Source organism: Natator depressus, chromosome 6 (genome assembly GCF_965152275.1).
Source record: "Natator depressus isolate rNatDep1 chromosome 6, rNatDep2.hap1, whole genome shotgun sequence".
In the NCBI taxonomy this organism is placed as follows: Eukaryota; Metazoa; Chordata; order Testudines; family Cheloniidae; genus Natator; species Natator depressus.
In genome coordinates, this window is record NC_134239.1 from 108,080,923 (window position 1) to 108,136,426 (window position 55,504).

The following is a 55,504-nucleotide window of genomic DNA, read 5'->3' on the forward strand; positions in this document are numbered from 1 at the left end:
AACACTGTACAATTACCTGAATAATAGCAAGGATAGGAGAGTAGTCAGGTCACTGTCTACTGGTGTTATTGATTGCTGTTGCCTGGACCTGCTCTGAGCAGAGCAGCTAGCCAGCAGTCAGTCTACACTAGTGCTCCACTCACTGATGACAGTGAGACACTTCATGAGGTAGGGGTGGAATAGTCTAGGAGACACAGCCTATTTGTTTTCCTTTAAATGGACAACAGCTAGTAAGCTGCCGTTTATTTTGCAGTTTGCTAGGGGTTCTTCACTTTTGATCCTAAACCGTTTGATTTTACACACGCATAGGATTTCTCCTTCAGCAGCCAGCTGCATGGCAGTGACAGGGTAAAAGTAATTAACCGAGCTTGTGAAGTACAGTCCTGTAGATTTACTATAGTCTCCCCCTCTTGTCTTACTTGTTGCACAGATCCCAAAGCACCCTCCTCCTGCTAAGGTGCATGTCTTCCGCTTAACACTTGTCTGTTGTTTTGGCCAGGGCGAGTCATCCGGTTTAAAAACACAGGGATGCGTTACACTAAAACCGTATCGCCGCAAGTGCTTTTTCTTCACTATAAATCAGATGTAACTTCGTCAGAAAGCGCCAGACACTGAGCAGGAGGATCGCTTGGGAGAGCGCTACTTGACCCCAGCATTAGGAATAATAAAGGGAAGCGCCCACAGTCGCCTGCCAGCTGTGCCGAGCCAGGAGCTTGCGGACGAGAGGTGCGAGCTCTCGGGCCCTCTAGAAGAACAGGCTGGAACCACGGTTGGCTCCGCCCGCCGGTGCGGCCGGCTTTCCAGGGGCGCGGCGGGAGCACCGAGCGAGCGCCCCGCAGCAGCCCCACGGGGGCGACTCACCCCGGCTCAGCCCTGGGGCGTGTTCCCCGGGGCGCTTGCAGCTCCGCCACGGCCCGTCACAGAGACCGGGAGGGAAGCGGGGTCACGAGCATAGCAACCGTCCTCGTACGTCGTTTCCGCTCCGCAGGGGCAAAAGAAAGGACCTGGAGAGAGTGACAGCTTCCTCCCTAGTCGCTGTCGGCTCGGGTCTTCCGCAAGAAGCAGGGATAGGCTGGGAGGGCTAGGGGGCGTGCCCTGCTGCCCAGCGATAGGCTGTTTATGGTAAAGGGCAGGGCCTCGGTGCCAGACGCTCTCCAGTAGGCTGTCCGGGTTGAAGGGGCGTGTCCCCAGTGCTAGGCGCGGTATGATAGGCTGCTTAGCGTGAGAGGGTGAGTCCCGGCGGCAGCAGCCTCCAGGGGCTGAGGTCCGTCTCGGCGGTAGCGGCGGAAGTCTCGCGAGGGAGCGTAGCCGGGATTTGGCGGCTGGCTGCCTCCCTCTCGCTGGCTGCGAGGAGCTGCCTGGTGTTTGTGTGGAAGGGGGAGGAGGAGAAGGAAGGGAAGCGAGAGGAGCCCGAGCCCCTTCGCCTGCCCGCTGAGGGGAGCGGACCGGACCCCCCGCCCGCTCGTCCCCTCCCTCGCCCCGCCATGGCCTCGGGAGACACCCTTTACATCGCCACGGACGGCTCGGAGATGCCGGCCGAGATCGTGGAGCTGCACGAGATCGAGGTGGAGACCATCCCAGTGGAGACCATCGAGACGACCGTGGTGGGCGGCGAGGAGGACGAGGACGAGGAGGATGAGGATGAATGCTGCGAGGAGTGCGGCCCGCACCACCCGCCCCATCACTACCACCACCACCACCACCAGCCCATGATCGCGCTGCAGCCGCTCGTCTCGGACGGAGACCCCAGCGGAGCGGGCGGCGGCGCGGGCGGCGGCGGCGGGGGTCAGCTCCACCTGCACCATCACCAGGAGGTGATCCTGGTGCAGACCCGTGAGGAGGTGGTGGGGGGAGACGACTCGGACGGGCTGCGGGCCGACGACGGTTTCGAGGACCAGATCCTCATCCCGGTGCCGGCCCCCGCCGGGGAGGACGAGTATATCGAGCAGACCCTGGTCACCGTGGCCGCCGCCGGCAGCAAGAGCGGTGGGGGCGGCGGCTCGTCCTCTGCCGGAGGCCGCGTCAAGAAGGGCGGCAGCGGAAAGAAAAGCAGCAAGAAGAGTTACCTGAGCGGGGGAGGCGGCGGTGGGGCCGAAGGCGGCGGAGGCAGGAAATGGGAGCAGAAGCAGGTGCAGATCAAGACCCTGGAGGGGGAGTTCTCGGTCACCATGTGGGCCTCGGGTAAGTGCGCGCCGGGCCCCTCCCTCCCCGGGCCCTAGGCCCCGCCGGGCGCCCATCAGCTCTGCCAGGCCGGTTTTGTTTTGAAGGGAGGCCATGTTTTGATGTGTGTGATGGGCGCCGCCATGTTCATCGCCAGGGCAAGTATGGCGGCTCCCCCGAAAAGATGGCGGGGTCTGCGCTGCTGCTGCTCCTGCTTCTGCCCGGCTCCGGCGGGGGGAAGGAAAGATGGCGGCGGCCGCCAAGATGGCGGCGGGGGGGGAGGGGGAGCGAGAGGGAGGCAGCGCGCTGCTGGCTTCTGGACTAGGCCGCAATGGCGTAGTTTCTGCAGCAGGGGGAGGCGGGGTGTGCGGGCGGGCACGGTGCGGGGTGAACCCAGCCTCCTTTCCTCGCCCCCATTGGCTCCATCTCCTCTCCCCCCCCCCCCCCCCGCTTCTCTTTCTCCCCGGCTCTCTCTTCCCTGCCATCGGCTCTCTCCCTTCCCTGCTCCCACTTCTCCGCGTCGGCTCTCCGCCTCGTCTCCCTCGCAGCCGCCTCCACCAGCGCCCTTTCCGCGCCCCGTCTCGCTCTGCCTGCCGGTTCCCTCCTTCCCCTCCCTTCTGTCCGCCGCACACCCGGGGCCCCATTGGGCTGCATTTTAATGCTGAACATGGGCCGCAGCCCCGGATGACGCGTGTACTTCAGCCCGTGACCGTTATATGAGGGGGGCGGAGGGGAATAAATGGCTGCCTGAGCGCCGCCTGCCTCAGCGCTCACGCTGCAAGTTGGTCGTTAGGGCAGTGGGAGGGTTACGGGCGCTGCCTGCCGAGGGGTGGGTGCCTGTGCCTCATTGGGGCACTTATGATTTCCCTGGTTCCAAGTGAGCCCAGTGGGCGAGCCAGCCCTGGTGTGCTTCTGCACTGGGGACTCAAGCCCGTTGCAAGAGGGGCTGGGTACTTTGCCTGACATGGGGTGGAGGCTAAGAGAGGAAAACACCTTTCTGATGACTTTTTGTGTGTGTGTGCGTGCTCTTCTCTATCTAGAGGGTGCTCAGATACCAAAATGATAGGGGCCTTAGAAATAACCAAGATAGGAGCCTGGATCTCTTGTCAGCAGCTCTGGATGAAGGGGGTGGATCTTATGTCAGAGAAGCCTTGGTCCTTGGCAGCATCTTGGAGAGTGGGGGAGGGTTTGCCTGTGGATCCTGTCTTGCACTTGAAAATGTTTCAGCTCTGCCTTTTTCCATTTGATAATAACGGTGTCAGATGCTCTTTCAGTTCGTCTGTTTTAGGGACGGGGAATTTACACCTGTCAAAGAAATTCTTAAAAAATGTAAAATCCAGTGTAATACAACATTTTAGCCTTTTGTGATAGGGATGGTGGACGGTTGTGCTTGCAGGGTTAGGAATCAACCTGATTTTGTTTCTGGATTTGCGAATGTGTTTTATTCCAGATATTGTTTTCTCTCCCTTACTTTTGAAGTGTTTTGTAGATTTCTGGAAGAGCTAGGCAACAATCAGTGCAGAATTGTTACTTGCTGTGTCTTCTCTGTAAGAATCACATTAACACCTGCCCTCCAGCAAAATATATTAGTAGATCAGTTGTTCGCTGAAACTGTGTGTATGCTGTTCATGAAGAGCTGGCTGTTATGAGTCTTGAGGAAGAGGTTGGAATTCCATCTTCCACTGCTAACTACTACTATTACCTCGAGTGTCATAACTTTGAAAAAAAATTTATACTCTGAATTTTAACTCATAGAATGCAATAGTGGTCAAGCAGGTAGAAGAGACTGTGCACAAAAAATACAGCTTAGAGCATCTGCCACTGTAAGCTGTAAACTAAGCTGTAAACTGTGTAGTGTTGCCATAGCCTGTGTCTAGTTGTGGTCAGTTGAAGGTATGTTAAGATAGCTGAAAACAAATGACCGGCGGACAACTGAATAAACAGGCTACAGGAGATTGCCAAAATCCGTTAGCAAGTGCTAGTGTGCATTTGAATTCTGCACTTCAAAGTGTCCAGTATGGTGCTTGCTAAAAGCTTGTTATACATACAGATTAGTACTTCATTTAAATGAAGTAAAATAGATGTAATGAATGAGCCTGATATCCTAATATAAAACTGGTATAAATGAGAGAAACCCCATTGATATCAGTGGACTCTGTTCCTTATACTAATGAGAGGAGAATTTGTCCATGTTTGTAACAGTTTATCAGAGATGTTTGAATTATACTGGCACAACTGACTGCTCCACATATTTAGATTGTAATCCAATGATGTGGGGTTGCTTATTTTTAATTCTTATAGTAATAGTCTTGCTAGAAATCAGGGCTACTTTCTTTGTTAGGGCTGGTCTACACTAGGAATTTACTGGCAGAGCTGCATCTCTCAGGTGTGGTATGAGTATTGGGTATGAAAAATCCACACCCCTTAGAGAGACATAGCTATGCTGACTCTACCCCTGCTCTAGACAGTGCTTGGCCAGTGGAAGAATTCTTCCTTCCACCTAGCTTCTCTCATGGAGGTGTCTGACACAGATGGGAGAGCCCCTCCTGTCAGTGTAGACATTACCTATGCTGAAGTGCTACAATAGCACACTTAGGGCTTGGCTACACTTACATTTTAGCGCTCTAACTTGCTGGCTCAGGGGTGTGAAAAATCACAACTCCACAAGCAGCATACCCAAAAACTCCACCTCCCTCAACAGGGGAGAAGCTTGTTAGTAGTATACTGTTATCACAGAAGATAATAAAATAGGACTTTTGACACCACATATTTCAACTAAACAAGGCTTAAATTAGTGGCTTTTAAATGTTTTGCACCATTGAGCCAACTGTGCAAAGTGTATGGCGTGAACAAGTCCTTAATTACCTGGTAAGACTTCATGTCTGACTTAGAAATTTAGTAAAAAGTTCATCAAAGAGAGAAAAATAAACAAGTGGCATGTCAAGATTTGGATTCTGTGTGGCTTGCCTCTGGGTGTTTCAACGAGGAACAAGGGCACTTTGCCTTCAAACACTGTCGAGCAGTGGTCTCCAACCTTTTTTATGCATAAGATCACATTTTGAATTTAAGTGAAACCTAGGATCTACCCTTCCCCAAGGTTGTGCCCCCCCATCTCCAGTTGCTTGCTCTCCCCACCCTCAACTCACTTTCACGGGGTTGGGGTTTGGGAGGGCATGCGGGCTCTGGCCTGGGGCTGAGGAGTTCAGGGTGTGGGAGAGGGCTCTGGGCTGAGCCTGTGGAGGCGGTGACTGGTGCAAGCTCTGGGAGGAAGTTTTGGTGCAGGAGGGGGCTCCGGGCTGGGGCAGAGTGTTGGGGTGTGGGGTGCAGGCTCAGGGAGGGGGATCAGGGCAGGGGATGAGGAGTGCAGAAGGGGGTACGGGCTCTGGGAGGGAGTTTGGATGCAGGAGGGCCTTCTGGGCTGGGGCAGAGTGTTGGGGTGCAGGAGGAAGTATGGGGTGCTGGCTATGGGAGGGAGCTCAGAGCTGGGGCAGCGATTTGGGGTGCAGGACTGCGTGTGGGGTGTTGGCTCCAGGAGGGGGCTGGGGGTTGGGGTGCAGGCTCCTGTCAGGGGGAACTTACCTCTGGTGGCTCCTAGTTGGTGGGGCTAAGGCAGGCTCCCGGCCCCACAATGCTCCCAGAAGCAGCCAACATGCCCCTGGAGTGGGGCACGTGGCTCCGCGTGCTGCCTCTCTGCTGGCACTGCCTCCATAGCTCCCATTGGCTACAGTTCCCCATTCCCAGCCAATGGGAGCTGCAGGCAACAGCAGCGTGCAGAGACCCTTGCACCCTCTTTTTTTTCCCCCCTCTGCCCCCCTGAGGCCGGGAGGGCATGTTGACTGCTTCTGGGAGTGGTGTGGGGCCAGGGCAGGCAGGGAGCCTGCCTTAGCAGCAGCCCTGTTACTCCACTGGACTTTTAGCGGCCGGAGATTGCGATCAACTGGAAGAGTCTCCAGGATCAACCGGTTGGTGACCACTGCTACTGAGCAATATAAATTAACAGCTCCATGCCATTTTCCAATGCTATTAAAGTGATTGATAAACCAGTGTTGTTAAATTTAGGGCTCAGATCTTTCCTTCAAATGAGCGTTACCATACATCTTCTAAAATCATGCATATATAATAATCTATTAGATGTGAGCCTGTGTACCTAAAAAGGTGAGTATTTAGTGTTGTATGGTTGTCTGTTGCAGCACTGTTGTTGGTAACCATTTAGGCTTTCCATAAAAGTGCTCTTATGTCTCCTTCTGTATTCTGCCATATCAGAACTTGACAAACACAAGGTTGGTTTTAAATAAAATATTAGTTTGAAAACAGTAATGCTTTATAGCAGTTCTTCAAGCTAACTTCAGCTTTGCATCTGGAAAGCTTTCTGACTTACTTCCTTTCATATATGTGGAAGTACAAGAAACAGTGATCTGATCTGTTAAATATTTCTTCAGATATTTGAAAATTATTATAAACTCTTCAAGCGTATTCTTACACCAGGTGTTCCCAAACTTGGTTTGCGACTTGTTCAGGGTTAGCCCCTGGCAGGCCGCAAGACGCTTTGTTTACCTGAGCGTCCGCAGGTGCAGCCGCTTGCGGCTCCCAGGGGCTGTGGTTTGCCGTTCCTGACCAGTGTTTGGGAACCCCTGTCCTACACTGAGCAGCCTCTCTGTACTGTCCATAGTTTATCTCCAACGTATGCGTTGGGTGCCATTCATGATCGGAGAAAAAAGTGTGTGGAATGAATGGTGCTGTTTGCTCTAGTGAGGAAAAGGCCCTGATTTTCTTTATAAACTGGGAAAATTCTGGGATTTTTGTGGCACAAGAATGCACACTTAGGTTTTTTTATAACTTTTAAATCTGTAATTTAAAGTAATGCATTGCCATTTAGCTTTTTAACTGATACTTCAAAATCTGTAACTTACTAGATCTGTTGCTTTTTGTTATACCTGTTTTCTGTTCCTGGCTTCAGACCCCACTGTTGGTAAAATATATACTGTAGTAGCACTCACAGGCCACAGTCTGGATCGGAGCCTCGTTATGGTAGGGACTATGCAAACAGTTTTTTGTTTTTTCCTTTCTATAATGAATCAAGTTGTCTCTCTCTTTACCCTTCTGTGTTCATGTTTCCCTGACACCTTACAACTTTTGTTTTCTGGAAATGAGGAACGACTACGTGCTTCTTGGTTGTAGGGAGAATGGGTTGAGGAAATGCGATTCTACACCTCCCTCCTCCCCAGCATCATAGCTGTCTCTTCCACCACCCTCCCAGCTTCGATTTGAGTCCTCATCTTCAATGAATTAGGGTCAGTGCTGGGTTTGGATAGTAGCAGTAAGAACTTACAAAACCCCAGTCAGATTGCACTCTTACTGAAGCTTGTCAAAGCTCTGAGCAGCACTGGAGCTCTTTGCAGACTGGGGAAGACAGTACTGAAATTGTGGCTCCAGAAAGACTTGTTGTTTTAAACACTAAGCTTAGAACATTAGGGCCTGGTTTACACACACTGCATGGATTCAACTAAATTAGCTTCTAAATTATAACTTACTTCTGTGAGGCCTCTTAAAATAGGGTTGTGGCTAAAATTGATTTAGCTTAATTTGGTAATACCACAAAAGAGTTGCATTGATTTAGTTAAATAGTGCAATTTCTGTGAGTAGACCAGTCCTAAGCCATCCCCTTCAGCTGTTGAGCATTCTGTTCAAAAAAACACATTTTTGAGTGTCATATGCTCAGACAGGAGTTGACAGAAAAATTACTCCTGGGGGAATTCTGTGCCTGTGCAGAATTTGTCCCCCCACAGATATTCTCTCCCCCCCTGCAAAATATAGGTTCTACTGGAGAGGTGTTGCAGTTACACCTTTCGCTCACCAGGGGCTGCCATGGTGCCAGAAGAGATGGCAGTCAGTGGGCAGAGAGGGATGGAAAGACAGCGTTCCTCACAGTCAGGACAGAGCAGGGCATGTGGGGCTGCTAGAGATGGGGTGTCACAGACTGGGGTTCAGAAGGACTAGTGGAGGTACAGACTGCGGTGTGGGGGTGACAGCATAGAGCCAGGAGTTGAATGGGAGGGAGCTGCAGGGACACATGGGGATGGGGGAAGGGAGGTTGCAGGGACACACAGGGATGGGGCAGGTCTGCCTGACTGAATGGGGAGAGGTGAGGGGTTAGCTAGAGTCTGCATGGGCGAGGCTTCCCAACTCCTTACCAATCCACCACCCAAAAAAAAACAAACCACCCTGTTCCATACTTCTCTGACCCACACCCAACAATCCTCCTTCCAGGCTCCTTCCCTCTCCCTCAGCCACTGACTCCCCCAAGCCTTTGCTTCTGAAGGATGCAGGAAATATGTTCTTGTTTTGTAGTTTAAATGAATTACTCAAAGTTCTGTATTAATATGCCTTGTTAGGAATCTATTTGTCAAAACATTTCCTGACTTTTGGGGGGGGGGGGTGAGGGGGGAAATGATCTGTTTTGTTAGACTTGCTGACAGGTATTTTGAAATGAAATATATTCTCAAACTAATTGAAACTGGTGTGGTTCTATTGTGTTGTTTTGACAAATAAAATATGCAGAATTTTAATTGTCACACAATTCCCCTGGGAGTACAAGATGTAGTAGTCTGAGAGGGCCAAAATACATGAATGATAAAAATTGTAGTAGTCTTGATAATTTTATGGTTCCATCTCAGTGGGCTTCCATTTAAATGTCAGTTTAAGATTATGCTCAGCCTCACATCAAAGCATCTAGGAGGTTTTGACTTCTGACTTTCGTGGGTTGTTTTTCCTTCTCCAGCATCTAGTGCTGTCTGTCATTAGAAGTACAGTAACTGCCATACTTACCAGACCAGACATCTAATTCAGGAAGGTGCAAAAATCTCCAGGTAATGGAGAACTATGGAATAAGGTGCTTATCGGAGAACTTATTCCCAGTTGAGGCAAGTAGTGATTGCCTATACCCTCAAGCAGAGGACGATAACCTTTTTTTAATCCTGATTCATAAAACAGTGGACGTTTTGGGGATCCTTAAGTATTTATCTGCTGTCAGCCTGTAAAACTGTCACAAGTTCAACTGTAAATATTTTCTTTCCCCTGTCTTAAATGTAATGTCTTTCAATTGTGAGGGTAAATCTCACATTTGTAGCATTAATTATTTTAAATACCTATCAAATTGCTTCTCACTTGGTTGTTTCTATACTAGAGTCCTAGTCTTTTAGCTTTTAGTCAACTTGTTTTAGTTTTAAATAGATTAAAATAACTATAATGCATAATTAACATACAGGAGAAAGGGTGTTTTTGTTAAAGGTTCAGTTAAAGACTTGTGCCTTGCAATTAAAATGAGAGCACGCACAACATATCTAAGAACCCTATAAGTCCTCCAGCAAAACAAAACATCAGACTTCATGTTCCTGATCTTTCTAAGGGGAGAGAGAACTTTTCAGAACTTTTGCATACATCATAAAGAATCGGATACAAAGGAGTTTTTAAGCTGGATTTTTAGGTAGTTCTTTATCTTATTTATACCTTTGTGGTTGCAGCATCCTGCGCAGCGGTGAAAGGTTAGGATCCTGTAGGCTGTATATGTTGCCAGGAGTTCCTGTTTCTATGCTCAGGAAGAGGTTAAGTAACGCAGTGAAATACAGAAAAAATGTTTGGTTTTTTTGTCGTCGTCTTTCATTGAGAACTGGAATTCTTAAGCTTCGGGTAGCTTTAAAAAGCTTTGTGCCATCTCAGTGCTTGAGGTAACAGTCATTAAAATTGGTTTGGAATGGAGATGGGGAGCTGAGGCGTGAAGTTAATTAGAATGACTTAAGTTAAAGTTGGTATTTTTTTTCAACTGCCCCAGCTGGAAATGAATCAAGTCCACCACTGTATACGTGGACACCCCATCTTTCCAGTGGTGGCTGGCATTCATTTCTAGCATGGGCAGACAGAGAAAAAGTACCTTAAATCTGGTGTGGATTGTTTGGACAAGTGCAGTACTCTTTTGGTACCAATCCAGGAGTTGGTATAGGAAATCTCACACTGATCTAAGGTCTAATTTTCAATCCTTCATTAATGGTGCATATGTGAATGAGGGGAAGAACACACATCTTCAGTATTTGCTTAGTAGCTGAAGTTGTGTTCTGCTTTGCGTAATGCAACTTTATTGGCTTAGTTCTTTAAAATAAAATCTTGTGTGTGAGCATAGACGTGTGCACAAACACTCCTTTTGGTGCCTTACACACATGGTCTACTCTTTATTGCCATTCTCGCTCCATTTTTTGACTTCCCATTTACTTTTTTTTTACCAGGTGGCCTTCAAGATCAGCCCCAGGTGAAGTGTCACAAAATATTATGTGGAGGTGACAAATGTTTGAATTGTTTGGCTGGGGAGGAGCACACAGCAGACTGGTCACCCCAGACTAGTGAGGTTTCTGGTTACTGCTGCAATGTGTGTAAGAGCTTTTGTGCAAGGTGGACTGCATACTACCTTGACCGCTAATGGGTAGTCCACGTTAATGGAGGGTGAAGTCACAGTACCAACCAGTTCCCAAATCCTCACACTGTGGCTTTCTTCTCCCTTCCACTGGATGTTTGGTGACCTGGAGAGTTAATGTAAGTGTCATTGTCATGTTTCATGGTGGCCTCACATAAATGTTGAAGTCAAATCATGGCAAGATCAATATGTGCAGCACTTAATCAATTCATACATCATCTAGTGATGATCAGGTTGGGTGACCTGGGCAGAGAAGAACCCTGTTCACAATACGTGCAATGCACATTACACACAACCCAACAGTCAATTAGGTAAACAGTAGGTGAGGCAGAATGGAACTTGTAACAAGAGGTTTGGCACATAACTAGAGAATTTAGCAAGCTAGCAACAATTTTCTTCCAAACATAATAACTAAGAAGCCATTTTGCCAGAAGAGATCAACGAGCAGTGGCCACAGATGTGCTGTACCAGTCCTGCCACACAAATCTGCTTGTGTCTTTTAACCATTCTTGCCATTGTCCAGGACAAAGCAGAAAGTCAGCATGTTGCAGGAGGTTGTGATTCTGATGACAAGGCTTGAAGAGACCATTACTATTAGCAGATGGTCCTGTGTATTCCTCAGCCACTGAATTCATTCTTTACCACAGAATTTTATTCCAAAATTTTAACTTTTTTAAACCAAACATTCTAATCTTGTGATTATGAAGATAACATTGAAAAGGTGAATTGAGAATAAGGTGATGGAATGTTGTCTTTCCCAGTTTACAGAAGGCCTGAAACAGTAGCTCTTAGATTCATCTGCCCTGCATCTCTCAGTCAGGAGATTCAAAGATTGCAAGATTGGTGGGGGAAGGAGGGATGCAAGAATTTGGCATTTAATGAACCAAGCAACCAGCGACTTTCTGTCCTTGTGCACTCTTGGGAGTTGTCTGCAGCTTCCTTATGTTCTCCAGCTTTCCCAGAAGTGGGATTTATTTCAATTATAGTATATTCTCCTTGCTCTGTAATCGATGGAGCCAGATAACAGGGCTCTGGAAAAAACAGGTCATGGAAATGAAGGGTATCTACGGAGGTCTAAACAAAAATATTGACTGCAGAAGCTAAGAGTTCTTTTCATGGCATTTGGGAGTGTTTGCTACAGAATTTTGTCCCGTTGTCCCAGAGTATGGAGGACCCTAATTATCGGACCTAATAAACATGACCATTTCCACTGTTCCTACCAAACCAGCTGGCTGCCACTTGACAAGATATTTGGACAGGGTAATCTCTACCCTTTCACTTTCCAGATACATTCTATTGTTGGATTTTATCTTGTAATGTTACTGTAATTTAAAATCTGCCATACACAGTGGAGTTGCACCAAAATCAGTAAAATACGTTGTATGCTAGGGGGAGTCTTCACAACACAGTTCGCTTGAGCATAACTTAGTTACTGTTGTGAACACCTTTTCTTCACTATAGTGTCAGTATGAGTTTGAAGGTGCCCCGCTTAAGATGTGTATCACATATATCCACGGTACTGGAAATGTCCAGTAGGAAGAACTTCCACTTCAGGTATGGAGCTTTATCCAAGCATCCTCTCGTGTCGTCAGCAGAGACTCAGGATTCCACTTTGCAAAAGGATGTTTAGCATGATGTAGATATCCCAATGTCTCTCTTGATTCTCTTAAAGACAGTATCTCTGTATGCCCTCTGTCAGGTTTTTTTGTGTTTGGTTTTTTGTTAGCAGTCATGTCGGCCTGATGAGTATTGGAACTAGACGCTCTCTCCTTAGAGTGCTGGTAGTGCAATTTTCATGCTGATAAAGTGGTTCTTGGTGGACAAACCTGGCATTTGTCCATGAAGTCACTTCTAGATCCCATAAATCACAGGAGATAGCACATATTAGTCCTGTCCCATGTTATCATTGGAAAAGCTGTGGCACACCTGGCATATGGACACTGTACTAAAATATGTTTAGTCAAATCCAGACTGTTGAGAAAATCACGATAATCGGGGCTCTCACATGGCTGTAAGGGAAAAAAGTCTTGAAGCCTAAAATATCTGGGAGCATCAGCTGGTGTCTGATATACAAGGCATAGATTGCCTTCACCCATGTCAACTACTGTAGAGTTAGTTGGTCATCAGCATATGGATTAGCCTAGCCCAGGTATGAGGTTCAGTGGTGCTTTACTCACCTGTGTGGTACTAAGACTTCTGGGGGGCATATCCCATGGTTCTTTATGCTGCAGTAAATTGAGCTGCTATATGCATCTTTCCCAGTGAATTGTGGGAGATCTTTTTCTCTTTCTGGGCGTTGTCAGCAGGGTGGGGAGTGGGAAGGTCCCTTCTGGCCCTGTATATATCTGATTCTGTAAAGACCTTGGGGGACTGTTAGCACTAAGGTAGTTTAGCCTGCATTCTCACTACAAGTGGTGGGTTACCAGTGAGACTGAAAGCCTGACTTGGGCTTTTGTCTATAGCCCCACGTGAGCTGGCTAGCAAGGGTTGAAAGCACCAGTAACTTTGGGTGAAAGTTTTGTGTGTGGAAAGGATTGTGGTTAGAGGCAATCCCTAAGTAAGAACCATGGCTTACAGAGAGACCCTAACAGCAGTAACGGGCTCTTTGGAAATGTATGCTTCCTAAGAAGAAACCTCCCAAACAGCTACTTGGTGGTCTTGTTCATTCACTTATAAAATACTTCATAATAGAGGTGCAAGCCTGATCTGTTGCTGTCTTGGGGAGGATATTGAATGCTGTAGTGTCTCAAGAACTGCTTTATGCATAGTTATTTTAATTTGTTTTAGGTTACATTGGAAAATTTTCTCACTCTAGGGTACATACTGATGAAATTCCATTGTAAAAACTATAGAAACTACTGTGCTGAAAAACATTTACTACCTACCTGCCAAAAAGAAAATTTTGGGTAAGTTCCCCAGATAGTGTTTTTTGTTTTTGTTTTGTTAGCCTTGTGGCTAAAAAAAAGATCACTATTTGCTAGGTACCAAAACAAAGTTTTCATGCTTTGCGGTAGGCGCACTCATAGTTACTAGTGTTTTACTCAGTAATTTACTCATGTAGAACATGGTTTTCAACATATTTGTGGAAATGATCTTAGTTGGCAGGCTCTTCAGAAGGAGAGGCATATCTCTGAGGTAGTCTCTGACGGTTCTGAATTCTTCCCCCAAAGCTGTAAGTAAGCATTATAGAATCTGTGGCTCATGCTACTAGAAAAAAGGATACTCTTTAGGAATATATGTATACAATTTTCTTATTTACTAGCTCATCTGACATGAGGCTGAAAGTGAAAACTAACCTCTGTCTCTTGTAAATATCACCAAACTCAGATTGGAAGTTGGGAGAGGGTATAGAACTAGCTAAACAAGAGAGGCTATCAAAATTTGTTCTGCTCCAAGGATTCAGAAGGTGTAAAACTTGATTCAGAAATACACAGAACTATAAACTTCCTAGAAGTTTTGTTTCTACCTGTCATAAATGTCACTTAATACTGTTCATAAGCTACTAACCATTTGGAAGAACATTGTTGAGCTTGAGGCTTCTGCATTTATAATACCTTCCTAAATTAGAGTGGTGGCTTCTCTTGTAGGTGCTGGAAAACGTATATGTTAAACATTTTGTACTTTCACTTTTAGTTAAATGTGAACAGTATTTTCAGCAGTTATTAGAGATTGAAAGATGGAGAATCTGTAATATGAAGAGTAGGAAGACTTTCCAGGTTTTTTTGTTCAATAAGTATATTAGAGCTTTCTCTTTATAACTCTTTAACACATTTTTCTAACAAAATGAAAATGTATTTCATTTTTCACCATGAAACATTTAAGTGAACTGCTCTTTGAGCTGGTAGATAAGCTTAAACTTCAAACTAGCAGTAACAATTCTAGAAATAGCTTGGTGTGGCATAGTTTAAAAGCAGGCATTACAAATTGGAGAGAGAGTTGTCATTTTGTTGGTATTTTTAAACACAAAGCTAAAAGAAAAGAGAAACTTCCTACAATGCAAGTCTTTTAGTACTCTTTTTTTCTCTTCTCTACCTTACTGAACAAAGGTGGTTTGTTACAATAAAATGCAAAAAGTATTTCTGTACCATGAATAACTGGAGCATACTAACCCAGGCTAGTTCTTTCTTTTTCCTTTTTCTTGTTCACTGTAGTCGTCCTGCCCCATCTAGTACATTTTCTTTCTACTTCTTTTGCCTTGCCTTTTCTTAAAACTGGGGGAGCTGTATCTGCCCTCTCTTATGCTGAGTCTTCGCTCTTTTCTGTTGCGCTACAAAGTGGGAGGGAGTTGATATTTTTCTGGTGTGGGTCTGGAGTTCACTCATGGGACAAAGGTGGCTTGACAGAGCTACCCTAAATAAGCAGGGCAGTGGAAGTAGGATTATACTGGCAAGGAGGTTATTTATAACACTGTACGTACTGGACAGGTATACACTACGGCAGGGATCGATGCTCTGAGATAGATCTACCGGCGGTGGATTTAGTGGGTCTAGTAAAGATTGCTCTCCAGTCAACCCCTGTACTTTACCCCCGATGAGAAGAATAAGGTAAGTCGATGGGAGATTTTTCTCCTGTCGACCCCCCCCATGGTGTTGACTCCAGCTACGTACTTCACGTAGCTGCAGTTATGTAGCGTAGGTTGACTTACCACGGTAGTGTAGACATAGCCACTATGAGCTGTGGTAGAGGCACTATGAGTAGAATAAAGGTGCCCCATACCTACTAACATCATACCTGATGTTTCATTACTCTGATCCTCACTGTCTTTTGGGAAGGCTCCTTGTGGATGTGGGGGAAAGGGGAGATGGCTCTGGGAGTCTTTCTCCCAGCAGGGAAACACTTTGAGATGAATACTTCCCTAAGGCCCTCTCCAAACTGAAGAGAGCTATTAGCCAGCTCCCCCTGCTGGCTCAGGGGCTTTAAAACATCAGTAGAGAAACCAGTATCTTCACCACTTCAGCAGGCTTGGGGGTGAGTGTTGGGCAGAAGCACCGGGGACTCCTCCCTGCTCCCCGGCCTGGTGGGAACAGGGAATCCAAAGGAGGATCTGCAGAGATGGCAGAGAGGAATACTCCCTAATTAGCTTTCTGATCAAAGGTCTGAGTTATCCTGTCCTTTGTTTACACGATGGGATAGGGAAGTGAGATCCCCTCAGCATGTGCAGGAGATTTCATTGACTGTCCTTTGCTCTCATGGTGTGTGATTAGGAAGGCAGCCAACAGAGTTGTCTCCACTGATTCATGGATTTTCCTTGTAGGACCTACAAGGAAGGTCTGAAAACCTGCAGTTTAAAGGAAAAACCCTAGAGTTGGCAGGACTGTTGCCAAAGTAGGCAGTAAAGATATCCTATTTAGGCCATGTTTACACTACAAGTTTATTTAAGCATAAGCTTTCGTGACCTACAGCTCACTTCATCAGATGAAGAGAGCTGTAGCTCACGAAAGCTTAAGCTTAAATAAATTCCTTAGTCTCTAAGGTGCCACAAGTGCTCCTTTTTCTTTTTGCGAATACAGACTAACACGGCTGCTACTCTGAAACCTGTTTACACTACAGTGACACAGCATAGACCAGTGGTTCTCAAACTGTGGGACCCAAAAGTGGGTCGGAACTCCATTTTAATGGGGTCACCAAGGCCAACGTTAGACTTGGTGGGACTCGGGGCTTAAGCCTGAGCTCCAACCCCCACCCGGGGTGGCGGGGCTCGGGCTCTACCCCTCCCCCACGCCCCTCAAGTGTCGACAAAGTAGTAACTTTGTTGTCAGAAGAGGGTCGTGGTGCAATGAAGTTTGAGAACCCATGGCATAGATGCTTCCTGTACCGATGGAAGGGGTTTTTCCATAGCTGTATGTAATCTACCTCTCTGAGAGGCAGTAAGTAGGTTGATGAAGTCTTCTGTTGACTTAGCTGCAGCTACTGTGGGGATAGGTTGCACAAGGCAAAACTTTTCATAGCCCTGAGCAATGTAGCTAGGTTGACCTAAGTTTTAGGTGTAGATCAGGCCGAAGTTAGACATATTGGGGTTTGCTGCAGGGAAACAGGTCAGGTATAGGAAGGTAGATGTGTTTTTTGTCTTCCATAATCATCTACACACCTATTGGCTCTGGCTACTAAAATCCTCCACCAGATTCTCAGTATTTTGCCTTCAGAGGTGATCTCTGGAGGTGCTTTTACCCAGACAGTTTATTTGAGTGTTGTGGCATGCCGGTTTCCTTTTTTCTTTTTTTAAATACATACTTTGGCACATTCCAAGATCCACCTGTTAAGTGTATGTGTCATCTCTAGGATGTTCCTAGTTATTCCCCAAAACTTGCACTATTGCTAGATCTGTATACACACCTAATTAAAAAGTGTGTGCATGTGTTCATCATGCCTCAGAAAATGTCTATTGTGGCTTTTATAATTTGTGGAACTGATTCCTGTAGACTCCTTACAAGTAGCATAGGAGTCTTGAAGTGCACTGAGATTGGCTGGAGAACATTAGAATTTTACTTGTTGCAATAGCTAATTTGCATTGAAATACTAGCCATGCAAGATGCCTAATGATAGTGTTCATGGTGTTTGATTTAATATATGTAAACCAACAGGGTAATTTTGTCTATTTCAGATGATAAAAAAGATATTGACCATGAAACAGTGGTGGAAGAACAGATCATTGGCGAGAACTCTCCACCCGATTACTCAGAGTACATGACAGGAAAGAAACTTCCTCCTGGAGGAATACCAGGCATTGACCTTTCAGACCCCAAGCAGCTAGCTGAATTTGCTAGGTAAGTCACAAAAGAGCATCTGTTAAATCTAAAATGACTATCATTCCATTGTTTTCTTAAATAAAACCTTCAAAAAAAATATGAATACTAGTTGTCAAATTATTTTTGCCTGACTCCATTGTGGCTTATATTACTTCACGTAAAGAGCCTGTGAAACAAGCAGTTAAAGTAACAGGAACTTGGGTCCTTACAACACAGTATTCTCAATACCTTGTTTCCATTTCCCAAATGCTATAGTCTTTTAAATATTTGATTTTTATCTATGCCAGATAATTTTTCTTTAATCTTTAGTCTTTTTGTGGCTGACAGGAATCAGATACCTTGAGAAGCTGCATTTTTACACGTGTCCTTACTATTGCTGTTTTGAAAGATTACCTGAGGCTAAAAATGCATTTGAGAGAGAAGTGGCTACTTCCTTGTTAGATTTGACAAATCAAATGTGCGACACTCAAAAGTTGTTCAATACAATAAGAACAGACCAGTAGAGTTCAGTATGAAGATCTATTTATTAGTTTTATTTTCTTTCTTGACCACCTCAACCCCTACCAGTGTTTGTGGGTTCTACAACTTGCTCCACTATATCAGATTTAGTTTTCAACAATTGTAAAACTACAAAACCAATCTGATCCTTTTTTTTCCTTAGTAATGAAGAATATTTTTTATATTTATCGCAAAAAACCTTAACATCAAAAGAATGGTAGAGGTTGTATAGGCAGCACTTAAAAGTTTAGGAAACATCAGCTCAGGTTGCCTGTGCAATCTTAATTTGGTCCACTGTGCATATGCATTATGATGCAGCATCTAATTACATGATCACTGACTGGTTGCTTGTATAAGCATCCTTAATTCTGGCATTTCTTAAACTTTGAGCATTTAAGTAATCTTGTTTTTAAAACTGAAATATTAGCCCATGTGGTGTGGAACCACATGATTTGTTAGCAGAGCTTGGGAACATTAGACCCACAGCCCAGATTTCTACCACTTGAGATAATAGCAAAATCAGTAGCGGTAGTCAGCTGTTATCTCTGTATGGGCCAGCCACTAGAGGGGGAAGAGATGTACAGTAGAATCTCAGAGTTACAAACACGAGAGTCACAAACTGACCGGTCAACCACATACCTCATTTGGAACCGGAAGTACACAATCAGGCAGCAGCAGAGACCACCAAAAAAAACCCAAGTACAGTACTGTGTTAAACGTAAACTACTAAAAAAATAAATGGAAAGCAGCATTTTTCTTCTGCATAGTAAAGTTTCAAAGCTATATTAAGTCAATTTCAGTTGTAAACTTTTAAAAGAACCATAACGTTTTGTTCAGTTACAAGGCATTTATAACTCTGAGGTTCTACTGTAATTTCTGCCAGTGGGATTCACAGCCGTTTACTAGACGGCAGGGGAATACTGGGTTCGATTCCAGGTTTTGGTGGGGAATCTACATAGACCCTTCTGTCTCTGCTCCCTCTATTCCTGTTCCCCTTCGACAGCTCCTGTTGCTCATAGTCTACTTCTGCTTTTGTCATCTCCCTTATGCTGCTTAAGTGCTAGCAGAGTAGCACTGACAAAACAGAATATAGTCTTCCTGCTGTTTCTGGTACCAGAATGGCTCCCCAACAGCTGGGAGGAACAACTGTGGGGAAAATGTTTGTCTCCATGGTGGGGTATGATCAAAATCTGAGGATGGCGCATGTGCAGTTCAGCTGGCCTGTAGGAACTGCGTGGCAATAGAGTATGCTCAGTGCATATAAAATCTGACTGTAAGGCTGCTAGCTTCCACCAGCCTTTACCGAAAATGTGCAAACTGCAATTTTTTCCCCCCCAAATTCTTATATGTTGACCAAATTTGTGCAGATTTTTCCAAGGATAGCAAAAAGTACATTTCAGAGTAACAGCCGTGTTAGTCTGTATTTGCAAAAAGAAAAGGAGTACTTGTGGCACCCTTAGACTAACCAATTTATCTGAGCGTAAGCTTTCGTGAGCTACAGCTCACTTCATCGGATGCATACTGTGGAAACTGGAGTATGCATCCGATGAAGTGAGCTGTAGCTCACGAAAGCTTACGCTCAGATAAATTGGTTAGTCTCTAAGGGTGCCACAAGTACTCCTTTTCTTTTTGCAAAAAGTACATTGCTGACATGATTGGAGCATGGACTTAAAATACGTTAGTCAAAGTGTGGAGGTACTGGAGCATTTCAATTAAATGGTGGTAAGAATTTTTTAATATGGGCAAAAATATATATTTTTCCTGTCCTTATTCTAGGAAATGGTTCAACTGTGGGATTTATTTATTTATGTATTTATTTGAAACTTTTTCCAGTAAGTCAGCCTGCAGCAGACATGAAAAAGTTCAGCCTGAACATTAACTATAGGTGGTTCCACCTGTGTGGCTTATAATATTACATAACTACTTATGAAGTGTTGGTGTATATATTCCTACATTTGCTATTGATCATAATAAACAAATTTCAGAAAATAAGATTACAAGAAAAACACTTGCTTTGATCTTAACTTATGTCAGTATTATCTAGAATTTTTGTCAAAGCAAGTTTAGTTCTGTATGCTATCCCGCATACATATTGCTGTGGGTTGCATCCATCAGGCTAGTATCTGGGTGTTCATTTGTTTTTAAAATGAATTTAAATGTTTGGTTCTGTTGTGCTACTTTATAACTGAGTGTGGTTATCTGCTACAGAATTTATTTAATGCTCCTCTGGATTTTTTTAATGTGAATTACTCTTGCAAATACTGAATTGTTGCTCTACTGTGGCATGTCTGACTACTCAAACTGTTCTCTAGTTGATGAATTGTCTGTTGCCAGGTTTAGAGTTTGAGGTTTTTAGCTCTAACTGCCACATGGCTGCTTCTGTTGGGTCTTTTTACTAAAAAAAAAAAAAAAAAAAAAGAGAGGGGAAAAAAAAAAGAAAATAAAAATGTATTGCATATATTATCTAACAGAGAAAAGAGACTTATAAGCAAATATTGATGATGTTTTCAAGTTAGTTTATAACTTTTTTGCTATCCTAGAATTTTTAGCAAGTAGCATTATGAATCTAACAGGTAAATTAAGTTTTTGAGCATACAGTTGCTATTCAGATTTTCCTTGAAGTCAGTTATGTCTTTAAAATTATTCCATCTGTTTTTATACTGGAGCCATTCCTGTGGTATCTGAACACATTAGGAATACTGTCAAAATTGACAAGCCTCAAACTTGACTTACCAACCATTGTGTTCATCACTGTCAGGAAAACCCAACCATGTCACTGCCTGCTAGTATAATTGTGTCCTATATGAAGAATAGGATGGACAAAACCTTCCTAAAAAGTGAATGCTTTGAGGTTTTCAGTCAGTAGAGAATCGCTTTCAAGAAGTCTCTTCTTTTTGTTACCACCTTTGCTGTTGTGTTGTAAGTTTATAGGGCCAGTTTTAGAGAGAACTAGTGACATACTAGTGTATAATTCAGTTTTATAAAACTATGGATGGATGGCACAGTAAACAGGTTTTAATCCTCTGATGCCCATGCATTGCTGTTTAGGGCCTCGGTCCTGTTTTGTTTCAGAGTAACAGCTGTTAGTCTGTATTCGTAAAAAGAAAAAAGAAAAGGAGTACTTGTGGCACCTTAGAGACTAACCAGTTTATTTGAGCATGAGCTTTCGTGAGCTACAGCTCACTTCATCGGATGCATAGATGAAGTGAGCTGTAGCTCACGAAAGCTCATGCTCAAATAAACTGGTTAGTCTCTAAGGTGCCACAAGTACTCCTTTTTCTTTTTTTCTTTTTAGTCCTGTTTGTGTTTGGGTCAATGGGGGGGAATGTCAACTTGAATGATGCAGGATCAAGCTCTAATTTTCCCTTGGTTAAAGTTTACTACTGATGCAGTTTATCTTGATTAAGATACCCGAGTGCAAGGAAAGGGAACTGTGAGTACAAAACAAGGACAGAATAAAAAGTGAGAATTGAAATTTGACAGTTGATTAGGGCATATAAAGGGCTTGGAGGCTTGTTTTTGCTATAGTAGCAAATGGTCATATTTAGTGTGTGGTTTCTCGTTCATAGCGACTTCAAAAAAAATTGAGCCATGTTGATGACTTAAAGATTTCTAAAACTTTACTCATCTAGTAATATTTTGAAAGTGACAGTGAACTTGAAATCCAGTCAATTTAAAGAATTAATGAAGTAATTTACAGTATAAAATTTACCCCTGAGTCCCATTGGCAGTTTTCATGGTTTAACAATCCAGTCATATTTTGCTAGCTTTAAAAATGTGTTCTCTTCCTTGTTGCTGTATATAAGATACACACAAACTTAAAGGAGAAATGGGAAAACTGGCTAGACAGTGTTATGGAGGCAACCACGGCAGCCCTACATTCCTTAAATTGATAGGAGGATATTCAGTAGTGATTTTGCAGAAATCCCCTTTCCAAGTTCACTATTGATGCATCTTTATTGATCCTCGAGAACAGAGTTCTGAGGCTAAAGTTCATTTCCAAACCCACAGGCAGCTGTGGGTCAGTTAACACTATAGGTGCCCTTGGGTAACCTAGCAGAATTTTTTCATGCTCATCTGTAACATATTCTGCTACTCGAGCCTTTGTTGGGATTGCATTCATGTTTAGTGGTCAACTTCAGACAAGTTTCTGGTATTTAGGACATCCTCCTGTCCCTTTTTTAAAAGATACCATTTCACTTACTCTTTTAAAAACTAATCTTGGAGCATGTGTTGCTGTTACAGTGAGTAGACAGATTGTCCCTTAAAATGCTTTTTAAAATAGCTGTTGTTGTTGTTCCTTTGTCTCGGATGTATGGAGCAGGAATTTTGGACCCTTGTTTAAACCTTGCAGGAGATAGTACAGCTATGCCTGAAAGTAGTTCATAAGTTCTAAAATTGCTGAAAATATTGTATATAACAAGTTGCATCAGAATAGTATGATCTGTTGGGTAGCACTATTCAGTTAAGGCATATTCTGACATGAATGGAAACATAAACTTTAGTTGTCTTTGTCACTTCCAAATCTTCTTACAAGGTTTATGAAGGGTGCTGGCATTATTTCTGTTAAACGGGACCAGAAAATATAAATAACTATATACTTCAAACAATGTGACTGATAGCTGATTTTTTTTCTCTTCTTCTGTTTGCTTATTACAGACCAACAATTCTGTTGGGGATTTAAAATATAAAATGTGAATGATTTTAAGCTCTTTACATTCAGTCAACTATTTAATAGGTCTATCCTATAGATTTTATGTCTTTGCATGGGATGTGAGAATCCCTTTAAATGAAAGACTAAAATGGAGCATTTTCTAAATTTGGTGTTAAGCGAAACTTATGTTGAAGTGTAACAATTCCATGATTGTCTGGTACTAGAACCTAGTGGAAGTAAGTAAACAGTAGCTGTAATTCTGGCAGTTATGAACAGTGGTGGCTTTTTTCACTTTTTCTTTAAAAAATAAATCCATTTACTTAAACTTAAGTTTAAAAAGTTGGTCTCTGATTTTTTTCTAAGCACTGTTTATGTGGCTGAACTGCTTAGAAACAGCAAAAGTGCAAACTAAGAAAAAGGAAGTAAAATGTGAAGAAAGAAAAAGGAGAAAATATAACGGGTGGGAAGTTGCCACAGGCTTGAGTCTTAGTCATAACGTTCTTCCTTGTTCAGCTTCTCCCCCCCCTTTTTTTTTTTCCTTTTGGCCCCTCTGTTCTTTCATTCACACTCCTTTCTCCCCTTCTGCATGCTGTCCAAGCAGTAATCCTCTTCCTCTCCTGCATCCCCTTCACACCTCCCTAGTGCACTCATTGAATGAGGGCCAGTAGTGGCAACTCTCCTTGCAGTTGACCCCACCTCCCAGAATTGATAGAGCAAAGGAGAGGAAACTTTTAGCTAGTGGTCATGTCAACCACTGCCACTTCTGCCACCAACTGAAGTGCTCTGGGCACTCTGTTCCTGGAATGAGGGCAGGCCTAAACTATAGAATTACTTTGCTATTATTACATTGATCAGGGGTGTGGATTTTTCACATCTGAGTGACGTACTTATAGCGACCTAAGCGCCAGTGTAGATGGTGCTATGTCAGCGGGAGAGCTTCTCTTGACCGCATAGCTACTGCTTCTTGTGGAGATGGTTAATCCTATGCTAACGGGAGAATTCTTTCCCATTGGTGTAGAGAGTCTTCATGAAAGTGCTACAGTGGTACAGCTGCATTGGTGCAGCTGTGCTGCTGCAGTTTTAAGTGTAAACCTGCCCTAAATCTCCTAGGTTAATAGCCTTAAAGACGTCTGTGATTGTTATGCTTGAGTGGGTTTTTTATCACCAAAAAAGCTTGAAAAGCAGTAAACTAAAAAAACCTTGTTTCCTCACAAAAATGGCGCATTTGTACGTCCATTTCAAAATAAGACACCTTGTTCTGCTCAACTTTGTGAGAATGTGGCCTTCACAGTGCAAAACACGAATTGTTTTCTCTATTTGCAACAGAAATGATAATTGCATTTTCCAGGGCCTTGAATTGAAGGAGAAATTCTTATTGCATTTTATTGCAACTCTCTACCTTACTGTGATCCAACTATGCTAAAACACTACCTAGAAACACCAGGTTTAAAAACTCTTTAAAGATCATAGATTGTATTAGGGTAGCTTTGTACCACTCTCGTGGTGCAAAATTTAAAAATGACTTCTTAAAGACCAAAATCTCATTTTTTTTTCTAATAAATTTAAATATAAAGTTGAGTTCTTGCAGTAGCAATTGTCCACTAGGATTCCATTCTTGGTGCACACGTGCTCTAGGTACACACAATCAGGTTCTTTGGCCAGCAGTGTCTGATGGGGCCAGGTCTGTGCCCTAGATGTCCTTATACCCCTTCTTGGGGCTTAAAGGGCAGAGCAGGCCCAACCTCCATTTTTTACCGTGCACGGCAGTGAGATGGAACTCCCGACCTACTTCTCTGAGCACCGTGCTATTTTTAGTACTGGTTAGTCTTGTTGCCCCGGTGCAACCCATGTGCACACAGATTCCTTATTTTATGCATGTTCTGTTTCTTAGGCTAGACCACCACCTCAGGGACTCTAGAAGAATGGTAGAAGCAAAATCTTCATGGTTTAAAACCTGCCTTAATGTGAAGCTTCAGCGCCACTTAATGTTACACACTCTAGGTGCCCATTTAGTTTGAGGATACAGTCCTAAGTGGTGTACTGTATGTTGCTCACTTTCAAGTGCACTCAAAAATGTGAGGATATCACTTGAAGCACTCAAAACAAACCCCTGTGGACACAGTTAGACCTCAGTTGACTGGTCATTCCCTGTGAAAGAGTTCCCTGGTGAGCCCAGAGTCCATGCGAAGCTCTTGAGCTTCATCGACAAGAGATGTGGTCATCTGCCTTCATTCCAGCTTCTGATGGCTAGGAAGGAGCAGTGCTCCAGAGCTGACCCAAGATATAGGTACCCTAAGTCTTTTGCCTTGACCCATAAGTCTGATTCATCTCTGGCTCAACAATCAAAGGACCGCCAACAGCCTGAGAGGGGTCCCTTTGGCACCCTGGTACATTGGCAATAACCACTAAAGCTATGGACTGCATCTCCCTCGGAACCAGTCCTTTATCGCCCAGGACTCCTGTTCAGGTAACCTCACAAATGTGTTCCAAGTGTCCAGTGGATTGATACCTATTGGGTCAGTACACCGGGCATATAAGGTACAGTGATTTTTTTTTTTTTTTTCAGTCTGTGTGCTCAGTACCAGAGTGTCCTCTCGTTGAGAGCTTGAAAGATGGTGATGACTAATCCACCTTGGCCAAGTATTTTTTTGAAGTGGTGACATAAATGCACTCAAGACAGCATTATACATCAGCCAGTCGTTTTTGAGCCATACCCTACATATCTGGCAATAAAGCGTGACTGCTCTGTCCATTCATCAAAACATCAAGAAGACTTGCAAAATCTGGTTGCGTTGCAGACTTGCTGGCAACTCATGGGCATTAGTGTTGCAACCTTATGGACAGCTACCAATGCCCTAATGATTGCACCTGCTTAATACTGTGAAGCACCTTAGGGCTCTAGTTGTCATTGTGACAAGTTGGACTCAGTGATCAATTCTGCCTTGCATATCATCAGTGGTACAACCCAGACAACTCCAGTTTCCAACATTCCAGTCCTGGCTGGAATTGCTTCCCCAGTAATTAGGAATAAGGCAAGGCCCTGTGCGCATTACTGTGCACAGCCAACTATCAAGACAGCTTACTTCATAATTTTATCTCCAAGCCATATCAGAAACACTTGCTAAAGTGTTTTCTGAAATAGTTGACCCCATCAGACAACCTTTCTAAGGCACAGTGGCAACAGGTACTGCAGGACTATATTTTTGGAGCAATGGCACATTTCTTGGCAGTTAGACAACTCAGATCTATGTTTCCTAGGCTCTCAGGATTAGCTCTCCCAAGCCCTTCAGAATAACCATATGAACCAAAAGATCCTTCTTTGTTACAATGGGATGTGTTGTGGTCATGGGCGGTTTAATTTGCATCTTTACCATTGGGTCTTCCTGAGCGTCCCATCCTGCTCCTATGCAGCTCAAGAACTATGTGCTGTTTGGTTATAGAATGCCCTCTTTATCATATTGATGGTGGGTGGATGCACTTAAGAGTGACTACATCACATACCCACCATCTAATTCATTTTTTTTGTGCCATCAGAAGCCATATACCAGAAGAAGAAAAAGCATCAGCTGCCAAGTTGTTGGTGTGGCAGGTCAAGAAGATATCTCTAGTACTGAATTAACCTACTACTTGCTTAGGGAGAGCACAACAGAGCCACGGCACTCCTGACAGGATGACCCCTGTCTTGGAAGCCATGTATTCCTTGTCTGCATCCCTGTTGGGGCACAGTAGGGACTCCTCCTTCCATCCCTTTTGGGTTGTACAGTGTGAATCAGAAAGGGATCTATAAGGGACAGCAGTAAATGACTTAGGGCTCATGGGGAATATCCTTCCTGATTTTACATGCACACCCCTATTTGTCCCTCAATCCAGTATCCATACCCTTTTCAGCTCTGGCTTGACTAGACATCCAGGGGAATGTAGCTGTATTCATGCAAGCCTGAGTAATCTGCCTCCTTGTGGATTAGATACTGCTGCCCAAAGAGGCGGTCAAGAGAGCAGGTCAAGTCAGCTAATGCAGCCTTAGAGCCTCAAAAAGTATCAGGAGGAAAGTGATTAATGCTATAAGGGGAAGAATGAGGCAGTAAATTAACATTGTCTTTAGCTGATGACTTCAAGGCATTCCAGGACCTCATCAGATCTATGGCAGAGACTCTAGAAGTGGTGCAGGAGAAACCTTTCAAACTCCTGCACATTTTACACACTTTCGTTGTTGGCAGGCTCGTCTTGCTTATAAATGAGGATCAGCCCACAGAAGACCTGCGACATGCGCTAGCTTCTGTTTTGGCTACATCCAAGTGGGCTGACAGGAGATTCCACATCCCTTCCAAAGAACTTTGGTGTACTTTTATTCCCACTCAGTATCAAAATTGTTTCTAGAAGCTGCAGTCTAAGAGCAATCAAAGTGGCAGGGATCTCCCAAATCCATATGTAAGGAGAGAGACTTAGAGACTGGACCTGTTTGGATACAAAGTATTCATTTACCAGCCAGCCTCCATATGCTGTTGGATAATTACCAAGTGCTTCTGTCAAAATAAAATTATTTGAATTGAGACACACTGTTTGTAGATAGGCTACCTCGATCACTGAAAAGAACTAAAGACCATCCCCATCTGAGGGATAGCTGATAACCCGCATCCAATTGCAGGCTGCAGTAAACAATGTAGTGGAATATACTTTGTCTATATTGGTGGTCATGAAAAGACCTTACTTTTTCCAATCTTGAGGGATTTTCCAGGGAGGTCCAAACCAAAATTGAGGACCTTTTGAAGTTAACTTTTACTTCAAAGCGTGGTGAATTCCTCTATTCCTTAAAGGAATCTAGGGTGACTATATTCTCTGGACCTCCTTTCCAGTACTAAGATGGAAGTAAGTGAGACAGGACTTCTTTCAGGTACTGTTTCTGTGCCCACATACTGTTACCATCCTCAGACCTTGGAACTGTCCAGAAAGAAGAGGTTTCAGCCTTTCTCTGCTGCTGCATAGTCTGTCTTTTCCCTAAGAAGCAGGTTTGATGTCATTACCGAGAGCCTGGCAGAACCTTGAGATCTCTTCCCTTCTGTCTCTCTTCCCCTCCCACTCCCCACCTTGGCAACTATCTCCTTTTATTTTTGGTAAGTTTGGACTCAGATCAACTCAGACTACTGAGTCTTGGAAATAGTAAACAATGGATATTCTGTCCAATTCCAGTCTCTTTCTGACCTGTTAGCCCCATTCCCCATCTTTTTTTTTTTTTTTTTTTTTTTTTTTTTTTTTTTTTTTGAGGGACCATTTTCACAAGATACTGTTCAAACAAAAAGTGGACTCCCTTCTACAATTTGGAGCAGTGGAGGAGGGACTCAGAGATATAGGACAAGGGGTTAGTCCCATTATCTTTCTCATCCCAAAGAAAAACAAAGGACTAAAACAATCCTTGGATGCATAAACAGGGGAATCTTGGGTCAGACCAGAGGTTTTTATCTCTGTTTTTGGCACTGGTGCAACTGCTGCTAGAAATACTGTCCAGTTCTGGTATCCACGATTAAAGAGGATGTTTATAGATTAGGGAGGGTTCAGAGAAAAGCCACAAGAATTTCTAAAGGATTAGAAAAGCTGCCATTATAGTGATTAGACTCAAGAAGTTCTTTATTTAGCTTAATAAAGAGAAGGGTAAGAGGTAATTGATTGGTCTATAAATATCTACTTGGAACAAATATTTAATATTGGGCTCTTCAATCTGGCAGAGAAAAGTATAACACAATCCAATGACTGGAAGTTGATGCTAGAAAAATTCAGAGTGGAAAGAAGGTGTACATTTTTATCAAACTCAAAAATTGTGGTGGATTCGCTATCGCTGGCAATTTTTAAAAATCACGATTGGATATTTATCTAAAAGATAAGCTCCAGGAATGATTTTGGAGAAGTTCTGTGGCCTGTGTTATCAAGTGGTCAGGCTAGATCAGGGGTGGGCAAACTTTCTGGCCTGAGGGCCACATCAGGGTTGCGAAACTTTATGGAGGGCCGGGTAGGGAAGGCTGTGCCTCCCCAAACAGCCTGGACCCTGCCCCCTGACTGCCGCCCTCAGAACCTCCAACCCATCCAAACACCACCACCCCCGGCTCCTTGTCCCCTGACCGCCCCCCCCCCCCATGGGACTCCTGCCCCTAATCACCCCCAGGACTCCCTCCCCGGTCTGACTGTCCAGAACCTCTGCTCCATCCAACCGCCCCCTGACAGGCCCCCTGGGACTCCCACACCTATCCAACCACTGACTGCCCCAACCCCTATCCACCCCTGACTCCCTGCCCCGCCCCCCAGGACCTCCTGCCCATTATCCAATCCCTCCCTGCCCCCTTACCACACTGCCACCCTGCCCGGCAGGAGTGGCAAGCCAGAGCACCGGCGGCGCACTGTGCTGAGGCTGCGGGGCAGGGGGGATAGCAGGGGAGGAGCTGGGGTAGCCTCCCTGGCCGGGAGCTCAGGGGCCAGGTAGGACGGTCCCGCGGGCCATAGTTTGCCCATCTCTGGGCTAGATAATCACAGTGGTCCCTTCTGGATTTGGAATCTATTAGAGTTGAGACATTAAAGGTCCAGGAGTTCATCCAATGTTTCAAGTTCAGAATGGTGACTCTGACCTCTATAGTTCCCTCATTAAATACTTCAAGACTGTTTTGTGGTTCTCGATCTGCAAGATGCCTATTTTCAGGTATCCATTCATCCAGCCCACAAGAAACTATTCGGGTTCCTAGTGACAACGTCTCTGTCAGTACAGGTCGTGTGCCCTCTCTACAGCTCTGCACTTGCACGATAGAGATTGCACTACAGTACTTGTATTTTTCAATTCACCTCATACTATTTTTTTCTTTTTTACAGTGCAAATATTTGTAATAAAAAAAAGTGAGCACTGTACCCTTTATATTCATGCTGTAATTGAAATCCGTATATTTGGAAATGTAGAGAAATATCCAAAAACATGTATAATTTAAATTGGTATTCTGTTTAACAATGCGTTTAAACCTGTGATTAATTGCAACTATTTTTAATCTAGTTTTGTGTGTTGCTTGTTAACTGCAATTAATTGACAGTCATACTTTTAAATGTACAGTGTTCTGTATCTGAAAGTTGCTTATATAAAGATCTTCAGATTTTAAAGTTCGTGTTGTATGGACTAAATTGCTTTTTCAGAATGCAAAAATATACTGTTACGGTATTTTTTTAATTTTAATATATCCTCGCTACAGCATTAAACTTCAAGTGCAGTTGATGTGTATATAACTTGCAGGATTTTTTTTAATATTAAAGCAAACAGTTTTAGGAAGGTTGCTTCTACACACTTACCAGTGTTTTCTTCTTTGTTTTTGTAAGAATGAAGCCACGAAAAATTAAAGAAGACGATGCTCCAAGAACGATAGCATGTCCTCACAAAGTAAGTGAAACTCTCTGAACTTAAAGCATTTCAGTGATTAGTCACTTGTGGAAATGAATTTTGTGTGGCTAGCTTTTTTCTATTAGGGTAGGAATAGCTGAATATTTGTATTAAAGCTAAATATTGAGGCCTATTACTTTAAATACAGTTGCCTCTCTTTAGGTGTTTTCCAGATGCCAAAAGATTTCCTCAACTCTTCCTACACAGTGTGAATGTCCTAACACAAAAGGGAACCTTGTATGCATGTAAGGTGATCATAGGAGTATGGCAGGACCCTTTGTCCCAGTAATGTAATTTTCTGTCACTCTATGAAATACCTCATTAATCCTCTAGACTCAACCCAAACTATATTCCTTTAAGTTTCTGTACTGCTGTGACTTACACCTGGCTCATGATATTGATAACGTGAAAGATCATTGGAGAACTTTATTCAGTAAAGGTCAAGGGTATGTCTGTGTTGCAGCTGGGAGCTAGCCTCCCAGCTCCGGTACACGGATTTGTGCTAGAAATAGCTGTGTGGACATTGTGGCACTGGCAGAGGCACCTGAGCTCAAGCTACTCTTGGAGGAATTCTGCGCCACTGCACAATGCAGAAATTTGCATTAATTAATGTTATGCATGCAGAATTTCCTTTTTTCCTCATAGAAATAGGCTGCAGAGATGTTGGCTGCCACTAGAGGCCACTGGACCTGGCACAGGGCTAGGGGGAACAGGCGGGAACTGGAGGGTTCCCAATAGCTGCAGTTCTCAGCATGCCCTGAAGGAAGGAGGTGGCGGTGTGTAAGTCTTGGACCCAGCATCAGGCTGTTTCTCCCTCTGGTCTTGGAGGGTGAGAGTGTCTGGGCGGGGGTGAGTGTCTGGCCCCCTAGCTGGGCTCTGGGAGGGAAGGGGGCAGAGAAACTGGGTTGTCGTAGGGGTTTCTTTAACTCTCTACTTGTGGGTGAATTTTTGCTGGCAGGTATCTTGAAATAAATTACCAAATAATTGAAACTGGCATGATTATATAGTGGTGGTGTTAACAAAATCTGCAGAATTTTAAAATATTGTGCACATAATTCCCCCAGGAGTAGCTCAAGCCCACCTTGGTGCCAGGCTTGTCCAGCTAGTGTGAGCCTCCACCAGTGCCAAATGTCCACACAGCTATTTCTAGCACATTAGTGTGAGCCCCTCTAGCACAAGTTTCTATCCACGCTGTAAGGCTGGCTTCCAGCTGCAATGTAGATATACCCCTAGATTAGTGGCTCTCAACCTTTCCAGACTGCTGTACCACTTTAAAGAGTGATTTGTCTTGTGTACTCCCCAAGTTTCACCTCACTTAAAAACTTACAAAATCAGACACAAATATAAGTGTCACAGCACACTATTACTGAAATTGCTTACTTTCTCATTTTTACCATATAATAAAATTAATCGGAGTATTAATATTGTACTTACATTTCAGTGTATAGTATACAAAGCAGTATAAACAAATCATTGTCTATGAAATTTTAGTTTGTACTGACTTCACTAGTGCTTTTCATGTAGCCTGTTGTAAAACTAGGCAAATATCTAGAGGAGTTGATATACCCCCTGGAAGACCTCTGAGTACCCCCAGACGTACACGTATCCCTGGTTGAGAACCGCTGCCCTAAACTATTTAATCAGATCTTTTCTGTGGCCACTTCTTAAATAAAGGAGAGCACTCTGGTCCCTACTCTTATGGTTAGCACTTCTGTATGTTGTCTTTTGATAGCTACCATACACTATTATGGACAAGATATTGCAACAATAATTTAGAATACTTATTTGATGGCATGAACCTGTTCTGAAAACTGTCCAAAGTGTATTCCTGAGATCTAGGTGTACCCAGCTTTGATATGAAATCATTACAGGTTGTGGGGCTTGGTTTCTAGATAGTGTGAGCCTAAGAATGTTTGCCTGTGCAGATATTTAATAGTGCACATCACAGATCAGTAACATAGACCGAAGATTTGTTCCTTACTAGCCTCGAGCCCAAGCATCCAGTCTGGGAACACCAAGTTTCTATTCAGGCTCTATATGTTGACTTTCTAATCCAGGGGTGGGCAAACTTTTTGGCCCGAGGGCCACATCTGGGTATGGAAATGGTATGGTGGGCTCACGAAATTGGGTTTGGGGTGCAAGAGGGGGTGAGGGCTCTGAGGTGAGGCCAGAAATGAGGAGTTCAAGGTGCAGGTGAGGGCTCTGGCTGGGGGTGTGGCTGAGAATGAGGGGTTTGGGGCGTAGGAGGGTGCTCCAATCTGGGGCCAAGGGGTTCAGAGTATGGGAGGGGGATTGGGGAATGGGGTGGGGTGAGGGCTCCGGCTGGGGGTGCAGGCTCTGGGGTGAGGCTGGGGATGAGGAGTTTGGGGTGCAGAAGGGTGCCCTGGGCTGGGACTGAGGGGTTTGGAGGGCGGGGTGGGGCAGGGAGTTGGGGCATGGGAGGGGCTCCAGGAAGCAGCAGCGTGTCTCCCCTCTGGCTCCTACGTGGAGCCACAATCAGGCGCCTCTGCATGCTGCCCTGTCCACAGGCGCCATCCCTGCAGTTCCCATTGGCCATATTCCTGGTCAATGGGGGTGGCGCTTAGGGTGGGGGCAGCATGCGAAGCCCCCTGGCTGCCCCATGTGTAGGAGCCAGAGGGGGGACATGTCGCTGCTTCCGGGAGCCACGCAGAACCACAGCACGCATGCACAGTGCAGCACCCGACCCTGCTCCCCAGTGGGAGCTTGAGGGCCAGATTAAATCAGCTGGTGGGCCATATGCGGGCGTGGGTCATAGTTTGCCAACCCCTGTTCTAATCCCACGCTTTCAGGATGTATGTTCACCTTTCCTTAAAGTTGTACTTGGAGACCCAGAGTTAAATTATTCTCCCTCTGAGGAGAGATGTTAGTTCTTCACAACTTGAAATCAATCCTGCTCTTATTTCTCTGATTTAATTATACTTCTGATAAACATTACGTTGTCTGTGTTAAGTGGGAGAAGAAAAGTAATACTTCCTTATTGCTGCTTTTCCACTTCCCCTCCCAAAAAAGTTCCTTTATCAGTATAGAGGTAACTCTTAGGACAACTTTGTTACTTCTGTGTAACCAAGAAATACCTCTTAAGGCTTCCCTTCTCCTTTCCACAGAGTAGTTGGGATTTCAGAGTCAATATAAATAGTTTTTTTTTTTCATCCCACCCATTTGTGAAGTTTAACTTTTGAATGAAGACATGGAAATCTTGAAGCCTATTAGTCAAAGGGATTGTGAAGCCTGTGGGGGAAACTTTTTTTATTTAGAAGTGGTGGCTCCTTGGTTTTTCAGAACTTAAGACCTGTTCAGATATGGTTATTCCCAGTTTGGCAGAATTAGCTCCCAAAGAGAGAGCCTGCAGAATTGCAGATTGGAACAAGGAGTCCGGTGGCACCTTAAAGACTAACAGATTTATTTGAGCATGCTCAAATAAATCTGTTAGTCTTTAAGGTGCCACCGGACTCCTTGCTGTTTTTGTGGATACAGACTAACACAGCTACACCCTGATAGATTGGAAGGTGGATCACTCAATCAGTTGCTGTTTTCGAACTTGCACTCCTCATGCAGTTGTATGGTACTACCAGTTCTGGTTTATTTTCATGTACACTTCAAAATTCATATGGAATCTGAAACTCCTTAATAAAACTTAAGAATTTATTAAAGTTTCTGATATGCTTTGAGGGACCTTTGACAAATGAGTTCATCTGTATTCCCATCTTACATTTATTCAACAGGGAAGCCCTGGTAGCGCAGTTAATTTAACTGGGTTGAATTTGTAAGAAGGGTTTCTGTCTTTATCATGAAATACAGTCTTCATCCCACAAATCCATTGCCCCAACTTTTATGCTGGATAGTAGAGGTGATTTTTTGGTACGAGTGACTAAGAAAGTCATCTGGTTAGATCATCTGTGTATGTAGGGCCTGAAGAAATCAGTTTTATTGTGGATTTTTGGATTTATTTTGATTTCAGTTTTTTGTTTTTTTTTAATAATTCCACGTTTATGGTCTTTTTAAATAAAAATTGTTTGATACATTGACCACAATTTAAGTAGCCTTACTGTAAATGCATTAAAATGTTCAGAATTGGATTGCAATGGGAAAAATTGATCTTGCACAAAAAAAAAAAACCCCTACAGTTTAAACAAAACGTCCGGCAGATACACAGTATAAGGTAAAAGTAATACATTTTAAATTGCTTTTTAGAGTAGCACTCAGTAATATGACCAAACTGACAATTCTGAACAGTAACACAAGAAGTCCACAAAACTGTGGTGGGGGAGTGTCTGCACAGTCTCTCTTTAAGCCAAGCACTCACCAGCCTGAACGCTTGTTCAGACAGCAGCTACTGCAACCACTCCTGAGCCAGAGGCTGGTGTACAGACAAGTGCCCCCCCCCCGTTCTCCCACGTGCCCCCCCTCGCTCAGTGGAGACTGGGTACACCAGTGAGGGGAAGGAGACACCCCAACATCAGCCCCCACCCTGGACTGGCTCTGCACATCAGATCAGAAGGTTTGACTCTTAGCCTGCCTGCCCCTGCGATCCAAGTGCTGGGGAGAGCAGAATTCCGCATTAATGTTTTGATTCTGTCCATGTTCTCAGTAATGCAGATTTCATAGGGCCCTATGTATGGTAATTAGCCAAAGAGGCATTTGGGGACTTTTTCATAATCCAGTTGGTTTATTTCTGATGTAATGGTTTATGTATGAAATATAAAGCCTCTAGATTATTAACATTGTAGCTAGTCTTCGTCCTTTTGTGGACTAGCTTTGTAAAGGGGTGATTTTTCAAAAAGGGTCTGGGCTTGCTCAGTGGTAGAGAAGGTGAGGCTGCCTAGTATTGTAGGGGGAGGGATTCAAGACCTTTTTTTAAGGTCAGGCTTGACAAAGCCCTGGCTGGGATGATTTAACTGGGAATTGGTCCTGCTTCAAGCAGGGGGTTGGACTAGATGACCTTCTGGGGTCCCTTCCAACCCTGATATTCTATGATAAGAGACACTGGCTCTACTCCTAGTTCTGTCACTGGCCTGCTGGGTGACCTTGGGCATGTTACTTCACCCCTCTGTGCCTCAGTATCCCCATCTATAAAATGTGGAGGATATTTACCACTTTTGGTGAGTCCTTCGAGATCTGATGAAAAAGATAGGTGATAATATTTATAAGTAACTAACTTCTGTCCTTCGTCTGTCTATTGGTTGGTGTTTAGTGGCATTTAAAGTTGGCAAGGGGTTTGGGAAAAGCTCTTTTAAAAAAGGATGCCTAGAGGATGGCAGAAGCAGCAGGCAAACAAAGAAGGAATAGAGCACAGTTGATCAGTAAGAAGGGGGATAGAAGAAATGTGTGGTGAAAGAGTTGAGAATTTTAAAGGTAGCATGAATTTTGAACAAGTATGATATCTGGGACAACAGAATTCTGTAAAAATTATCATAATTCTCTTTTCCAAATCTTAGCAACCAGGAAAGATAGAATGGGAAGTTCATAGGTTAGGGATGCAGAAAGGGAATAGCTCAATGAAGAACCATTATGACTAGGTAGGACTTCAGCCTAATCTTGTCTGTCTTTAGTCTCTCTGCAAATGCAATATTCAAAAAATAAGTGAATCTGCAGATGCAGGATCTTCAAGAAGTGGGGGTGAGTTCCCATTACTTGGGGTCATAGACGCTCTTGTTGCTCAGGAGTGAGATCTGTATTCTGCCTTCCTGTGATGCAGGTGGTGGTCTTCAGTCTTCATGACCCAGCAGCACCAGATCCTCCTTTCCCCTCCATAGAAACCACACAGCTGTTACCTTTGTAATCCTAGTCAATTTATCAGATTCATTCTGCTCTCAGTGCATTATGGAATAGATTTCTTCTGTAGCTGCTGTGCCTTGGAGACCCTCTTGCTTCTTTCTCTGTCAGGAACGGGAAACAGACAAAGAAAGAAGAAAGAGGGACAGTAGGAGATGGACAGAGACAGACATCACTTGCACAAAGAATATGGGGCCCACCAAAGGTAGCGGTGGACTACCATCATTTTACCTTTTGCTAGCCCTTGGACTACCGTAAATTTTCTTCAGTTTGTCACCTGTGCTTCTGTTAATAGGATATAATCTTATGGGGAAGATGCAGTATATGTTAATAAAACTTGACTGCATGTAGTACACTAATGTTGTATGGGTGAGTGAGTTAGATTTTTTTCGTCACCTCTTAAATTATTGATATTTACTGTGTGTCTATAGTAAGAGTTTGTGATAATTTTACTGTAAAAGTGTTTTATTTTTAACCTCCTAAGTCAAAGTAAAATATGTATCAATGTGAGGGAGTATGTCTTTTCAGGGCCAGCTTCTATTTTAAGGTATTTTTCCAGGGAAAAGGGAGGGATAACTAAACTTCCGATAATAAAATGTCTAGCATTTAGTAAATGAAACGTGTTTATGTATTGACTAAGTTTTTTTTTTTATTATTCTCTTTAAGGGCTGCACAAAAATGTTCAGGGACAACTCTGCTATGAGGAAGCATCTGCACACTCATGGTCCTCGAGTACATGTATGTGCAGAATGTGGCAAGGCCTTTGTGGAGAGTTCCAAACTAAAGCGACATCAGCTAGTTCATACTGGAGAGAAGCCCTTTCAGGTATGGCCACTTTTGAGACATGCAAAGTATTCAAGTTTTTTTAATAATAATAATAATTAATAATAAAAACAAAAAAAAGACAAGAGACTATGCTTACCTGGCTTTCCTTCCAGTTGAGGCAAGGAAGCACCTTGTCTCAAAATAAAATTGCATGTGGTTACTTGACAGGCAAAATCAAAACATGATCCAAAGTCTGTTAATACCAATAGCAGCCTTTCCATTGACTTTAGAGGGCATTGGATCAGATCCTTAGAGAAGTTAGAACAAGTTCTCTGTTCACTAATTATTAATGCTTAGACAAAATTATGATTGTTTATTTCCAGGTATACTTTGGAAGCGGGGTGCATTATAGCACACACATCAGCACATTTAAATGTAACTATCATTCTAGCCTACTTGCAAGAAAATTAGACTTTGAAACCATATTTGAGGAAACCCTCATTGCTTCCTCTTTTTCAACTTGATGTATTTTACCAATGTAAACAAGGCCTCAGGTTATGCTGATTAGGGTGTGTAAGTGGAATGTCTTTCGCTATTAAGAGTCCTACTGTGTAGCTTGGCAGATTAAGACTGCAAAGCTGGATAACAATATATTAATTGTGTGGATTTTTGTTTTCTTTAGAGGCTGTTTTTGGAACACATTTGTAAACAAACTGCCTGAATTCTTTACGTTAAAATCTACGGTGGGGATACTCCCCATGGGGGGAGAAATTGTTTCATTCTCTCTCCTTTTTTTTTAATGTCCCCCATGTTGTCAGCAGACACTCTTTTTTTTTTTTTTTTTTCTTGTGCTGTTTGATGCACCATTGGCTAATCAGAATGCTTAACTTTCAAGTTCTGAGTGTTAATCAACTTAAAATTAAAGCCATGAACTACCCACTGAATATCCTCTGATGCTACGACAATGTAGGAGACGCTTGAGCTCCTGCCACCAGAGGTCCCCAGCCTTCTTCATATGGTAAATATCATTAAAAAATTACTTTAGACTCTGAATTATACAACATGCAGAAATAACTGATGCACATCAGTTCAGTTAAGATATCCTCTTTTAATTTGTTTCTTCAAGAAACTAATCTGTCATAAGACACAAACTGATATTAAAGAATCTCATTTTTAGAATACAGAAAACCTCCAAACCTACCACTTCTTCTGGTCTTAAAAAAAAAAAAAAGCCACTAAATATTGTTCCTAATCATTTTAAGAATTAAAAGTCCCCAAGTCATTGCCTGAATTATCCACCTCTGAGTGATTCTCTAGCCCAGTGGTTAGAGTATTCACCTGAAAGATGGGATACCCAAGTTCACATTCTTGCTCTACTCAGTATTGCATGAGTTATGCAGGAAGTCAGACTAGACTAGATTATCACAGTAGTTCCTTTTGGCCTTAGAATGTATACTTTTCATAGAACGTGATGGCTTGAATTCAGTAAGTTGTGGGTTTTGTTTGTTTCCCAGAAACAAATATTCCTGTGGCTGTGGAGTTTTTATTCATACATTTATCTGTTTTTATTTGTAGCACAAAAAAAAACCACTCTGATCCAGGCTCTTGTGGCTCTTTATGTACATTAAGAACAATTGTATAAAGCATGAGTTAGCTGCTCATCTCGCCCCTGTGTGGCAACAACTCATAAAATAAATATCTTATCTGAACAGTAGCCCATCTGACCCACAAATAACCATTATTGTTCTGTGCCCTTCTCTCCCCAAAAACCTGGGGGAAATTGCAGTCTGAGTCCCTGCAGTTGAATGGAGTCTAGCTGCTTTTTGGAGCAAGTGGGAAGGAGGGGTACCAAATTCTAAAGCTGAGGGCTTCTTTAACTGAGAGTTAAAGAAACTCTGACAACCCAGTTCCTGTTTCTCTGCTCCCTCCCCTCCCCCAAGCCCAGCCAGGGGACCAGACACCCACAATCATCATCATCCCCCCCCCCCCCCCCCCCCCGCAGCCCAGACAGCCTCCTCCCTCCTGGGGATCTAGATTGAGAAGCAGCCTGATGCTTGGTCCCAGGCTTGCATGGAGTTTTCTCCGTGCCACCCTCTCCTTCCCTCAAGGCATGCTGGGAACTGCAGCTGCCCGGAACTCTCTAGCTCCCTCTCCCTTCCCCAGCATGTCAAGTGACCCCTAGTGGCGGCTAGCAGGCACTGTAGCCCATTTCTGTGGGGGGGAAAGGAAATTCTGTGTGCACAGTGTTAATTTCTGCAAAATTCTGCATTGCACAGTGGTGCAGAATCCTTCTAGGAGTAAAAGAGGGAGTGTGTGGAGAAAGTGCTTACTTTTTGCAAGCTTGGAGCTCTGCTGTCTTCAGAATTTTCGTTCACAGTAGTCTACTGTGTACATTGCAACTATTTTGAGAAAAATACCAGTCATCAGTTTTCTCTTTAGGCTTTCACTAAAAAAACCATAACTTCATATGTTAAATGAGATGTAATGAATTCAGTGTTGATATGCTAAGACCTGCAATTTATTTCTCAGGCAAAGCTCCCACTGGTTTTAGTGGGAGTTTTCAGGGAAAATGGACTGCAGGATCAGGACCTGATATTTGTAAAGGGAATTCAGTAATGCAAGCAAGAATCTTTTGCTGACTTACCAAGTATCCATTGCTCCTGTTGAGACTGTTTTTAATCTATGACCTTTCCTTTCAACAGTGCACGTTTGAAGGATGTGGAAAGCGATTTTCACTGGACTTCAATTTACGCACACATGTGCGAATTCACACTGGCGACAGGCCCTATGTGTGCCCGTTTGATGGCTGTAATAAGAAGTTTGCTCAATCAACTAACCTGAAATCTCACATCTTAACACATGCTAAGGCCAAAAACAACCAGTGAAAGTAAGCGAGAAGAAAGCTCTTGAACTCTCAAAGCATCTTACAGGAGTATGGGAATAAATATGCCTCCCCTTTGTATATTGTTTCTAGGAAAGAATTTTAAAAAAAGAACCCTACCCACCTAAAGGACATGTTTTGATAAAGTAGTAAATAAATAAATAAAAACTTTAAGATGACATTGCTAAGATGCTCTACCTTGCTCTGTAATCCAGTTTCAAGAACACGGTGTTTTGTAAAGTGTGCTCCCAACAGGAGGGGACAATTGATGAACTTGCATCAAAAAGAGACAATTCTTTATACAACAGTGCTAAAATTGGACTTCTTTTCACATTCTTATAAATATGAAGCTCACCTGTTGCTTACAATTTTTTTAATTTTGTATTTTCCAAGTGTGCATATTGTACACTTTTTGGGGATATGCTTAGTAATGCTATGTGTGATTTTTCTGGAGGTTGATAACTTTGCTTGCAGTAGATTTTCTTTAAAAGAATGGGCAGTTACATGCATACTTCAAAAGTATTTTCCTGTAAAGAAAAAAGTTATATAGGTTTTGTTTGCTATCTTAATTTTGGTTGTATTCTTTGATGTTAACACATTTTTGTATAATTGTATCGTATAGCTGTAATGGAATCATGTAGTATCAAATATTAGATGTGATTTAATAGTGTTAATCAATTTAAACCCATTTTAGTCACTTTTTTTGGAAAAATACTGCCAGATGCTGATGTTCAGTGTAATTTCTCTTTGCCTGTTCAGTTACGGAAAGTGGTGCTCAGTTGTAGAATGTATTGTACAGGCACTGACGTTTTATTAACACCTGATAATATGTACAACCCATGTAATAGAAAGGACAACAATAAAACAGTGGTCCTAAAGAAAGAGTATGGCAGAAGATGATCTGTAAGCACAGTCTATTTTCTTTTTTTTGTCCAGAATAATTACAGTTCTTGAACCTCCCAGAAATTGGAAGCTTAAATAAAACTCAAGTTTCCTTTACTTTGCATTCAATTACAATGATTTTTGATTAAGTAATACATCTGTGGCAAAACAGAATATACCAAAGGTGGTAATTTTAGTCAGAATTGGTGACAGTAATTCTGGGTTTGGGAGTGACCTGGACTCCTATTAACTGGAATAATGGAGTTGGTGACAGTTTTCAGCACCCACAGCCAGCCAATCAGTGGAACAATACAGTGTCTAAATTAATTGTGCTTCTCTCCTTAATCAAGGTAAGGGGTGGGTGGAGTGGAGGGGTGTGGGTGGGGTGCTTCTTTACTTAGTCAAGGTAGGGGTGGGTGGGTGGGTTCAATGGCGATACTGGAATATTGAGAGAACTCTTTGTTGTCTGATTGGGCTAGCCTTCAGTTTTGGACCAGGTGCAGTAACGGAGATCCATGCTTAGAGCAAGGAACAAAAGGCCATGAAAATTCCCAGTGAGTTTTAACATACACAATATTCTTTTGATGGTCTAATCGCAAATGATTTCTAACACTTTGTTACAAATGTTGAGTAATAAATCTGTACTGTAGTAAACAGTGAAAGAGTGACAAGCACAAGAATTTGCATAAAGAATGCATATGTATTGTTTTAAAAAAATGTGGAAAAAAAAAAAGGCTTAAAGAACGTTGTTCCAAACAGTGTCTGGTAGTAATATGTTTGTAGACCTCAATCTCTGCATCTGTTATGAGAATATAATCCATCAAATTTTACAAGATTAAAATTAGGTAGCAAAACTTTTTTCCAAATTGTTGGACTTTGGTTTCAACTAGCGATGTTAAGTGCTTACATAACATACAGGCCATTTTACAAATACCAAGGAAGGATTTTCATTTACAACTAATTTAATTTTATTCCTAAAATAGACCCTGCATCTCTGGTTTTGGAGGCAGAAGAATAGTGAAGTGGTTGGGTAACTTAAAAATGTACATTGGACTATGGAAAAGACAATACTAGTTTTGTGTTGGTTTTTTTTGTGGTTTTGTTTTTGTTCCCCCCCCAACATGGCTACATTTTTGGGAGGCAGTGGCAGATAGTTCAAAGTTAACTTACTTTCTACAGGAACTGATCATCATAGTAGTTGCATAAATGTGGCATTTTGTTTTTCAAAAAGGACAAGAACAACTTAGTCTAGTGTTATCCAAGCAGATTTTATCTGTATTTTAATACAGCACTGAGCATCTCCACTAAAGAAGGTATATTTCTCTCCCCATTCTCCCCTCTCCATTCTGTTGGAAGCGGTATCTATTTTGTTCAATGTGGGGTTGGTTTTTGTGTTTTTGTTTTTTTTGGTTTGTTTTGAGGTTTGCTTAGGGTGAAGTATGTATTGCACTTCATCTTTAACCAGTTTTGCCATTAGAACAAGAATGCCATTTGAGGCCAGGTTATTTAATTGTATTCTGTATTGATCAGCTTTGTTATCTTAGAAACATAAATCAGTATTGTCACCCAGTGTATATATTGTGTATGAGAAAGCAGAGATCCCATTGAGCAGCTTCGTTGGAGTATTGGATCCCCTGAGTAGATGCTGACTCTTGTTACCAAAAAAGTTTCTCACAGTTGTGCTTACATAACTCTGGTGGTGAATGATTAGGAATTTCTATAGTCAAATTGAACACATCTTATTTTAATAGCTTCTATAATTAAGTTAAATTCACTTCTTGGAATAGCTTTTAAAAATATAATTGGCACATCTTATTCTTAAAGCTCCACACTTCACTGATTCAGCAGCTCCCATTGTGGACTCTTTGAGGATATTGCAAGTAGGAGGAAGTCAACCTTGGGAAACCAGCACTGTCAGTCTGCTACCACAAGAACCTGCATCATGCCACCAAGCCTGCAAGCAATATGAGGTAAGGGGAGAAAAACTTTTCTGGGGCCCCACAGTGCAACCATTTGTAATTGCCAGGGGGTTTCAGGGAGGGCATTAGTGTCTATGCCCTATGCATCATGCTTGTTTCATAGCCTAGTTACTCTTGCACTCCCTGTATTCCAACTAACTGTCACATAGTCAACAGAGAGAAGGGGAGGAACTTTAGCTATGCTTGTGTGTGGGTTAGGACTCTGGTTCCCAAAGCTTGTAGGTCTTTGGACTTGAAATAGTTTTTAAAAAACCCTGGCTAATTTGCAAAAGCTTTCTACCATTTTCACTGCCTGCCTCAGGAACATCAGCAAATTCATGGGGTGTAGGGGGAACCCCACTGTTAGAGCAGTGACTGTTTGCCTCCTTATGCTCAGAGGAGGAACTTTTAGAGAGCCCTTCTGCCTGAAAGAAAAGACTGAGGGCTTGTCTACACTTACTGAGTGGCGATCGATACATCGGCGGTCGATTTAGCAGGTCTAGTGAAGACCCACTAAATCGACCACAGATCACTCTACCATCGGCTCCTGTACTCCACTGGATTGAGATGAGTATGGGAGTCAACGGGAGGGTGTCTCCTGTCAACATTGCATAGTGTGGACCCCGCGATAAGTAGATCCAAACCACATCAATTTGAGTTATGCTGTTCACGTAACCCAAATTATGTGGCTTAGATTGACTTTCCTCTGTAGTGTAGACACAGCCTAACAAATCTTTCTTTTCCACCTCACCCCATCCAACCCCCTTCAATCCTACCGGATGAATGTGATTTTTATAACAGAATAGTGGCGAAGTGCTATTTTTCCCTGCCAGGGCCCCTCTTCAACCACCTAGTTTGATCTAGCTTATTCTGTCCTGTCCTGTCCTGTCCTCATTGTGGTCCCTGAGGATGCTGTGTTCTATGCATCAGAGTGGTCATACAAGCAGCCTGTTGGTAATATTGCTCCTCCCCAGTGGATGTTGGCCCAAGTCTGTCCTGGACTTTCTCCCCACCCCCACAGCAATCAAACCTTCTTTAAGGGAGACAAGTATATCAGGGGCTTGAATCCAAGCTACCCCTCAGGAATTACTATTTCAAAATTATTTGAGCATAAGCTTTCGTGAGCTACAGCTCACTTCATCGGATGCATACTGTGGAAACTGCAGAAGACATTATATACACAGAGACCATGAAACAATACCTCCTCCCACCCCACTCTCCTGCTGGTAATAGCTTATCTAAAGTGATCACTCTCCTTACAATGTGTATGATAATCAAGTTGGGCCATTTCCAGCACAAATCCAGGTTTTCTCACCCTCCCCCCTTTTTTTCCCAACCCCCCCCCCCACACACACACACACAAGGGGGGCGGGGGTGAGAGAACCTGGATTTGTGCTGGAAATGGCCCAACTTGATTATCATATACATTGTAAGGAGAGTGATCACTTTAGATAAGCTATTACCAGCAGGAGAGTGGGGTGGGAGGAGGTATTGTTTCATGATCTCTGTGTATATAATGTCTTCTGCAGTTTCCACAGTATGCATCCGATGAAGTGAGCTGTAGCTCACGAAAGCTCATGCTCAAATAAATTGGTTAGTCTCTAAGGTGCCACAAGTACTCCTTTTTCTTTTTGCGAATACAGACTAACACGGCTGTTACTCTGAAACCTGAAATATTTCAAAATTACTATTTTGAAAGGTGACTCTGCCTAAAGTGAGAGCAAATCCAAACATCAAGAAATACAGCTTTCAAAGGACCAGCCATCTAGAAAAGGAAGCTACATCAGTCCCTAAAATTGTGGATTCTAGCTTAGGTGCAAGTGCTCCTGCAATTCTTGGAAAAATCATTTTTTGATACTTTAATACTGATTTCTTGCTGTTCGTTTTTTTTGTTTTTGTTTTTGTTTTGAGAGCCAGTCCCTCCCCCTTTTCTTTCCCCAGGGGATTAATCTAATCGGTCAAAAAGGAAAGGAGTACTTGTGGCACCTTAGAGACTAACAAATTTATTTGAGCATAAGCTTTCGTGAGCTACAGCTCACTTCATCAGATGCATTTCCACTGAATGCATCTGATGAAGTGAGCTGTAGCTCACAAAAGCTTATGCTCAAATAAATTTTAGTCTGTAAGGTGCCACAAGTACTCCTTTTTCTTTTTGCGAATACAGACTAACACGGTTGCTACTCTGAAAACTAATCGGTCAAGTCCCTTACAAGGATTACCTTGTATCTGACTTCATTTGAGCCCATTCTCAGATGGTCCCCAAGCACTCTGTCTTGTTGAGAGAGTTGTATTTGGCCTTCTTTTCAGCTACCTAGTTTATTTGGAACTAGCTCTAGAAAATATTTTGCATTTCATTTTGACAGGACTCATCAACTCAGATTCTTGTACAGGATCTCAGATGCTCAGGGTGAATTTGCTGAATCAGGGTTCCCTACGATAGGAGAAAAGAAAAGCTTTCCATTTCTTCCTCTGGATCACTCTAGGCAGATTTCCAAATACCATTTACCAGGGCATGTCTAGTGTGTGTTCATGCTCTCTGCCTGAAACATTTTTAAATGGAAAGATTCAAGGATATTCAACATTAGTCCTACTTGATTTGGGAACCTACTGCTTCATCAGCATAGCTTGTCGGTCCTCAGTGGAGGGGTTATTTTTCTTTCTTTCTTTGTTTCAGGGGTAGATGTGAGATTCCTCTCGTGATGGTTCTCTCACCAGGTCCAATACAGACTGTCAGCTATGCTCCACCTGCTTCATCTGAAAAGTAGGGAAAGGTTTCACAGGCCTCTGTCTTCCATTCCTCCCAAGATTTTGGCTTCTCTTTCCTCCATCTTAAGTATTCTGGTAGGAAGAAGGTCATTGAGGAGGATTTCAAAGAGATAAAAGTAATCTTGAGTAACCAGAGACTATTGGCACACACTCACTGCCCCTAACTACTGGCATGATGGTAGCCTGTATGGAGACAGTGCCATGGGTAATGCTTCATCTCAGCCTTTGCAGTATTTCCTGATTGACCGTCTGCCAGGAGCAGTTGGTGGATCAGCAGCTGAACTCCTCCATCGGTTTGCTTTTCCTTCATCGACAGAAATGTTTTCTTCATCTGCTCAAGGGCAAACCTATGAATGATAAACGTCAGTGTCTCTCTTGGTGGGCACAGGTGTGGGACCCTGTATGGCTCAGGGCAAATGGACTCCTCAGATCTCCTCTCCCAGAAAATTGATGCTGTGTAGAGGAGTAAATGCAGTATTCTGTCTGCTCCTAAGAATTCCTCGGAAACCTACATTTCTACATATGGAAAGCAGCAACAAAGCTACAGTGTCTCTGAACTGCCAAAGCAAAATAGGGAACTGGCCTGAATATGAGGTGAGATCTTCTCCAGTCCTTAGATCAGTGCCTGTCAATTGAGGCCACATATGCAGGACCAACAAAACGAACAGGGGAGCGGGAACTAAATAAAAGCACTTTTGTATAGTTGAAGATGTGGTTCCTGCCTCAAGTGGCTTTCTTTGCTAGCTAATGCAACAGGAAAGTACTCAAATTTTACCAGTACTCCCAGGCTGGGAGGGAGGACATTTTCATTCCTTTGGACAGGGCTTTCTGGCTTATGCCTCTTTTTCTAATCCCTCTGATTGCAAGGGGGCCAGAAAAGTTACCAAGTAGTGATAGTAGTAATTACCCCATGAAGGCCCATGTGCCCAAGGTTCCCAGACTTCTTTGGATGCCCATTTGCCAGCTGTGGGTCTGGCCAATGTTATGAGATCTTATTCACTAGGGGTCACTCACAGAACCTAGTGGGCTTCTTGCTCAGAACAAGAAAGCTTCCAAGGAATTGCATTTGTAGGGGGGAGGGGTATTTGGAGTGAGATGGTTCTGGCATGTACAAAACAAGGCAAATCCCTTGTGCTTCTCTAGCATGTGTCTTAGAATTCCTCCTAAATGGCTAACTCCAGTTTTTTCATTGTGTAAATATTGGCACTAGGAGATGTCCTTATTCCATCAAAGTCCACTTTATTGCTTCACCAGTACGCTTCCCAGCTTCTAAATTTAACTTCCTTTCAAAGATCTTGGCCAGGAGGGTGGCTGACAAGGAGCCTGTTTGTTCTGAAGATCCTCACCGAGCCCCTTTGAACCATTCAAAGAGAAGCATCCTTTTCCTTAGGTGGAAGAGGATTTCAGGTGGAAGAGGTGGTGGTGCGTAGGGAAGATATGCAATTTTTATCCTTTTTTCTGATAAGGAAACCAGTCCACTTACTTTACTCCTAGCCTTCCAACAATCTAGATATGGTATAAGAGGTAAAATTCTATTTGAATAGAAGAAATCTTTTAAAGAAGTCTATGCCGTGGTGGTTAATGGGGCACCTATACAAGGGTGCAAAACTTCTATATCCTGTTTCTAGGTGAATAAAATCAACTATTTCTTCTGAATTACAAATCATCCAGTAAGGACCCCACTAACATCTTGCAATAGTTACGGTTCACTCAACCTGAGACATGGCCATCCCAGGCAGTGCAGCACGGAGCATGTTATTGGGAAATGTATTGTGAAAAGTAAGTTGGTGCACTATATCCCTTTGCTAAACTCTGCAAAATAGAGATTTGACCTTTGGACAAAGAGTCCCATGGTTTGGTCTGTCACAGATAGGCTGAATCAAAGACCCTAACACTTTTTTCAAACTTTTTGTTTTATTTGGAGTAAATGTTTTCTGTCCTTTTTGGGAGGCTGTTTCTTACTGCTTGTTACTTTTCCATTAGCACTGAACTGGTGGAGCAGCAGGTGCCTCCACAAAAGCAAGGTAGTTAGTTACCTGTAAATTGTACCCTTTCAAAGTGGGTATCTGGTCCTTTGAAGGAACATACCCTGTATTCATATAAAGGCTAAGCCTCGGTTTTGAAAGGGCATGTGACTAACATTCCTTGTTTGGGACTGGATGGCCGGGGGAGAGAACAGTCTGGTAGGCATTTTAGTTTACTTGAAAAGGTTTCTCTTCCTCCTGCTTGGACAACTTTATCCTTCTGGGAATAGTTTAACACAGTTCTTCTGTGTGTCCTCAGCTATGGCAGTTTGTCTGGGCTGTCTGCATTACCTCAGTTATGCTAAGGGGGGGGTGGGGGGGAAGGTTTGGCAGCTCACTTGAGAGGGGGCAAAAGACAAGAGAGATGTCACGTATCTCCAGCACATGGTATGAAGGTGAATAGCCCATTGGTACTGCCCTGACTGAGCAGCAGTACCCAGTACCCATTTGGAGAAAATAAAATTAAGGTAAGGAAGCTTATTTTTACCTCTCGCTCCGTTAAGTGCTGTCTAATAATAGATGTGAACGCTTTAGGTCTTCAAACACATTATGAAGCTTATGTGGATGTTCTCTATCATAGACTTCCACAGGTGGAAATTTACAGGCAGCTTTCTCAGTGGCAAATTACTAGATACTTCCTGTATAGGTCACGAGAGAGACTATTTTTTTAAGGTGGTGAGGTTATAGGGTAGTCCACGTGGTCTAGTGTAGAGGCTTATAAAACTTTTGGGAGTGCTATAATTGAGGTATTGCACCCCATATATGGAGAGGAATACCTTGTATAACATCGGAGAAAGGGACCAAACCCTCCCTCCGCCACAAACCTTAAAACATGCTTTTCAGTTACAGGACTGACTAGGTTTGACCCTACTAGGGCTGTCAAGCAATTTAAAAAAAAAAAAAAATTAATCATGATTAATGGCATTGTTAAAGAATAATAGAATACCATTTATTTAAATAATTGTGGATGTTTTCTACATTTTCAAATATATTGATTTCAGTTACCACACAGAATACAAAGTGCACAGTGCTCACTTTATATTATTTTTTATTACAAATATTTGCACAGAAAAAAAAATAGTATTTTTCAATTCACTGAATACAAATAGTGTAATGCAGTGGTGGCCAAAGCATGGCCCGGGGGCCGCATCTGGCTCTCCAGACGTTTTTAATCTGTCCCTTGAGCTCCCATTGGGGAGTGGGATCAGGGGCTTGCCCTGTTGTGTGGCTCCCAGAAGCAGTGGCTTGTCTCCCCTTTGGCCCCTACATGTAGGGGCAGCCAAAGGGCTCTGCACTCTGCCCCTGCCCCAAGCACTGCTCTACAGCTCCTATTGTCTGGGAAACACGGCCAATGGGAGCTGCAGGGGCGGTGCCTGCAAACCGGGCAACGAGCAGTGTTGCCTGGCTGCACCTCTGCAAAGGAGTCAGAGGAATGACATGGCACTGCTTCTGGGAGCTGCTTGAGGTAAGCACTGCCTGGAGCCTGCACCCCGACCCCCTCCTGCACCCCAACCCCCTTCCCCAGCCCTTCTCCCCCTCCTGCCCTCACTCCCAGCCTGGAGCACCCTCCTGTACCCCCAGTCCCACCCTGGAGCTCTCACCCCAACCCCCAATTTCGTGAGCTTTCATGCCCCGCCATACAATTTCCATACCCAGATGTGGCCCTTGGGCCACAAAGTTTGCCCACCCCTGGTGTAGTGCAATCTCTTTATCGTGAAAGTTGAACTTACAAAGGTAGAATTACATACAAAAAATAACTCCACTCAAAAAACAGAACAGTCTAAAACTTTAGAGCCTACAAGTCAACTCAGTCAACTTCTTGTTCAGCCAATCGCTCAAATGTTTGTTTACATTTGCGGGAGATAATGCTGCCCACTTCTTGTTTACAGTGTCACCTGAAAGTGACAAGTGTTTGCGTGGCACTGTTGTAGCCAGTGTCGCAAGATATTTACATGCCAGATGCGCTAAAGATTCATATGTCCCTTCATGCTTCAACAGTCCTTCCAGAGGACCTGCGTCCATGTCGATGATGGGTTCTGCTCGATAACAATCCAAAGCAGTGCGGACTAACGCACGTTCATTTTCATCATCTGAGTCAGATGCCACCAGCAGATGGTTGATTTTCTTTTTTTATGGTTCAGTTCTGTAGCTTCCGCCTCGGAGTGTTGCTCTTTTAAGACTTCTGAACGCATGCTCCACACCTCGTCCCTCTCAGATTTTGGAAGGCACTTCAGATTCTTAAACCTTGGGTCAAGTGGTGTAGTTATCTTTAGAAATCTCACATTGTTGCCTTCTTTGCTTTTTGTCAGATCTGAAGTGAAAGTGCTCTTAAAACAAACAATATGTGCTGGGTCATCATCCGAGATTGCTGTAACATGAAATGTATGGCAGAATGTGGGTAAAACAGAGCAGGAGACATACAATTCTTCCCCAAGGAGTTCAGTCACAAATTTAATGAATGCATTTTTTTAAATTATTTTAACAAGTATCAGCAATGAAGTATGTCCTCTGAAATGATGGACAAAGCAGGAAGGGGCATATGAATATTTAGCGTAGCTGGCATGTAAATACCTTGCAATGCTGGCTACAAAAGTGCCATGCAAACGCTTGTTCTCATTTTCAGGTGACATTGTAAACAAGAAGCGGGCAGCGTCCTGTCCCATAAATGTAAACAAATTTTTGTCTTAGCGATTGGTTGAACAAGAAGTAGGACTGAGTGGACTTGTAGGCCCTAAAGTTTTCCATTGTTTTGTTTTTGAGTTCAGTTATGTAACAAAAAAAAATTGACATTTGTAAGCTGCACTTTAATGATAGAGATTACACTACAGTACTTGTATGAGGTGAATTGAAAAATACTTATTTTTACAGTGCAAATATTTAATAAAAGTAATATAAATTGTGCACTGTACACTTCGTATTCTGTGTTGTAACTGAAATCAATATATTTGAAAATGTAGAAAAACATACAAAATATTTAATAAATTTCAATGGGTATTCTATTATTTAACTGCGATTAATCACAATTTTTAATTGATTTTTTTTTTTAGTTAATCGCATGAGTTAACTGCGATTAATCAACAGCCCTAGATCCTAGCCAATGAAAAATATTTTCTCTTCCAAACCACATACTGTCTAGGCAAGACTTTTTTTTTTTTTTTTTTCAGCAGGCTAACTCCTCTTTCTTTTGGCATTTGTAGCTTTAACACTGCAGTAAGAGCTCTGCAAAATCATAATGAAAAGGTACTAATTCAGCAGAAAAATCTACCTACAATTTTTGTGTGTGTCAAATAGTCTCTCAGTCTAGGTGGAAGGATGAATAGGAAGGAAGAGAAGGCAGTGTTTAGTGGACAACACAGGGTTGGTACTCGGGAGACCTATACAAGCTTCTGTTCCCAACTCTGCCACTGGCCTACTGGGTGACCTTGGGCAAATCACTTCTGTGCCTCAGTTCCCTTATCTGTGAAATGGGGATAATGATGCTTTTCTTGTGTGTAAAGTTTTGAGATCTATTGACACAAAGAGCTGTACAAAAGCTAGATGGTGGTGTTTGCAAGGCTGCATAAACTAATTTTTGCATGTAGTGGTTTTATATTTGTCTGAATCTGGTGGCTCATACAAACCACTTCCCCTGCAGACCTCAAGAGGACTGGTACCTTAGGACTTATCTACACCTCAGGTTGGAAATGTGTATAGTTAAAGCTGTACCCCCCCCCCCCCCAAGCGTTATCGCAGTTACTCTGGTATTAAAAAAAGGAGTACTTTTTTTATGCATCGGGTGCATAAAGTATGCATCGGATGAAGTGAGCTGTAGCTCACGAAAGCTTATGCTCAAATAAATTGGTTAGTCTCTAAGGTGCCACAAGTCCTCCTTTTCTTTTTGCGAATACAGAACACGGCTGCTACTCTGAAATCTGGTATTAAAAAATGCTTAATCTGTTTCTAAACCAGTATGGTTAAATCAATACAAAAACTGTATAAACAAGCCTTTTAATGTATATTGGCTCACATTTTATATGTTTAACTTTTCTTCATGATTTTTTTTTCTGTGAAAGCCTTGTTAATCTTTTTCCATTAGTAATCAGCATTTATATAGGATTGTTGTCTCTCTGGCTCTAGTGCTTAGTATTCGGGCCCTTGCATGATTGTTTCCATTAGGAAGAGAAATGGATGATAAGAGTCAGGTATGTTCTTTGGTGCAGTCCTGTTTACTTACAGGTAAGGTACACAAAGCCCTGAAGTCCAGGGAGATTACCGATGAACCCAGGAAGCTGAGTGGTACATGCCGCCACCTCAGCTGCCCAAGAACCTGCATGGGGCATAATAATAAGCAAAACCTTCCCCTGTGCAAACTACCAAAACCCGCAACCAGGTGTGCTGTGGCTGCGCCAAGGGAGGCTAAGCCTCTCCTGGCCTATTATACCAGCCACCTATGCACATAAGTGAGTCTGAACCCAGGTCAACTGACTCCAGCTTGCACTATGGGGCTAAAAATAGCAGTGTAGACCGTCCCACTTGGGCAGGAGCTTAGGCTCTGTGAGCAGGTTTCAGTGCCCACGTAGGAACGTCTACACTGCTATTAGCCCCGTAGCATGAGCCCAGGTCAGTTAACCTGGGCTCTGAGAGTCGCTGCTGTGTGGACCCTGGGTTGGTTCATTCCCTTCAGTAGAGACTGTGACAGGTAGACTGGTCTTCTGACTCCCCTTAAAAGGCCACTGTGACAGTGCCCACAGTCCACACAGCTTAACTTCTGATCAGGCCTTGTTTCCAGCTCTCTCTACAGAATGGGGCTTAATTGCTCCTTCCATTTAGCCTGAAAGAAGGGGGTGTAATACACCCATGGGATTTAACCAGGTCTGTGATTGTCTCTAGATCAGAGACCTGCTTAATGACTGTCAACATCTTCAAGCATAACAATATAGTAAACATATATGCCACTTTACAGAACAAAGATGTGGTCCCTGCCTAGAAGAGATGACCTATTTTGCCATAAGGCACTAAAATATATTAATGTGTCCATAACTAACAGCAAAAGGTATGGAACATCATCATTTGTGAGGCATCTACATTGAATGCCTAATTTTACATTGTTGTAAGCAGTATTCTTGTAGCCATGTCAGTCTCAGGATATTAGAGAGACCAGCTGGGTGAGATAATATCTTATTGGACCAACTTCTGTTGGTGAGAGAGAGAAGCTTTTGAGCTTACACAGAGCTCTTCCTCTGTAAGCTCAAAAGCTTGTCTCAAAACTTCTCTCATCAACAGAAATTGGTCCAATAAGATTACCTCCCCCACTTTGTGTGTCTCATAATTTTACTTTGAGACTGAAGTCTTAGCTAATCTACTTCCAAATCACATCACCTGAAATTCCAGGTGCTGATGACAGTGTGAACCATGAATATTTCTTAAAATTCCATTCACAAATGATGCACTCTGTCCTAGGTTGTGATTAGTCCCTCCCCATTTCCCTCTAAACAGCTGCAGCTTGTACTCCATAGTACTGGACAAACAAGGAGGTTCTTGTGCTGGGGGATGGGTCCATAAATTCAGTAGTGATGGGGTCTTCAGTCTTGATGTGGTCAGGGCTGGCCATGAGGTGAACTGAGGCAGCCGCCTCAGGTGCCAGACTCTGCGCAGGGCGCCACTAGGACCTAGAGTATAGAAAATTGTGTCTGCTACTGGTGCATATGTATTCTCTCTGCTCTAGATGCACAGAGATGGTGGAGTGCTACGCTGGAGGAAGGAGGGCACAAGAGAGGCAGGAGAAAAGGTGAAAGGGAATAATAGAAAGCGGCAGAGCTGCAGGAAAAGAGGGAGGAGGAGCAGCAGCCTCTTATGTACCTGTCTGGTACCCCCAGGACTCTGGACTGATTAACGCCAGCTTCTCAGGGAGCTTCCTGTTTCCTGCTGCTTCCCTGAACCCACTTGAGGAGAACAGGCAGTCAACTGAAGTAGTAGAAGCCAGTTAGGCCCTTAAGAAGCTGGTATCTTCCCTCACTCAGGCCCTGCTACCAGTCTGCTTATTTGTCCCCTTCAAATGAGTGTTGAGAGCCACTGTAGCTGGCACAGAACAGCAGTCATGAGTGAAAGAAGAAAACGCCCCTCTGGTGCAGCATTCAGAAGAAGAAAGAAAGCAAAGGAAGCTTTCCTGTCAACACAGGAAGGAGCTTTCCTGAGATACATAGACACACATGTTCACAGTGAGCCTTCTGGCCTCAGTGAATGTTTGCAATGTTTTTGTTGCAAACTCTTCCAGTCTAATGTTCCAGTCACATAGGGTTCTATAGGAAGAAAGGACTGGAAAAATCTGGATAGAAATCTGGCATGCCATGAGAAGGCAGCAAATCACCAGAGAGCATTCCATAGGTGGAAAGAGCTTGAGATAAGATTACGGTTAAAGGCCACCATAGATCAGCATCAAGGGAAGATTGCATCAGAGTCTCTTTACTGGCAAAATGTTCTGAAAAGGCTCATTGCCACTGTGAGAATGCTTGCTACCCAAAACCTAGCACTGCGTGGCACTTCAGATCAGCTGTATGTGCCAAACAATGGAAACTTCCTTAAAATTGCAGAGCTGATGCCTGAGTTTGATCCTGTACTCTAGAAGCACCTAAGAAGAGTCACCACACAAGAAATGTACACGCACCACTACCTTGGAAAAACAAATCAAAATGAGATCATACAGTTACTGGCAACAAAAGTCAAACAGAAGATCGTGGCAGATCTGAAGTCAGCAAGATTTTACTCTATTATTCTGGACTGCACACCTGACATCAGCCATATGGAACAAATTACTTTAAGGGTTTCAGAGTAGCAGCCGTATTAGTCTGTATTCACAAAAAGAAAAGGAGTACTTGTGGCACCTTAGAGACTAACAAATTTATTTGAGCATAAGCTTTCGTGAGCAAGTGAGCTGTAGCTCACGAAAGCTTATGCTCAAATAAATTTGTTAGTCTCTAAGGTGCCACAAGTACTCCTTTTCTTTTTACTTTAAGGGTGTGTTTTGTAACAATCTAGTGAAAATGTCCCTGCAGTGGTGACTGTCAGAGCATTTTCTAAAATTTGTTAACATTTGATGATACTATAGGAGCTGGTATGACAAATGTGCTTTTTAAAAAGCTGGAAGATATAGGAATTGCGATAGCTGACATGAGAGGTCAGGGCTACAATGATGGTGCCAACATGAGAGGAAAGAACAGAGGAGTGCAGACACGGATCCGAGAGTTAAACCCTCAAGCTTTTTTTGTCCCGTGCAGTTCCCATTCATTGAACTTGATGGTCAGTGATGCAGCATCAGCTTCTAGTGAGGCTGCTGAATTTTTTTAATGTAATACATAGATGCTTTGAATTTTTCTCTGCATCAGCTCATGGCAAATTTTGAAGCAACATATGGGAACATCCTCTGACACTGAAACCACTGAGTGCCACACGATGGGAAAGTTGAGTGGAGGCAATAAAGCCTATCAAACACCAAGTTGGGAAGATAGATGATGCCATAGTTGCCATTATGGAGGATAATGCTATGACAGGAACTGTTTGTGGGAGAACAGTGGCAGAGGGAAATGGAATCACCAGAAACATACATAACTTCAAATTTCTGTGTGGCTTAGTGTTGTGGCATGACATACTGTTTGAAATAAATCTTGTAAGCAAGAGACTCCAAGGTGTTGACCTTGATGTATCTGGAGCAATAGAACAACTGGACAAAGCAAAGTCATACCTACAGGCTTACCGGTCAGATGAGGGATTTCAAAATGTTCTGAAGAGTGCACAGAAGTTGGCAGAGGAACTTCACACTGAAGCTATTTTCCCACCCATTCATGAATACAAGTCACCGAAGAAGACTTTTTGATGACGAGGCATGGGATAATCCCATAAGAGACCCCAAACAACAGTTCAAAGTTGAATTCTTTAACCAGGTGCTAGATTGTGCAATACAGTCAGTTGAACGTTTCATGCAGCTCAAGGAACACAGCAGTATATTTGGGATGTTGTATGATATTCCAAAACTCCTCACTATACCTGAAGACCTACACCAGCAATGCAGGGCACTAGAGACAGTGACACGATGACATGCGCTACATTGATGCGAGTGATTTTAGGTGATGAACTGAAAACTCTTTCAAGATGCATTTCAGCAGGATCAACTCCGAAGGCTGTTCTGGACAATATGTGGACAAATAAGATGAACGCCCTCTTTCCAAATGCTTTTGTTGCTCTACGCATATTTCTAACACTTCCTGTAACCAGTGATGAGCTGCCAGAAGCTGAAGAACCGGTTCCTTCAGTCGCTCCGGGTCTGCGGCGGCACTGAAGGACCTGCCACCGAAGGCTCAGAGTGCTGCTGGGTGAGTAAAAATTCGCAGGGGAACCTCCCCAGCCGAGAGCTCAGGCGGGAAGGACAGGATGGTCCCGTGGGGGGCACATGTGTCCCACGAGCTGGAGTTTGACCACCCCTTTAACAACCGGTTCTAAACTGGCTTCAAAATTTAACAACCGGCTCCAGCTCACCACTGC

At 43.2% G+C, this 55,504-nt stretch overlaps 1 protein-coding gene across 1 annotated transcript; it reads left to right on the top strand.

Moving 5' to 3' along the window:
• The first annotated feature begins 1,205 nt into the window (after positions 1 to 1,205).
• On the top strand, positions 1,206 to 40,325 carry YY1 (YY1 transcription factor). Its single transcript, XM_074956232.1, has 5 exons — positions 1,206 to 2,181; positions 17,223 to 17,385; positions 29,861 to 29,921; positions 36,381 to 36,539; positions 39,182 to 40,325. The coding sequence occupies exons 1-5, from the start codon at positions 1,485 to 1,487 to the stop codon at positions 39,362 to 39,364; spliced, it is 1,263 nt and encodes a 420-aa protein (XP_074812333.1). The 5' UTR covers positions 1,206 to 1,484; the 3' UTR covers positions 39,365 to 40,325.
• The last annotated feature ends 15,179 nt before the right edge of the window (positions 40,326 to 55,504 follow it).

Coding starts and splice junctions, on each gene's coding strand:
- YY1 (XM_074956232.1), top strand. CDS start 1,485: ATGGCCTCGGGAGACACCCTTTACATCGCCACGGACGGCTCGGAGATG. Junction 2,182..17,222: donor GGTCACCATGTGGGCCTCGG/GTAAGTGCGCGC, acceptor TGTCTATTTCAG/ATGATAAAAAAGATATTGAC. Junction 36,540..39,181: donor CTGGAGAGAAGCCCTTTCAG/GTATGGCCACTT, acceptor TCCTTTCAACAG/TGCACGTTTGAAGGATGTGG.